The sequence below is a fragment of the Leopardus geoffroyi genome, chromosome C2 (genome assembly GCF_018350155.1).
Source record: "Leopardus geoffroyi isolate Oge1 chromosome C2, O.geoffroyi_Oge1_pat1.0, whole genome shotgun sequence".
Classification (NCBI taxonomy): domain Eukaryota; kingdom Metazoa; phylum Chordata; class Mammalia; order Carnivora; family Felidae; genus Leopardus; species Leopardus geoffroyi.
In genome coordinates, this window is record NC_059333.1 from 3121967 (window position 1) to 3182914 (window position 60948).

Sequence of the window (60948 nt, forward strand, 5' to 3'; positions counted from 1 at the left end):
CCGTGCTATAAAGATTCAGAGCTGGGGGGCACCTGGGTGGCTCAGTCGGTTAAGCCTCTGACTCCGACTCAGATCATGATCTCACGGTTCATGGGTTCAAGCCCCGCATCGGGCTCTGTGGTGACAGCTCAGAGCCTGGAGCCTGCTTCGGATTCTGTGTCTCCCTCTCCTCTCTCTCTGCCCCTCCCTGCTAGTGCTCTCTCTCTCTCAAAAGTAAATACACATTAAAAAAAATAATTAAATTTTTTTTTAAGAAGAGACAGAACTGAGCTGAATTATGTTCTAGTGTTTGGTGGAGGGTGGGGCTTAAGCCATAAAACTGGATATTTGGCTGAAGCTAATTTTTTAAGTTTACTTATTTAAGTTTACTTAAGTTCACTCAGAGGGCTTATTGTGAAAGAGAAGAGACAAATAACTGAAAGACAGGATTGCTAATCGGAAAGAAAGCAGAACTTTAAGATTTGGAAACCCCCAGCCTATGTATATTGCAAAACGAGAACCCGAAGGATGCGTTCTGGTGACCGTTGATAAAGAGATTAGAAGCTAGTCTCCAAGATGAGGGAGAAGGACACTGAAGGCCGCCTGGGGACTATTCCCATCTCTGGCCCAGGGTGCACACCTCCAGCAGGGAGACTTTCACAGAGGCAGAACAGCCCCCGCAGGGCCAGCCAATACATCGCTACCTCTCACCCACCCCCCGCCCCCCTCCCCACTCCGGTGGTGCCCAGGTGTGACTCCTGTGCTGGGGGGCATGTCTGCCTCTACCTAGATTTCAAAGGACTGGGCCTCCGGGAAGAGCTGTAGCTCAGTAACCATGGCTCCCTCCTAAGAGCCACAGGGCGCAGGGCACTGGCCCAGAGTCATACCAGGGTGGGGCCATGCAAAGCCCGGAGGGCAGGGCCGCCCAGAGCCTTAGGGAACGAACCCCTGCCTAGCAAAGCTTGGCTCAGGACCCAGCTCCAGCAGTCCTGGAGGACAGAGGATCCAGCCAGAGGATTCTTCTCAAGCCTCAAACTGTTTCTTGCTTCGTTTGGACCTCCTCACCCCTTCCTTTTTCCGGTTGCTCCCCTTTGGAGTGGGAGTGCCCGTCCGGTGCCCCACCATTGCTGGCGGGACAGGCCCACAGCCGGAGAGGAATCTGCCTCAAGATAAACGCAGCTGGGGTCTCCCCCACCCCTGACTCGGATGAGATTTAGATCAGACTTCGGAGTAGCTGCTGGAATGAGTTAACACTCGGCTGTTGGGATGGAGTGAATGTAGTTCTCATGCGAGAAGGACATGAATCTGGGGGGCCAGGAGTGGACCGCTATGGTCCGAATGTGCCCCCCTGAAGTTCACATGTGGAAACCGCCCCCCAGCGGTGATGGTAGTCGGAGGCGGGGCCTCTGGGAGGTGCCGAGGCCCTGACGACTAGGGACTGGGGTCCGTGCCCTGATGAAGGAGGCCCCAGGGAGCATCCTCGCCCCTTCCCCACTGTGAGGACACAGTGAGAAGATGCCGTCTGTGAACAAGGAAGTGAGCTGTGGCCAGTGTGGAGAGCAGGACGGAGGCACTCATGCCAAGCAGTGACTTTCGTCATCAGTGACACAGCAGCCAACGGTGCTAAGACCAGGCACCACCCAGACCGGCACCGGCTGGAGACACCCCGGAACTGATCACCAGCAGGAGCAGGGGAGATCTGCAGGGGCCCAAGGCTGATGACATCCCTTTAAAAAGGGAGGGCAGAGGTGACCCCTCTGTGTCTGACCACCTCAGAAAGGCAGCTGCCGCCAAAGCCTCTGTCCGGTTCATCTCCAACAGGAACAGAGACCCTCCGCTGCTTGGACATAATAAACAGTGAGCACCGAGGGCTGACCCGGAACTGACCGAGGCCTTATCTCAACCTCGCACCCACAGACTTTGCGTTCGGTTGGTGAACTTCCTACCCCTTGTCGTATCTTGTCTGTTGTGTGGCTCGTCTTGTGCTTTGCTTTGTGCGAGGTGTAAGAAGCCGTATTAAATGCTTAGTGGAGGGTCATTGAGTTTAGAATCCTGAATCTGCTTTACAGTTATGTCAACTTTGCTTTCTGACCAAATCAAGCCGCCGTTGGGAAAGACACACCTCGTTCATGTGTGTGCCTTCGTACCGTGCTCATGACAACCTGACACCAAATCTGCTGGCGCCTTGTCCTCGGACTTCCAGCCTCCAGAACTGTGAGACAAACATGTCTGTCATTCATAAGCCATCCCGTCTGTATTCTTCCGCCACAGCAGCCTGAGCGGACGAGGACAGCATTTGTACCATTGTGGTGACCCAGGTGCACTGAGGTCTGACCAAGAGGAGCCGATACAGTTGAGAGAAGTCAAGGAATTAGAATGGATAGGAGAGTAAGAGAGACAGAAAACCAAGGACCACCCTTGCAGACTTATGGTGTGGATGACTAACAGTCACTAAAGGCTGGAGAAGATGAAGGTCTGGAGGTGGGCAGAGGAGAAAATGAGATCATTTGGAAACACGTTGAGCTTAAGGTGTTTGGCAGACTTCCAAGTGAGATCTGTCTTCTCGACTATGTCTGTGTACATGCCTCAGTAACTGGCATATCAGACATGCCCCAAAATATCAGATAATGGATGAACAGATGGGTGGATGAATGGATGCTTGGATGGATGGATGGATGGATGGATGGATGGATGGATGGATAGTTGAATGAAGGATATTTGGATGGATGGACAGATGGATGGATGGTTGGATGGATGAGCTGATGGTTGGATGGATGGATGGGTGGAGGGTTAGATGTAAGGATATTTGGATGGGTGGATAGATGGATGGATGGGTCATGGATAGATGGGTGGATGAACGGATGGATTGTTGGATGGGTGGGTGGATGATGGATGGATGGATGAGTGATGAATGGACAGATAGATATATGGTTAGATGGATAGATGATGGATGGGTGGATGATTAATGGGTGGATGGATGGATGGATAGATGGATGACTGATGGACAGATGGATGGATGGGTGGATGGACAGATGGTTGAATGGATAGATGGTTAGATGAAGGATATTTGGATGGATGGATAGATGGGTGGGTGAATGGATGGATGGGTGGGTACATGGATGGATGGATGGATGGATGGATGGATGGATGGATGGACAGATAGGTGGATGGATGGATGGATGGATGGATGGATGGATGGATAGATGATTGGATGGATGGGTGGGTGGATGGATGGATGGATGGATGGATGGATGATTGGATGGATGGGTGGATGGATGGATGGATGGATGGATGGATGGATGGATGGATGGAAAGATAGATGATTGGATGGATGGGTGGGTGGATGGATGGATGGATGGATGGATGGACAGTTAGATGATTGGATGGATGTGTGGGTAGATGGATGGATGGATGGATGGACAGATAGATGATTGGATGGATGGATGGATGGACAGATAGGTGGATGGATGGATGGATGGATGGATGGATGGATGGACAGATAGATGATTGGATGGATGGGTGGGTGGATGGATGGATGGATGGATGGACAGATAGATGATTGGATGGATGGGTGGGTGGATGGATGGATGGATGGATGGATGGACAGTTAGATGATTGGATGGATGGGTGGGTAGATGGATGGATGGATGGATGGACAGATAGATGATTGGATGGATGGGTGGGTGGATGGATGGGTGGGTGGATGGATGGATGGACAGATAGATGATTGGATGGATGGGTGGGTGGATGGATGGATGGATGGACAGTTAGGTGATTGGATGGATGGGTGGGTAGATGGATGGATGGATGGACAGATAGATGATTGGATGGATGGATGGATGGATGGACGAGGGGGGAATGGATGGAGGAATGATGTTGGTGGCCCAGGTTCTGGTAACCACATTAATTCCTTGTCATGGAGCCTTGTATTTCAGTTCAGACTTCACCCTTTACTTCTACCACTTCTCCCAGAGGCTCCACAGCTGACACCTTCTTTCCAGCTTCGAGCTCTTCAGGAGTCATCCTCCCTGGGCCATGCCCTACAGCTGCACCCTCTGGATAAGATAGCACCTGCTGAACTGGCATCTGTCTTGTCACTTATCTGACCTCACCTCTGAGTCCCTGTTCCTCCTAAGAGAGGTTTCTGGTTTGCCGATCCAGCTCTTTCCCAGGTAGGGAATGTTCTGTCACCAGATGAGCAGGTGAATTCATCCAAACACTGGTGTTCAGCATACAGTCCCCTCCCAGCCAAGACCACCCATAGTCCTGCTGCACAGCCCCTTCTCGGCCACCTCTTGTTGCCCTCTGTTGTGACAGCTGCTTTTGAGATCATCTGGTCTCCTGGCTTCCCGACTCTGACTCTCTTCCACCAGATGTCACTTCCCAGGCTCCCCTAAGGGGTCCTGCTGCTACCCCCACCCAGACACTGCTGTCCCTTGGAGCTCTGGCCCTTGACCTGCTCTCAATACTTGGGATTCTTAACCACCAGGCAACATCCAGGATTCTCAAGGGCCTAGAGTTTCTCTCTCTTTTTCAAAAAAGTTTATTTTTGGGGCGCCTGGGTGGCGCAGTCGGTTAAGCGTCCGACTTCAGCCAGGTCACGATCTCGCGGTCCGGGAGTTCGAGCCCCGCGTCAGGCTCTGGGCTGATGGCTCAGAGCCTGGAGCCTGTTTCCGATTCTGTGTCTCCCTCTCTCTCTGCCCCTCCCCCGTTCATGCTCTGTCTCTCTCTGTCCCAAAAATAAATAAACGTTGAAAAAAAAATTAAAAAAAAAAAAAGTTTATTTTTGAGAGAGGGAGAGCACGAGCATGAGCACAAGCGGGGGAGGGGCAGAGAGCTAGAGGAGACCGAGAATCCCAAGCAGGCTCTGTGTCGTCAGTGCAGAGCCCGACGTGGAACTCAAATCCACGAACCCCAAGACCATGACCTGAGCCAAAATCAAGAGTCAGATGCCCAACTGACTGAGCTACCCAGGAGCCCCCGGCTAGAGTTTCTCTTAACTTTGGAGGCTAGAGACCCCTTTGGGAATCTGACAAAATCATGGGTTATTTGCCCCCAGGAAAACACACATATACTAAAATTCTGTATATATGTTCCAGGGTTCCACATATATTTGTATATGTTAACTCTATACATATGAATGAATCCCAAATTATGCCACTCTGCCTGGGCCTCTCTCCTGAACTTTAGATGGGTATATACCTATACTCTCCAATATAGCAGCCATTAGCCATATATGGATACTTACGTTTAAACTTAATTAATTAAAATTAAATAAAATTTTGGGACACCTGGGTGGCTCAGTCCGTTAAGCCCCGACTTCAGCTCAGGTCACGATCTCACGGTTCATGAGTTCGAGCCCCGCATCAGGCTCTGTGCTGACAGCTCGGAGCCGGGAGCCTGCTTCCGATTCTGTGTCTCCCTCTCTCTCTGCTCCTTCCCCACTCATGCTCTGTCTCTCTCTCTCAAAAGTAATGAAACATTAAAAAAAATTTTTTTTAATTAAATAAGATTTAAAATTCAGCACCTCAATCCTCCCAGATGCATGTCAAGTGCTCACATGTGGCCAGTGGCAGTCACAACACTGGACAGCACCGATGTCAAGCATTTCCTTCATCACAGAACATTCTGTCTCGCAGAACAGATTACTGATGTATACAGGTGGTTGCTGATCATTTCTACCTGAACGTCTGCCCGGCCCTTCACCCTTCTGCTGGATTAGTCAGCAGCACTACGGTGATGTTAAATAACCTCAGTGACTTACAGAAACGAGTCTCTTCTTCTTTGGCTCCTTGTCGGCAGGGCAGCTGGGCGGCTGATTCAGCTGCAGGTCTGGTTGGCCTAACTCCCTGTGCTTTTCACTCAGGCCCAGGACTGCAGGGGAGCAGCCTGGGACCTGCTTTTCTACACTTGATCTTAGCCAAAAGGCCGAGAAGCGATGGGGACTGCTCTTCTAGAAGGGACTCCTTTCACCTGCTCACATTCTGTGGGCCACAGCGAGGTACGGGACCAAGCCCCAAAGCAGTGGATGGGTCGTAACATGTACTGCCTGTGGGGCACCACGGACAGGCAGGAAAGGAGGGAAAAGCTGTGATGGAATAACGCAATCTCCCAGAGCCCAGAACTACCCCCAGATCTGTTTCTCCTCAGCCACTTTGAGCCTTAATAGGCACCGACTCTCCCTTTGGCCAGTCAAGGAGCCAGCCATGAGTGTGTTGACCCACAAACCACCTGGCCAGGAACACACGGAGGCACAGGTGTTGAGACCCCGCTCAAGCAAGCAGCCGTGTGCAGCCACATGGAGCTGTGGTGTCACAGGGGGATAGGAGGAGGGGGGACCATAGTGTAGCCACAGCAGGGCCAGTGGGCTCCTCCCCGGACCAGTGCAGCGGTCTGATCTCAGAGCAGGACTCTCCAGAACTCCCAGCAGTGTGACAAATTATCCAATTTCCTCTTAAAATCCCTTTTGAACACATAAACATATGGCTTGAACAACACACATTTATTCTTTCTCAGTGCCGGAGTCAAGGTCAAGGTAAAGGCAGGGATTGTTGCTCCTGAGGCCTCTCTCCTGGGACTACGGATGGGGTCTTCCCCTGTGTCCTCAAAAGGTCATCCCTGTGTGTGCCTCTCTGTCCCAACTTTTTTTTTTTTTTTTTTTGAGAGAGAGAGAGCAAGCAGGGGAGGGGCAGAGAGAGAGAGACGGAGGCACTGAAGCATAGCTCTCCTGTTTAAAATCCTCAATGGGGGGGGCGCCTGGGTGGCGCAGTCGGTTAGGCGTCCGACTTCGGCCGGGTCACGATCTCGCGGTCTGTGAGTTCGAGCCCCGCATCAGGCTCTGGGCTGATGGCTCGGAGCCTGGAGCCTGTTTCCGATTCTGTGTCTCCCTCTCTCTCTGCCCCTCCCCCGTTCATGCTCTGTCTCTCTCTGTCCCAAAAATGAATAAACGTTGAAAAAATTTAAAATCCTCAATGGGGGCACCTGGGTGGCTCGGTGGGTTAAGCATGTGACTTCGGCTCAGGTCATAGTCTCACCATTTGTAAACTTGAACCTTGCATCAGGCTCTCTGCTGTCAGCGAGGAGCCCGCTTCGGATCTTCTGTCTCCCTCTCTCTGCCCCTCGGGCTGTCTCTCTCTCAAAAATAAATACTTGAAAATAATAAATAAATAAATAATCCTCAACGGACCACCTAAGCAGCAGTTCTCAAATTGTACGCAAAGGAAACCCAGGGCTCCGTGCAACTGCATTTGGGGTACACAAGCATCTGATTCTCGTAGCTTCACATGCACCCCACTCTCAAATGTGTTCTTATCAAATTTGAACACGCAGGAGACCCCCAAAACGTTAAGCATTTCTGCCACCAGTTAACTCATTTTTGCACAGTCCCCATCTGGGAATAAAACTTGTATTACTCCATCTGTTTAATTATATAAGCTCTGGGGCGCCCGGGTGGCTCAGTCAGCTAACCATCCACCTCCTGCTCAGGTTCCTGGATTCAAGCCCCATATCCGGCTCTGTGCTGACAGCTCAGAGCCTGGAGCCTGCTTCGGATTCTGTGTCTCTCTCTCTCTGACCCTCCCCCATTCATGCTGTGTCTCTCTCTGTCTCAAAAATAAATAAACGTTAAAAAAAAAAAAAAAAGACCAAGTTTAAAAAATAAAATAAAATAAAATAAAGCGCTAAAAAAGAAAAAAATATATGAAAGCTCTGAGATTGCCAAACAGTGCATTTGCCCCAGATACAAAAAGGCGCATGCAGGAGGCTCTTTGTGGCAGGCCTGCGCTAGCAAAAGACAGAGCCTGCAAACAACCCACAAGTCCATTGTCAACAGGTTGATAGAGCGAGTCACCATCCACACAGTGGAGCTCCCAGCAGCTGCAAAAGCAGTGAGGACTATGCCCACGTGTTCCTACTGAGCGATCTCCCAGGATGGTTGGTTAGTGAAAAAAGACAAGGTGGAGAAAAGCGTGGATATGGAAGGAGGGACCACAAATAGACATACGCATCTTCTTGTATTAGAAAAGAATGAACTAACAAAACTGGAAACGTCTGGCTCCGCGGGAGGGACCCAGCGTCCCTAGGTCTGAGGCCTGGCGCTCGGGGACAGTGAGGCTGGGCCCCCGTCCCCGCGTTGCCTGGTGCCGCATCCCTCCGCGGTCTCCAGGACTTCCGCGAGCTCTCGTCCCCCACCCCACCGCACTCCCACCGGCGCCCGGTCCTCTGCGTACCCGCCCGGCTCTCCCCGGGCCAGGCCCCAGCGCGGCGCCCCTCCAGCTCTATCCCCTCCAGCGAGGGCGGGAGAGGAGGGGTCGTCACCGAGGGCAAAGTGCGGGCAGGGAGCGCGCCTGCACTTCCCGGGCTCAGCGGAACCCGCCCACGCGGTCAGGCACGCCCCGGCCCCGGCCCCGGCCCCGGCCCCGGCCCCGCGGCCTTCTCTCCGGCCGCCGCCAGCGCGCTCGGCTTCCCGGGGCCGGGGGGCCGAGGGGCCGCGCGCGAGGAGAGCCAGGGGTAGGGGCGACGGGCCTCGGACGGGGAAGGGGGCGACAGCGAAGAGCGCGGGCTCCCCGGCAAAGGGGACGCGGGGCCCACCGCGCGAGGAGCGCGGGCACCATCAGGGGGCGCCGGCGGGCGGCGCGCGGGCTCCCGGGGCCGAGGGGGCGGTGCCTCCCTCGCGCCAAGCCCCGCCCACGCGCAGGCAACGGCTCGCCCGATTGGGCAGCGCCGCCACGCCGTAGGGGCGGGGCGAGCGTCGTCGCGTCCGGGTGACGTCTCCCGCGGGCGTCGGGCAGGGTCGGCGGCGTCGGCAGCAGTGGCGGCGGCGGCGGCGGGTGGGAAATGGCGGAGTACTTGGCCTCCATCTTCGGCACCGAGAAAGACAAGTGAGTGAGAGGCGCCCGCCGGGGCTCCGGGCCGGGAAGGCCGGCGGGGCGCGCGCGGGCGCGGCGGCGGGGCGCAGGCGGCGGCTGGAGGCCCGGGCGGGCAGGCGGGGGGAGGGGCGCGGCGGCCCTTCCGGCCTCCGGAGCCGCGCGCCGCCGCCTCGTGGGCGCTGGGGCGGGCGATGGGCGCCCCGGCGGGCGGCGGGCTTCCGCTCGGGTGGCGCGGCCTCCCTCGCCTGGGGCTGCTGGGCGGCCCGCGGGCCGTCCCGTCTGTTGGCGACCCGGACCCCGCGCCCCCCGCCTCTTGGAGCCGTCTTGAGTTGTGCTGAAGTTGTCAACGTTTTAGCCTATTTCCTCTACTTCAGCCTTTAATGTGGTGTCGGGCAAGTAGCATAAAGCCCGCCCGTATTAAATCGTTAGATAACTTCGGGTCCCGAGTGTTGGGGTTGTACCCACTTAAAAAGCCTCTCGGCGTGTTTAAGCGACCGATCGGGCGGGTCGTGAGGACGTTGGATTCGAAGAACTGTTACGACGAACTGGGTTATCATAAACGACAGCGTAACCTGATTTTAACGTACTCGGAGATGTAATTCCAATATAAAAAACGTGGGGTCCCCCACCCCCCTTTTCACAGTTGCGTGCCTTCCCTACCCAGTTGTTACGTTAAAAGCAAAAAAATTTAATTTTGATTTCGATTGCCACCTTGGGACGTTTTCATTCCCAGTGCATTGACTGAAGGTGAGACTAAAGGGAAATGCCTTTCATTTAGGAGGATGATTCTTACTTTGAGAACCTAAAGATTGAGCTCTGGCTTAATCTACTTTTTGGATAAGTAGTTACCATGTTAGGATTCTTTTGGCCTGTACGAGGCTTATGTTAGTATGCATTCTTAATGATAAATCCGAGTTTGGCATAGGTAATGTTTTAATACCACGTTTTCAAACACTGTATTTATTTATTTTTTTTAAAGATTTTGTTTTTAAGTAATCTCTACACCCAACGTGGGGCTCAGACTCACAACCCCAAGATCCAGAGTCCAACGCTCCACTGACTCAGCCAGCCAGGCGCCCCTCAAACACTGTTTAAATCGTTTCTGTTTTCCAGGATGAGGTCCATCTTGTAAAATGTGTTGTTTAGAAGAGGGGGTTATATTTTTTAATAGCAAAACTGTAAGACAATCATCAGTCATTGTCACTCCGGAAACATTTCTTTGAGTGTCAACCCTAAAATCTGTATCTGTTGACTTAAAGATGAGTAAAATTTGGATCTTGTTGCCAAGGAACTTGAGGGGAAGGGGTTGCTTGTCATGTAAAGGGTAAAATTAAAGTAAAGGCTCTGAAATTTCTTAAGTGCTGTGGAAGAGGCAGGCTGCCTGAATGCTTTGGGCTCGCAGAGGAGGCACCTTGGGGAACTTTTCCTGTAAACATGATCCCAAATGAATGGGCCAGCTTCGCTGGAAACAGAGCCTTCTCCGAGTGTAGGCCAGGGAAACGCATCGTTAGTTTCATTGTCAAGCTTAGAAATGTGGGCCATGACTTCTGTTCCATGAAGTTTTTATTCCTTATTCTTGTATAAAGCTGTATTGGGTGGGGTTTCCATTGTACTCTACAAAACTTTTAGTTTAGAGGTTTATTCCAATAAGTTTTTATATTCCTGCTATAAATAGCCACATTTCAGCCTTTGAGAGCTGCATCATAAAAGGTGTGCATGGCTTTAATTCAGGAAACTTGATTATTTGATCTAGGTTACTCATATGCTCATTTCAGGCAGACTGGTGGGGTTTTAGTTTCCAGGAGACCATATCAACTCCTAAAAAATGAAGACGATGATTCCTGCTTTTTTTTTTTTTTCCTCAAGCTAGAAGTGAAATGTAGGTGTGTGCCAATTAAAAAACTTTAGCTAGTTGTGCATTTGAAGTTTTGGACGTTTTCTAAATCCAAGCAAAGGTTAGTCTTCTAATATCTTTTCTGTGATAGTAAATCACACTTTTTGTCTTCTGTCTTATTATTTCAGTAGTTTAAGTAGATCACTAAAAGTTGATCACTAGGAAAGTTTTGACTGGTTAGTACTAAACTCTAATTGAGTGGTATGAAATGAAAGCCATCTCTGAAGGTACGAGAACAAAGATTATTTTCGTTATATAGAATAGTTGGGTATTGTTTGGGCAGGGGTTTTACCCATTCTGAGGCATTCTTGAAACGAGCTCTTCATTTGGGCGACTTTCTGAAGATGGAAGTCGTATATTCAAGTTAGATCATGTAAAGTGAGGCCTGTAAGATAAATTTGCAAATAATGTGTAGTGATCATTTTCCTCCCCCGATAAATTCAGACTTTACCGTTTGTATTGCTACCTGAACTGCCGGTGGCCAATCGATCTTGGCGAACTATCAAATTTTGTTGAAGCCCTTTGATTCTGACTCTGGATTGGCTGTCTGAACTTGCTAAAAAAAATTGAATCTACAGGGTAACCCTCCCACCTCTGCAGGTCTAAATCTGAATGGGGCCCATCAAGTAAGATTTCATACTTCATCACAAATCTAAGCCACCTGACATGGCTGTCACGATGGCTGGATTGCTAGTTTGATTTGATCTGGATCAAACTGGATCATCCAACTATTTGAACAGTAGTTAAGGGAGGACTTTGCGATAGGGACAGAAGGTGGCCTTATGTGGGAACAGACAGGTGAGTTCCCCAAGAGCTTGTTTTTGGTGCATTGAAACCAGGAGACTGCCTTACTTCAGACCTGTGTTTGGAAATTTCATGGTGGTCTGGTGTCGTGGACAAAAGAGCACGGACTTTGTTTTCTGTTTTCCTTAGATGACGATTGTGCTTAAGGAGCACTGTGTATGAAGCACGCACGCACGGTATCTGACTCTTGGAACAATGCCAGCTTGGCATTTTCCTCATTTTACAGGTGGCTCCTGGGACCAGGAGAGGTGGGGTAACTTGCCCAAGCCCAGGTAGCCAGTGGCAGAGTCAGATCTTAACTCTCGCTGTGCTATATTGGTGTCCTCAGGAGAGAATTTCATCGCGGAACACTGAGAAACAGATGTGTTTTAAGTTAAATTTAGTTTTAAACTAGATACTCCATTTAAGAAAAAACAGGAGAGCAGAGAACATAATGGGAAGTGGAGTGGATTTGGATGCGGGGGACCCTGGGTGGAACTGAAGCCCTCTTCCTTGAAAGAGGGGCATGTTTGTCAGGCGGCAGGTTGAAGCTTAGTAGTCCTGAAGTACTACCAGGAAGGGGAGGGTACCTGCTACCAAAGAAAACCACACGGCTGTGTTCTTGTGATGCAGAAGAAAAGTAGTTCGGTAGCATATGTCGCGGTGTTGATGTAGTTCCATTTGTCTGATCTGCCCAGCAAAATAATCCGCTTTTGTTTTCCCTTACAGAGTCAACTGTTCATTTTATTTCAAAATTGGAGCATGTCGTCATGGAGACAGATGCTCTCGGTTGCACAATAAACCGACCTTTAGCCAGGTTTGTTTGTTTCTTCTTTCTTTTTTCTGTTTTCATGTAAATTATCAGAACTTTATATACTTTACAGAGGCAGTTAATAATCTCCGTGTATCACGTAGAGTTTTTTTTCTCCAGTAGTTTCATTCTCTGTGTTCATAACTGAGTGTGTTCTTTTGTTTCAATGAGAGTGAGGCAGGTGAACCACCCCCAGTGGGAGGTCTACGAGCACAGGTCCCTCCTCTTACCGTTAGAGAAGCTTTGTACAAAGAAGTGAGTGATGTTTGCTGCCTCACCCCCCTCTCTGCCCCTCTAATAGACACGGGTCCAGAGGGGGCGGCCATGCCAGCTTGGAGTCAGCTTGTTTCCCGGCACCGGTAGATGCAAAGTGGGTTTTCTGCTCTTTGCTCCCTCCAGGCAGCGGAGATGGCCAGAGCCACCTACAGGATGCACTGGCACAATTCTCAGCAGGCCCGTCTTGCCGCATATGCTCAGGGTTCTCCAGGAGTCCTGAGTGCGCCCCCTCTGTTAGACCCCTGGCCCCGGGGTTAGCCATGACACTATGTCATAGACACATTAAAAATGAAACTTACGTTAGAAGATGGGTGTTTACCTTCAGCTATTTGTAGCCAGTCTGTTCAGTTAGTTAAGGGGCACCTGTTACCTTGGGCTTAGGTCCGCCATGAGTTCAGATCAGTCAGAAATTATGATTTTTGGAGTTGTTTTGTTTTCACTGAGGAACAGGCAAGGGTTTGCACCCTACAAATGATCAGTGATGAATTAAAGGGAGAAAGCACCTGTAGTAGGAATAGAAAACTTCCACTGTGTTTATCTGAACATGTGGAATTTGAAAAAATGTAGTCTTTCCGGACCGAGGGCTTTTGAGGTCCTTCGAACTGACCACAAAGTCTGAGTAAGCATCCTCTAAGTATTTAGGAAAATCAGCCAATGGCTGTAAGAGTCGTTAGTATTTTCTAATTTAAGCCTGTAGAAAACCCCATAATTTAATGTGTTTTTAGAAGGCAGGTGATGGCTTCCTCTCCCCCATTATTCCACTGATACAGCATGGTCAGTTTAACAAGAATCTGTCTTAATAACTTACAAACATGTCTCTTTTTCGAATTTCAGAATATTGGAGAACTTGTTTTAAATATTCTGTTTACTGCAGTTTGGTGGGGGGGGGGGGGGCGGAGGTTGGTTGGTTGGTTTGGGTTTTTTTGTTTTGCTTTTTGACCAGCAGGCAGAAGTTTATTAGATCAGAAAAGAATAGTAGGCAAACTGTCTTTACAGAGAAGGGGACACTCGAAAGTGAAGGCCCCCTACTGCATTTAGATGAACTAAATCTCCTCAACTAAGCAGTGGTCATAGATTGGGCAATAACCAAACGTCTTAAGTGTCCACTGAGTTTTTTTATTTTAGAGGGTTACTTATAGAAGTACCAGGTGTGGGGCTGAGAGACGTTACCCTGCTACAGAGTTTTCTCTAAGTTATCCAGGGACACTTGGCTTATTTTCTTTCTGAAGCATTGATGACCTCAGAATGTTAACATGAAGTGAATTTGAGCACCGTACGTCAGAAAGAGGCAACGATTCCATTAACATTCAGTGGGGTCGGTCGTGTGTATTAACTCGAGCATCTTGTTTCGATTTGCTTGGTTGGTTGCTCAGTCTTAGGTGATCCCGACCTCCCCTGATTTTAATGGAACTGCATTGCCCCCTTTGAATTCTCTTTCACTAAACAGTCACTGCCAGCCAGATGACCTGAGTGAGACCGAAAATGAGTTTCTTGTTGAGTATTCGGGCTCAGTATAGCTTTCTATCAGAGTTGGAAACTGAGTCGGGACAGCTTTGGGAACTATCCAAGGCCAAGACCTGCTGGCTTGGGGAAGATACCAGGCCCTGAGAGGAGGGTCTGCGTGTGTTCAGACGTGTGGTCTGGCTATCGGATGTTTCTCCCGTATGGGTTCCCCCCAGCAGGCCCTTTGGAAGCACCCACACAGCTGCTTCCTTTCAGTGTAGCTAGACATGAACTGGCGGGCTTGTAAAACCACTCACAAAACTGCTTTGGACCTATGTTGTTTTGAGACTGAACATTTATTTTTCTAAATCCTGCAGTGTATTGGTTCAGCTTGTAAAGCTCAGTGTGGGTTTCTTTTTAAGCTTCTTGCAGTGATGTGGACGTTAAGATTCATGTAATATATTAGCCTACTAACTTAAACATGGTTTGTTTTTTCAGACAACTTGATTTTAAGAAGAACGGTACAATGTAAGGTTTCAAGTCTGCCTGATCCAGTTTAAAGCACAAGGGCTAAAAGGATTTTTTTCCCTTAAAGGAAGGATCGGAAAAGAACAAACGTTTAAGCTATTGTATTATGTAAACAGAGGTCCCACCGAGCAAACCTAAACGTGTGTTAGGTGACCGTGACAGTCAGGAAACCCCTGTGGTGCGCCTGTTTCCCGGGAGACCAGACAGCTTGATGGACTGCATACAGTTGACTTACGCGTTTGGTTTAAAAACGATAATAACTTTGTGTGGGGAATGTGACCCTGTGAATTTTTCCACACCTTGGTGTCTGCTGGCTTAAAGTATGGGAAGATGTTCACGTTCTGTTACGTGTTTTGCATCCCAGCACTTTAATAACGTGGGGCTACTGAAAGTAACCAGTATCGTTCCTTGTTGGTTGCTGGCTGACGTGACCCACGTCACCGCTCAAACTCTGTTTCCATAATATGATGGTTTGGGTGTGCTCTTCCGAGGACAGGCGTCTGGCTTGTGGGAAACAAACAAGGTTGAGCCATTTGCAAACAGGTTGTCTCTTTGCAATTGTCTGATACATGCACAGCAGCCAGTAGAATTCCCCTTTTTATTTTTTTTTCCCCGCAGACCATCTTGATTCAAAACATCTATCGTAATCCCCAAAACAGTGCACAGACGGCTGACGGCTCACACTGTAAGTCCCACAGTTGGAGAAATTTTTTTAAAACAATGGTGTTAAAGAGCCCACTCTTAATTGAGACAAATAATGTTGGCTTCTGAGCTGCTGACATAGGGCTGTTGCAAACAGGACAAGGTGATGGAGGTCCTTGGCGCCCACGGCAAGAACCTGGTACTTAGCCACGTTCAGGAGGCTGGCCTAGGCGAGGCCGCTGGGGAGGCCTCCTCCCTCGGTTGACGTTTGTTAACGAGAGGGAGGGGGTCTGCCCATGTGACGTTTGAAAGTTCACCAGCCAATCACTGGTCTTTACAGTGACTGAACCCCCGGCATTTATTAAGTTCTTTCTGTAAAATTAAAAAGCTTAGGCGTATTTAGGAATCGATAAGGTAAGTTGCCCAATAAGCGTGGGTTTTATTTCACCATGACGATTTTTCCTCTAGGAAGTGGAGATCTCATGATATGTAATTATTGTATTTCTCTACCGCTCTGGCTTTTGTCGTCGGCTCACGCACGCGCTTCCTCGGTTCGTTACGTTCTTCTGGAACGTCTGAGCCCCCTTTGGCAGAAACCTGCCAGGTTGCCCGCACTCTTGGCTGGAACTTTGGGACGGAGAATCTTCACGTTCCGCGAGCAGAAATACAATATCAGCATATCACGGGATCTCTGTCACGTCGCAGTGTTAGGGTGCTCCGAGACAGCCACCAGCTAAGAACGCGTCTCCGCTTCGAAAGGAAATAACTTGCTCTTTTTGCAGCACTGAGTCTTGACCGAAGCGATCGCCACAGGAAACCGGTGAAGTGTTTAAATTTAATTTTCCATAATATAAAGTTGTTGCGTTTTGTATTTCAGACCATTGCCCTCTTGAACATTTACCGTAACCCTCAAAACTCTTCCCAGTCTGCTGACGGTTTGCGCTGTAAGTTCATACAAGTTCCTTCCCTGGTTCCCTGGGCTTGCGTGTCAGAGCTCAGTGTCCACTCCACCTGGTCTGCCGCTGTAGGGTCAAGGACGGCCTTTCGCTAGACGTGTCGAGAGCTTTTGTCCCCCCACCCCCCCGGCCCCACGGATACCTCTGAGACGTGAACTCCTGCCCGCTGCCTCGCAAGAGAAGCAGTGACCGGAAAGGACACCCTCCCGGCACCATAGCTGGGGGCTGCTGCTCTCCCTTTACCTAGACCGTTGTCCTCGGGGGGACACACTCGCAGTTAAGCGTGCAGTTATGTCCTTCCCCTGTCGAGAGCAGCAGCATCAGAGTTTCTCTCGCCTAAAAGAACCCAAATTGTTTGGAAATTACTTTCCAGGTTTCATTTCTTACTAGACTTTTTAAACTCTCATTCGGGAGATCATGCTTTAGTGGAGAGCATGGTTCGGAGAGTATTTCCCGAGTGGGGTCCCTCCGAGTCGCACGGACTCCGGAGTCCTCCCCAGCTCCAGCCCCAGCCCCAGCCCCAGCTCCAGCTCCAGCCCCAGCCCCAGCCCCAGCCCCAGCCCCAGCCCCAGCCCCAGCCCCATGCCAACTCAGTCGTTAATCAGATACTTTACGTAGCTGTCTCCAACCTCAGGAGTTAGTGTACCACATTTGGAAGATGAAAGGTGTGCTTGGTGGGGAAATAGGTCTGAACAGGGCATTTTGTAGACATTACGATTTCTTCCTGAACTGGGAAACATCAAAGTTAAGTTCACGAACATTGTATTTACTGAGGGGTAGTTTTTCAAGAACACGATACATAGCAGTACCCCTGGGAATTTCAGAAAGCTAAAGCGTATATTTTCTGGCCATTGGGCTGTGGAATCAATTCAGTCATCCGTAGGTAAATTGAAACGTATCCTAGACTCCTGTTAAAATCAAGGGGTCCGACCCCGATGCCTTGCCATTCATTCACCAGGTGGTTTTAGAGCTACAGGTCAGTAGGGGGCGCTGTGTACATGTAACCCCTGCATAGCCACAGGCATCAGGCAAATCCCCCTCTGGCCCGGGGCCCCTCAGTGTACAGGGCGGTCCACAGAGCGGAGCGGGCCCCGCAGCACCCCCTCCCCCTCGGGCCGGCCCCAGACGGGGAGGCCTCGCCTCTGCGCGCCTGTGGGTGCACAGTGCACACGCCCGGAGAGGGGGCTCATGAGGCTCTCCTGCCCACACGCTGTGCTTCCCGGTGCTGTGCTGACCCGGTAGCAGATCGTGTGTTTCCCTGAATCCGACGGTGGCGGCATTTGCTTGGTAGCCCTTGTTTCAAAATACTTGGTTTTGCTTTGTTTTTTAAAGAACTCAGATGAGCAGGCGGAGGGAAATGCTTATATATGGACTTACTAGTTTTTGTAAGAACCCTGCCCTGGGCTAAAAGGGATGGGAAGCTGACGGTTGAGTAACAGCAGTTAATCACTCTTTGCCCTGACTCTGTACTTGGGGACTGCGGGTGGGGGAGAGGGGGGCGGGGGGCTTCGCTGACAAAACAGTGTCATAGTATTCTTCGTGTCTTTATCTGCGATCCACAGTACTCTTGTTTTGCGTATGCTACCCAAGGTTTAGCTGTACCAGTATTCCCATTATGGGGCTCACATTCTACAAATTAAGTGAAATTCTGATTCTTCAATTTAGGAAGAAAATCAGTTTAAGCCGATGAACCTGCAGCAGAGCCTCCGAGTAAATTTCATCCAGCCAGGTTCATCCGGGTCCTAGATTCACAACCCTTGTTAGCATACCCTTCCATCTGTAGAGGTACAAATCCCAGTTTAGGAGTGCTTCCGTAAGAAAACTGGTATTTGGGGGACACATTAGTTAAAATATATTGAGTCGTGGGGATGACTCTTCAGGTGACCGATTTCTTAATTGGTCATCTCTGTTCTTCTAATCATTTGGTTGACTGAAAAATTTTAAGCAGAGTATAGCAGATAAAGTATGCCCATTATCAAGCATTGTCCAGTCGGACTTTCCAGAAGTTATTAAAATAAATGCTGTTCTATAGTAAGAGACTAACAGTAACTTAACCAGCACTGAGTCTCAACACTGCTGGCGCTTAGAGCGTGCAAATACCTTTTCTCATTTTTTTCCAACGTGGAGAAGGGAGTGTAAACATTAAAATCTGCCCTTTGGAATGGCCTTCTCTTCTCCTGACTAGTTTTTCTGTTGTTTACAACCTGATTTCAACTCAGGGAAGGAGGTTAAATAGCCACCTAGAGGAGTAGTTGTTGCCCAGTGCATTTGCTCGCTTTGGGCTTCTAAAGCAAGCTGGGTTCCTGAAATTCAAAAATAACTAAAATGCAGGAATTCACCCCTCCCCCGTGAATGAGAAAAATTTAAGCCATTCTCAGAATCAAAAGACTCAAGTGCTCGTCCTTAAAGATAAGGTTTTCCTGGGCCCTAGGAGACTGCTCCAAGGCGTTGCCTCGGCCCCCTGGCCTTCAGTGGGTGTGGCAGGTGAGGCCGCCAGTCCAAGGAGTGTGGCCTTGGAAGGTGACGACTGAAGGTTAAACTGGCCCAGCTTTGAAGCCACTCGCCTCTGTAGGCTGCCCCCATCTAGCTGTGTGCAACATTGGTTTAATTGACGTGCCCGCTTTGTGATTTCTCAGATTTAGGGCAAGAGAATTCTAGAATCTGAATGGTAAAATTTTGTAGAGAGAATGATTTGGGGGATAGAATGTAAATTTGAAAAATCTACCCACACAATGGACATGATTTCGCTTAGTGCATGTGAATTTTGAAGAATAAACTTGAAAATAGTCCTGGAATATAAAACAAGAATGCTTTCTTCAACAAAGCATTGTAACCATCCCTCTATCCAGAGGCATTCGAGGTACTGTGATTGAACTTGGTAATTATCCTACTGAGTATTTATGGTCATTTGGGTTTTAATCGCATCAGAAAGAATTCGGTAATAGTGTGTGGCTGATACTCTGTAAAAGAAATTAGTCAGGAACATTAGCCCTTAATCACTCGATCCTGATTTCTACTGTTACTTTAACGTAATGAAGAGGAAGAACATACCAGTGTGATTCCTTGGCCGCTATTTTAAGCCGTAAAAGGAAGAAGACTTTCATTTAGAAATTTGTTGAGAGTAAATGATTTCCTTACATTTTCTGAAAGTGTGGCCCTTTGATGCTGATTAAAACTTGTCATTTTCGTAGCCAGAATGGAGATGGTCATAAGGGGGCACTTAAAGACCTCAGCACACTTTAAAATCGTAACCACTGGCTGTCATGCCGCACCTCCGCGCTCCGGGAGAGCGCAGCTGTCGCGGCTCCTCTAGATAACTAACGTGTCACGGTGGCAGTTGGGGTGAACGCAGAGCCCTGCGGGCGGGGGTCCCGCTCTAACCAGCAAGGTGTCTGTCGTCCGCAGGCGCGGTGAGTGACGTGGAGATGCAGGAGCACTACGACGAGTTTTTTGAGGTGAGCGACTGGCACTGGGGGGGGGGGGGGGTGCGTCTCCCGTGGGTCAGGACCCTCAAGCCGCCGGCCCGCTCTCCCTGCAGGAGGTTTTTACAGAAATGGAGGAGAAGTACGGCGAGGTGGAGGAGATGAACGTCTGTGACAACCTGGGCGACCACCTCGTCGGGAACGTGTACGTCAAGGTAGGAAGGGCGTGCCCCGTGGGAGTGCTCCCTCCCGACTGGCGGGAGGAGGAGGCTGGTGCCTTGGGATCTTAGCGGGAACTGGAACTGGAGTGCGCCGGCCGGCTTGCGCAGGCGTGGCAGCCGCCCTTCAGGGTTGGGATCTTCGGAGGGTGCTGCTGACGGGCTGTCTAGACGCGGCAGAAGTCAGTCGATTTATACCTGTGGTTCCCTCCCGCCCCTCTTTTTTTTTTTTTTTTTTTAACTTCCCAGTCTAAACAAATCCTTGCGTTTGCTCTTGTTAACCAACTGAGTTTGAAAACCAAGGCAGTGTCGGTACGATCTTGGATCATCGCGAAATTAAGTGATCCAGTTGCAAGTAAAGGACGATCTGTGTTTAACGTGATCTAAGACATCCTTCCACCTCATTTGAGCCACGTGAACGCGTATCCGTGGCTCGGTAGCCGGAGACCTTCCCGTCGGGTGGGGGCAGCAAGCCCTTTTGATCTATCTTTCCAGTTTCGCCGTGAAGAAGACGCGGAGAAGGCCGTGATCGACTTGAACAACCGTTGGTTTAACGGGCAGCCGATCCACGCCGAGCTGTCCCCGGTGACCGACTTCAGAGAGGCGTGCTGCCGCCAGTACGAGATGGGGTAGGTGACGGGGGCCCGCGGGGGCCGGGAGGGCGGGGGCGTGGGGTGGGGGGCGGCCCGCGGCATGGCGGCCTCTGTCTCCCCCGCAGGGAGTGCACGCGGGGCGGCTTCTGCAACTTCATGCACCTGAAGCCCATCTCCAGAGAGCTGCGGCGGGAGCTGTACGGGCGCCGGCGCAAGAAGTGAGTACTGCGGCGGGCTGGCTGCCGCTGGCGGCGCCGTCCGTTCTCGCGAAGCGTTTCCCGAGGAGAGCTCGGCCCGGGTGTGAAGGTCACCGTTGAGGACGTAGTGTGTATCTTAAGGTCTGAGAACGTGCCCTTAAAAGGATGTCCCGCCCGCACAGTCCCGAAGTGCGGGAACGGGTGAGTGGGGAACCCTCGAAATTGGGTTCGTGTGCGCAGCGTCTTTCGCCCGCAGGTGGAGTGACTTCCTTTACGTACTGCGGGTGTCCGTGGGTTTGGGCAGGTTTCTTTGGTTTGCTTGCGGCCACGGGCAGAAGGGGGAGCACGGTCCGGCCCGCTCCTGGTGTTTTGAGTGCAGACCGTGCTGTCCCAGCACAGAGAGAAACCCAAGGCGTCGGGAGACCATCCCTTTCCCTGCTCGGATGGAGTTCTGACCCGGGGGGTTCTCACCCATCCCCTGGTAAACACGTGCCCGGAGGTGCAGACGTTAGTGATTCCGTCTCATTGTCAACAAGAAGCATCGGGCACAGGAGGAGGGCGGTGCGTGTCCGGGCCGCCGCGGCAGGAGACCGTCCCCAAGCCCCTGAGCCGGCCCTCTGGAAGCACGGGACACGGAGGACGTTGTGCCCGTTTCCCTGACACGGGGCGTGTCTACACGGGGCGTGCGGTGTGGCGGGCGCGACGTTCCTCCTCGATTGTGCCATCTGTTCCGCGGGGTCCGCCCAGAAGCGTCCGCCCGCGTGGGGGCCTTGTTGTGTGCTTTGCTTTGGATGCCACAGCTTTGTTTCTTTTCCTTGGTTGCAGGCATAGATCGAGGTCCCGGTCTCGGGAGCGTCGCTCTCGGTCTAGAGACCGCGGTCGCGGCGGCGGCGGTGGCGGCGGCGGCGGCGGTGGGGGACGGGAGCGTGACAGGAGGCGGTCGAGAGACCGTGAAAGATCGGGGCGATTCTGAGCCACGCCGTTTTTACCGTATGTCTGCTAGGCAGTGTTGTAGTTGATTGACCAAACCAGTTCATAACGGGAATTTTTTTTAAAAAACAACAAAAAAAACACAAAGATGGGTTTCTGAATAAAATTTGTAGTGATACAGTACTCGGTGTAGTCATTTCTCGCGGGCCGCCTCGGTCTCCTCCTTTGCAGCACACGCCGTCCGTCCTGGGGGGGAGGGTCTTGGGTAATAGAACCACAGTGTTAAACTCGTAGGGTGTGAGATGAAGTGCCCCGTCCGTTAAGGGAAAGAAAATTCACGCGAGCAACGGTCGTGCCCGTTCCCAGTGCCCGACGTGCGAGCGAGTAACGTGGCGTTTCTCCGCCGAGGCTGCTGGAGACCCTGCTGCGGGGAACCCGGGGTCCGCGCCCTGGACTTCCCGCAGGGTCAGTGAGTGACACTTGGATGCGACGGTGGCCGTGCCGGCGTCCGTAGGAGAGAGGGCTTTCAATCCGGTGCCGCCAGTGGCCCCGTCCGTGTCCCGTTTCTCTCACCCAGGAATCTTCTAGTCTCTTTCAAAGAGCCTCCGTGCTGTCCTAAAGCACAGGGCCTGTCCCGAAATGGGGCCTACACGTGAATGTGCCTGGGGCTGCACAAGAGCCGCCGGCCCCGTTCCCGTGTTCCACCCCAGCTGCCGGCTCGTCACCAGCCTGCCAGAGTGGCTTGGGCACAGACGCCCTCTGGTGCAGGGCTGCGCCCATGTCACTGTCCCCGAACTGTAGTCACGATGCCAGCCGGCGGCCCACATGCTTCATTTAACGTTGAGTGCCATCCGCTTGGTCTGGGTCCACCCACGCTGTGTCCTCCGAGGAGGTCGCCTCTCTGGCTCACTGCAGCTTGCTTCTCAGTGACTGTGGCCACCTCTGGGCGCCCGCGCACTGGGCTGGGAACCCAGCAGGGAGGGCGGGATGGGCGGCATGCACGTGTCCACCTGCTCGGTCCACGTGCTGGTCCATCCGCCTGCTTGGTCTCCAGTTGCTGGGAGTGGCAGTTCGGGGAGCCGGGGACCGTCTCAGCCCTGCCCTTGGCCTAGGAGGAGACATCTTGCCACCGTGACGACGCACGAGTATCGGAAGGAAATAGTTGACCAGCGTGGGCTTTTTTGTTTTGTTTTCTTTTTTCACGAAAGCCACTTTTTTTGTGATCAAATTTTTTTTTTTAATTTTTTTTTTAACGTTTATTTATTTTTGAGACAGAGAGAGACAGAGCATGAACGGGGGAGGGGCAGAGAGAGAGGGAGACACAGAATCGGAAACAGGCTCCAGGCTCTGAGCCATCAGCCCAGAGCCCGACGCGGGGCTCGAACTCACGGACCGCGAGATCGTGACCTGGCTGAAGTCGGACGCTTAACTGACTGCGCCACCCAGGCGCCCCTGTGATCAAATTTTTAATAGTGATTTTAATGATTAATCCCTAGTCTTGTTTAGGTTTGGTGTGAGTTTTCCTATTTTTTGCGTGGTAGTGAGCAGGTGATTTGGAATGAACTCATGGCGGTTTTGAGTCGGCAATCCGGGAAGTTTTGTGTAAGTTCTCTCATTCTCCGTACTTCCAGGCATCAGTACCAGCACTATAGTTTTTCTGTCCAAATTTGGTCAACTTGTGAAGATTGTGGAGTAATTTCCACTGTATCTGAATGTGAAAATTTTTTACTTTGTATTTCTTAAATGTCAGACACCGCATGAGTGGGGAGGGACAGAGAGAGGGAGAGAGAAAATCCCAAGCAGGCTCCTGGCTGTCAGCACGGAGCCTGACGCGGGGCTTGATCTCATGACGTGTGATTTCGTGACCTGAGCCGAAATCAAGAGTCTGATGGTTAACCGAGCCACCAAGGTGCCCCTACTTTATAGTTCTTAACTGAGATTAGAATTCCCTTTTCCTGTGAAAGTGTCTATTAAAAACATACAGGAAAATCCCACCAAAGGAGCCTTTCAGTGTTGCCACTGACGTGAGAAAGCTGAACTGACGGTGACCGGGAAGCCTGTACCTGTCCTTCCTCTGTGCCTGAGACTGGTCTGCAGTGGAGGGACGTGGGGGGCTTCTGGTCCCGAACCTGCTGGGGCCGCGGCGGGCCAGGGGCAGCCCGGCACAGAGGCCTGAGCAGTCTCCCCGTGGCAGACCGCAGGTCCGTGGAGGTTTACGTGGGAAGAGTCATTGAATCCCTTGTGATTTGTGATGAGCCCGGGCCCAGCATAGCATCACGGAGATGTTTCTTGTCCTCAACGGTCGATGCCGGATCTTCAGACTGAAGCCAGACGGGAAGCAAGAATGTAGGTGAGAGTGGGGCGCCTGGGTGGCGCAGTCGGTTGGGCGTCCGACTTCAGCCAGGTCACGATCTCGCGGTTCGTGAGTTCGAGCCCCGCGTCGGGCTCTGGGCTGATGGCTCAGAGCCTGGAGCCTGTTTCCACTTCTGTGTCTCCCTCTCTCTCTGCCCCTCCCCCGTTCATGCTCTGTCTCTCTCTGTCCCAAAAATAAATAAACGTTGAAAAAAAAAAAATTAAAAAAAAAAAAAAAAAAAAAAAGAATGTAGGTGAGATAAGGTCTCACAAAAAGTGTCCACACCCCTAACTCGGCAGCTGATGGTCCTGGGGTCTGCTTGCTGTTTTGACACAGTGGGCCTAACAGACGAGGTGACTGTGCACCCGTGTTACAGTAGATAAAAGTCACTGTAAACATTTCTGACATTGGCGGCTGGGGGCAGCCGTGCCTGGTTAACTGGTGAGGGTTCACTTTTCGTTTTCACACAATTCTTTGTTTTTTGTTTTAAGTTTATTTGAGAGAAAGAGTAGGGGAGAGGCAGAGAATCTCAAGCAGGCTCGGCACGGCAGAGCCCGACGCAGGCCTCAAACTCACCAACTTTGAGACCATGACCTGAGCCAAAGTCGGACGCTTGATCGACTGAGCCACCCGGGCGCCCCGAGAGTTCACTTCTTTTGAACGAGCTCTTATTGGAGAAATGATGGGTAATGTGGTAACTGAGGCAGCGTCCAAACTGAGTGATTAATTGTCCCTTTTTCACCTTTCAGTTCGGGATTCCTTACAAAAAGGGGCTAAAACTCCGGAGTGAGTTCTAAAAATTGGAAAAAGTCTCGATTTACAGCACACAACAATGGTATTCAAGTTGGTTTCTAGAGCCTTTGCAGCGGACAGCCTCTCGCCTGGGTGGTGCCAGGCTGTCGCTTGGCACGCGGCTGACCCTGGTGAGGCTTCCTCGGGTCCGGGGCCCCCCGCACACGTGGCTCCCCGCCAAGAAACAAGCCCGATCTGCGGTCTCCACTGCTGATCTGCCAGGCGGGGCTTGTACCGTCATTTCACAAGAGAGCATTTTCATTTTTTATTATGGAAAATTTTAAACACGCAGAGAAGCCGAGACTGTCGTGAGGCCCCAGGTACTTTAACCGCGTATGCCTTAAAGTCTGCGTCCCTGACGTGTGGACTTGGCCACACTCCAGTCTCCGGAAAGGACGGCCCTTGGATAAGCTCACCTCTGGACAAGTCCCCCGCGGCCTTGTTTCTCGTGTTTGCTCGGGCCTGGGGTTTGGCAGCCACGGGCTTGGCCAGCACCACCTGGGTGTGTGGGCCAACGTGAGCAAACCGGGATGGGTGCCTGGCACTGGGGAGACCGCTCTGGGCAGGAGGTAAATGGGCCAGGCTGGCCCAGTGGGAGCGGTGGGTGCTGTTCACAACTGGGAACGACGGATGGGCTGTGGAGTCGGGTGTGACCAGGCTCCTCTGGCCTCCGCCCCGCGTGGGTTCGCATCGGGCAGAGAGCGAGGCGGCAGCCTTGAGTTGGCCGTGAAGGACGCCGCTGCCCCCAGAACGCCCAAGCGTCTGATGCCCCGGTAACTGATCTGGTGCGACTTTCTTTTTTTTCCTTGCCGTGGTTCTCGTGGACGGGCCGCAGGGTGCGTACGGCGAAGCGCCAAAAACAAGGAGCAAGTGCCACCCAAGTGAGCTCCCCGCCAGCCCCCTGTCCCCATGGGCCCTCGCGCACGAAGCCCTTCTCTTCCTAGAGGAAACCGCTCTCGGTTGTTTTGTCGTTACGATCTCCGTAAGCTTCATCAAACATTGCTGTTCTGCCAGTTTTTTAATTTTTTGTAAACGGAATCTTTATTTTTTTTTTTAATGTTTATTTTTGAGAGAGAGACAGAGACAGAGCATGAGCAGGGGAGGGGCAGAGAGTGGGGGGGGACCCAGAATCCAAAGCAGGCTGCAGGCTCCGAGCTGTCAGCGCAGAGCCCGACGCAGGGCCCGAACTCACGGACCGCAAGGTCGTGACCTGAGCCCAAGTCGGACTCTTAGCTGACTGAGCCCCCAGGTGCCCCACGGACGGAATCTTTCTGTGTAACTTGTCCTGCCCCTGCTCGGCTCGTGTGCAGCATTCTGTGTGTTTGGGACACAGCCGACTTGCAATTTGCAGCTTCAGGTGTCACCGCGGCGAGAAAGGAATAAAGTGGGGGTACCTCCGCCCACTTTACTGGCTGGGAGAGCAGGAGGAGGAAGGAGGGCGGTGGGAACAGCGCCTCCACGCAGAGGGAACGGTGGGGGCGGGTGCCCCCGTGGATGCTCCAGGGTCCCGTAGGCCGTAGGCTGTGCTGCTGAAACACGACCCTGACCTCTCGACTCGCCCTCCACTCACCGTCAAGTCTATCTGATAAAGCTGCCTAGAGGACACGGGTTTGGGTTTTCAGGCCCAGAGAACCTGTAACACCACCTCCCGCCATGGTGTGACCTCGGCACAGTCCCAGGACACCCAGTCTCCAGGATGGCCGCCTTCTGCCAGGCTGGCGAGGAGGGAAAAGAGGTCCCCAAGTTTGCACCTTTGAGACGGATCCGTGTCGTGTGCGGGGCAAGTACCAACAGGTCAGGGTCAGCCCGTCACCCACCGATCAGACACCGCCACGCTTCTCCCAGCAGAGGGAGGGCACAGTGAGCACAGGGGCAGGTGCGGCGGCATCCCCGGGGTGGGTGTTACCTCCCCGGGGAAACGACATACTGGATTTTAAGGAATGTCACTCCTCCTCCCGGTGTTCCTCTGTGTTCCCTCTCAGCCCACTGAGTAGGAGCCGTTGGTGGCCCAAAGTGGCCTGGGGAGGGACCAGCCCTCATCCGGGCTGCCTCGTCTCATCCACTGCTCCCGGGGCTCCTCTTGGTTCCACAGACAGGTGGCTTCTGCCCCAAGAGGGTTTTGAACAGGCGAGCCCCGTGCAGTACTGGCCTCCAGGGCCACCCTGCAGGCAAGGCTGAGGCCCCCCCCCCCCCACACACACACACACACACAGCGTCACATGACACCCAGACCCCTGTCCAGGAGTCTTCTCTTCCTGGAGGAAGTGCCAGAGACCAAGTGAGAACAAAGCCAGGATCTAAAACTGCTGGAACCAGGAAAATACAACTCTCCTCCCACGTCACATCCCCCAGAGAGGAATCATCCGGAGCCGAATCACCTTCCCTCTCAAAGTTCAGACACTGGAGCTCAAAGTCTCTTTCTCCACTACGTCTTATGCAATGGAAGCTTCTCAGCCAAAGAGCCCCCGGGCCCACCGGGGGGCTGCCTTCCCGTGCAGCCTAGGAGCAGCAGGCTGGGCCCGAAAATAGAGCCGCTGTGAATCCACGTGGCCCGGGATCCGGCAGCCCAGTTGCCCGTCCCTCGTGGTGGGTTCCGACAGGCTGGATGCCTCCTGGGCAGTGCAAGGTGGCTCTCGGGGAGGGGACCCACCGTTCGTCCCCTTGGGAGTTAACGTTACAGCACATAGAGCTCTCGTCCCCAGAACCGGGCCCCGTCCCAGGACGGACTGCATTCTTTTGCTCAGAAGATTCCAGGCACGTCCGGGTATACTTGGCTCCCTCACAGCTGGACCTTCCTTGGGGAGCACATGAGGCTCGGAACAGCCCCACCCACACCTGGGGGACAAATATTCAGGCACCTGTTTCAAATCCCACGTCTTTTTTTTTTTTTTTTCAAATCACATGAAATTACCATCATTTATAGGTCAAATAAGATCAAACATCAGCAATTTCACGTGGTCCAGCCTGACACATCCCAAGGTCAGGTTGATTGCCGTCACATGGGGCGGGGGGGGGGGGGGGCAACAAGTTCATTGGGGAAAAGCAGCAGAGATGCAAGTCCAAATCCTGGCTCTGCTCGCCACTGGAGGTAGATGTTGGGTAGGTCACTCGGCCTCTCTGTGCCTCACTTTTCTCCTCTGTGAGGTGACGATTAAATTGTGAGGATTCCATTTGTTGATTCAGGCAAAGTTCTCAAACAGTGCCCGGCACGTGCTCTGTAGGTGCTCGGTAACAGTCATCGTTGGTTTCAATGCTGCCAGTTACCAAAGGTGGAACGCGGGTGAGTGGAGAGAAAGACAAGTACGTGGGCCACTAGGAACCCAACCGGGTCTGCGTTACAAAGTGAAGAGCTGACAGGTGGTGTGAAAAACAGCGAGTGTAAAACTGAGACGCTGAATGTGACAGAACCTTGTGGCGAGAAGTAAGGTAGACCTAAATAGGCATCCCATGTTCATGGACCAGAAGACTTACTCCCCACATCAAAAGGAAAGGATAAATTTAATCAAGGGAGTACAAGACCCGTGTACCGAAAATGACAAAACTTTGCCGAAAGGAACTAAACGAGACCCAAACGGTCTCATCCTGTGTTCACAGATTGGAATATTTAACGTTGTTAAGATGGCAATATGCCCCCATGGCAGCTGCAGATCCCCCATAATCCCTATCACAGTCCCAACAGCCTTTTTGCAGAAATAGAAAAGCTGAGCCTAAAACTCATAGGGAATTTTAACGGCCTCTAAATATCAGCCAAGAAAATCTCAAAGAGCGAAGTTGGAAGACTTGTACTTCTTGATTTCAAAACTTAGTTACAGTAGTAAAAATGGTGTGGTGCTGGCACAAGGGGAGACATTGAAGATCGATGGAACAGAATTGAGGGCCCGGAAGGAAACCCTTACTTCTCTGGTCAGTTGATTTTGATAAGGGCACCAAGACTAGTCAACGGGAAAAGAACAGTCTTTTCAACAAATGGTGTTGGGACCACTGGTTATCTACATGCAAAAGGAGAAAGAAGATGGATTCTTAGCCCACGCCGTCTACAAAATATTAACTCAAAATGGATCAGAAACCTAAATATAAGAATTAAAATCATGGGGGCCCCCGGGTGGCTCAGTCGGTTGAGTGCCCAACTCTTGGTTTCAGCTCAGTTCATGATCTCACGGTTGGTGGGTTCAAGCCCCACATCGGGCAGCGTGGAGCCTGCTTGGGATCTCTTTCTCTGTCTCTCTCTGCCCCTCCCCTTCTCTCTCTCTCTCAAAATAAATAAACTTTAAAAAAAAATGGCTGATTTCTGGAGTGCCTGGGTGGCTCATCAGTTGAATGTCCGACTTTGGCTCAGGTCATGAGTTCACGGTTCATGAATTCAAGCCCCACATCAGGCTCTGTGCTGACAGCACAGAGCATGCTTCAGATTTTCTCTCTTCCTTCTTGCTCTGCCCCTACCCTGCTTGGGCACGCACGCACTCTCTAAATAAATAAATAAACTTTAGAATAAGTAAATAAATGAATAAATGGCTGATTTGTAAAAAAAAAAAAAAAAAAAAAAAATCATGAAACTCCAAAGACAACTTAGGGAAGATCTTAATGACTTGAATCTGACCATGGCGTCTCACGTCTCACATATGACACCAAAAGCACGAGCAACAAAAGAAAAAGCACGTGTGTATAAATTGCAGTTTATGAAAACAGATGAATTGATGCACTTTTGTGCATCAAAGCACACTATCAAGAAAGTGAAAAGACACCCCACTTAATGGGAGGAAATATTTGCAAACCCTGACAAGGGCCCCAGAATATGTAAAGAACTCTTAACAACAAAAGACTACCCAGTTTAAAAGGGGGCAAAGGATGGGGTGCCTGGGTGGCTCAGTTGGTTAAGTGTCCGACTTCAGCTCAGGTCAGGATCTCATGGTTCGTAAGTTCAAGCCCCGCATCGGGCTCTGTGCTGGCAGCTCAGAGCCTGGAGCCTGCTTCAGATTCTGTCTCCCCTCTCTCTGCCCCTCCCCTACTCGTGCTCTAATAATAAATAAATGTTTAAAAAATTTTTTAATTAAAAAAAGGGGGGCAGGGGCGCCTGGGTGGCGCAGTCGGTTAAGCGTCCGACTTCAGCCAGGTCACGATCTCGCGGTCCGTGAGTTCGAGCCCCGCGTCGGGCTCTGGGCTGATGGCTCAGAGCCTGGAGCCTGTTTCCGATTCTGTGTCTCCCTCTCTCTCTGCCCCTCCCCCGTTCATGCTCTGTCTCTCTCTGTCCCAAAAATAAATAAACTTTAAAAAAAAAAAGGGGGGGGGCAAAGGATGCCAATAGACATTTCTCCAAGGAAGATGCACAAGTGGCCAATAAGGGCTTCTGTCTGTGGTGATATGAATGATCTAGAATTGACCGGTGACAGCAGCTCTGTGAATGTACCAAAAGTCACCAAACCGTACGTTTTCAATGGGTGATGACACAGTATTTGAATTGTATCAATAAAACTTACAAATAAAAAGTTACTGGAACAATACATAGCATTTATTTTAATCGTTTAGATACCGTACCCTAACCTCACGCGGCTATGGCGGAGGCGGACTGCCCAAGACATGTGAAACTGGCCAAGTTTATTTTTTTTAATTTTTTAAAATATTTTTATTTATTTTTGAGACAGAGACAGAGCATGAGCAGGGGAGAGGCAGAGAAAGAGAGGGAGACACAGAATCTGAAGCAGGCTCCGGGCTCCGAGCTGTCAGCACAGAGCCTGATGCGGGGCTCGAACTCACGGAGTGTGAGATCATGACCTGAAAAAGTGGCTGCTTCTGTGTGAGCTCTTCCAAAATGCATGTCAGCCCCGGTGCACATGTTAGCTCACGCGTGTCGAAGGCAGTTCACATGACCAAATCGAGCTGTAAATTTAAGCCTTTTGGACCATCTTGTACAATCAGCGCTGAACTACAAAATGATTACAAAATTTGAAAAAAGAAAGTACTGTCAAAAATGAAATAAAACAGGGGCGCCTGGGTGGCGCAGTCGGTTAGGCGTCCGACTTCAGCCAGGTCACGATCTCGCGGTCCGTGAGTTCGAGCCCCGCGTCGGGCTCTGGGCTGATGGCTCAGAGCCTGGAGCCTGTTTCCAATTCTGTGTCTCCCTCTCTCTCTGCCCCTCCCCCGTTCATGCTCTGTCTCTCTCTGTCCCAAAAATAAATAAACGTTGAAAAAAAAAATTAAAAAAAAAAATGAAATAAAACAGGTATCATCTGAAGTTCATGACTCAAGGCAAAGAAGTGCAGGGTATTATCCACATTGTGGAGATGCACACCATAAACAAACTCAAATTTGGCTCTGAGACCTGGAACTGGGGGTGGGGAGAGGGAGACGCCGCTTCTGCCGCTGCCCTTTGTTTTGTCATCCTGGCGGGACATTTTCTCCCCGCCGCCCGGCAGGTGCCTGGAAGTCCCCGCCCCTTCCGTCCTGAATCTCCCGGAAGTGCTCACACCTTCCCTGGCGGGGCCGTCACCTGCCTCTTCCTGAGCTGCGAACCCTTCTGATGTCTTCTGGCCCTGCGGGACCCGGGAGTTTCCGCGGCAAACGCCCCCTCCGCGGACACCTATTCTCTCCCATTCTGGAAGTCTGAGGTCAAGGGTGTGGGCAGGGCTGGTTCCTCCGGAGCCTGTCTCCTGGGCGTGCAGACGCCGCCTTCTCCCTGTGTGAGCGCAGCCCTTTGTCTCTCCCACTTCTTAGAAGGACACCAGTCAGATTGGGTTCAGGCCTGCCATAGACTGAATGTTCGTGTCTCCCCCCCCACCCCTGTCCCCCCAAAACCATGTATGTTGAAGACCTGAGCCCCACTGTGAGGGTATTAGGAGGTGACGGGACGCGTGCCCTCAGAAGAAGAGACACAAAACAGCGTGTTCCCTACCCGCCCCCCACCATGTGTAGGCGGCAGGAAAAGAGCTCCCACCAGGCCTGGGCCTTATCTTGGGCCTCCGGCCTCCAGAACTATGAGACGTAAATGCGTGTGGTTTGAGCCAGGCCCCCTTAAAGGAAACGATTTTTCTGACACTGGATCAAATGGGAAGAAAGGTTTCTTGTTTTTAATATTCAGTAATCTCTATGCCGAACATGGGGCTTGAACTCCCACTCGCCAGACCCCAAGATCAAGAGTCAGTCTACCGACTGAGCCAGCCAGACGCCCTGGTAAGGAGGACTGTTCCTTCCAGACTCTTGCAGTGGGCATATTGCAGTACGGAGAGAGTTGGGCCGGTTGCAAATACAAGGACGGCTGGGGGCTGACAGCCAGGGAACAGGGGGTGTCAGTGCTGGGGCATCAGGGCTGGGGAGATTCTTGCTGGAGGCAGACCAAGGACTTGCACGCGGAGGTCGGGGTGGGGGTGGCTAAGGCACCGGATCAAGTGCTGAGAATGATTACCTGCGGGGAGGGGAGGTGTCTGTCTATAAACTGACTTAGCAGATTCCTGCTAAAACCTGCCTAGGCAGGCCCAAGCCAGGGGGTGGGGGGCTAGTGGAGAGGAGGCCCAGAGGAGCCTGGCCAAAGGTTGGTCCCCCTAATGGCCTCATTTTTGCTTCGTCACCTTGTTAAAGACTACCTGCAAACACAGTTACGTTCTTGGGTACGGGGGTTGGGACCTCAGCAGAAGAATTTGGGGAGGGTACTGTTCAGCCTGCAAAAGGAGCCCCTGGAGAAACGTCCCATCCCAGGGCTGGGGCGAAGACTCATCATGGGCCCGAAACGCCTCGTGGGACAGAAAATAGAGGCGATGAAAGGCACAACGGGGAAACGACGAAAAGACACAGGGTCCAGCTTGATTCCTGATCTGGGGCCATTTCAGCATCAAAGCAATGATAGTGAAAGACGAATAGCCTGTGTGACAAGGCGAGGCTTCCCGAGCCCACCACCATTTCCCACCACAGTAGTCACCCAGTCGGTGGCTCAACCTGGGGCTGCCAGGCGGGTGCCAGGGGAGCGGCAGCCAGGGAGGGGCCCAGGGTCTCTCTGGAGTGACACAAATGTGAAAACTGAATTGTGGGGGCGGCTGTACGGCTCTGAACACCAAATATTAGTGCTTGGGTACTAAAAACGATTGGCTGTGCACTTTCAGTGGTAGAATGGACGCTTAAAAAAAAAAAAAAAAAAAAAAGGGTCCGTGAATCCAAACTGGAACAAATACACGAACAGGCACATGATATGGCGTAGTGGAATGCCACACGACAGATGCAGGAAGAGCCGGGTTAGAATTGCCCCTTGGCAACCATTTTCATAGAAACCGATTCAGGCAGACTATGCCGGGAAGCTTAAATCGGAGAGTGCGAGTTTGAGAAGTTAACCGGGTGTTTCCAAATTATCTCCGCAGGGATTCTTACTAGTTGTGAAGGGGAAAAACCATTCGTTTAGAGTGGAGAATGCAAAGTGCACGTGGCCAGAGGGGACACGCAGGCACCCACTCCGTCAGTCATGTCACTCACATCACTGGCTCTTGTCACTCCAGCGCCTTCCAGCAGGAGGCACCCCCCCCAACCCCTACTGGGGCCAATCCTGAGGAAACAACGTCTCACGAACCAGGGACATTCTATAAAACGTCTGGCCTGCACACTTCAAAGACACCCACGTCTCAGTCCAACAAATGGCTCTAGGGCACAGCCACTGGGTGCGGCGAGATCCGGGATTTTGCTGTGACAGGCAAACTGAGTGAGGTCTGTTGATTAGGTCATGGATTTGTATCAATGGTAAGTTTTTTTTGGTTTTTGTTGTGTGGTTTTTGTTTGGTTGGTTGGTTTGGTTGTTTTTTAAAGACTTCATTTTTTTAGGGGTGCCTGGGTGGTTCAGTCGTCGGTTGAACATCCAACTTCGGCTCAGGTCATGATCTTGCGGTTCGTGAGTTCAGGCCCCACCTCAGGCTTACTGCTATCAGCACAGAGCCTGCTTCCGATCCTCTGTCCCCCCCACTCTCTGCCCCTCCCCTGCCTGCACTCTCTCTCTCTCTCAAAAATAAACATTAAAAAAAAAAACACTCAACATTCTAAAAAGACAATTTTTTAAAAGCAGTTTTAGCTTAACGTCTTGATTTTGGCAGTTGTTCTATGGTTATGGAAAACAGTTCTTTGTTTTTCAGAAATAGACACTGAAGTCGCCAGGGGTAACGGGAAACTGTCTGCAGCTTAATCTTAACCATTCAGAAAAACCAGACAGTTAGATGGTGGATAAGTGGTACAGACTTAGATTCATATTATAGAGAGACAGGGACAGAGACATAAGTATGAAGAAAATACAATAAAAGTTTAATATTTGGGGGCACCCGACTGGCTCAGTTGGTAGAGCGGGCAACTCTTTTTTTTTGTTTTGTTAAGTTTATTTATTGGCGGGGGAGGGGCAGAGAGAGAGGAAGAGAGAGAATCCCAAGCAGACTCCCTGCCGTCAGCGCAGAGCCCGATGTAGGGCTCCACCTCACGAACCATGAGATCATGACCTGAGCCAAAATCAAGTCAGACTCTTCCGACTCTTAATCTTGGGGTCGTGAGTTCAAGCCCCATGTTGGGTGTAGAGATTATTTAAAAATAAATTTTTTTTTTAAAAGTTAAAAGTTTGAAAATCTGAATGAAGGGCGTCTGGGAATATTCTTGCCACTTTTCTGACAGTCTAAAATTATGTCAAAATTTAAAAAAATTTTTTTAATTAACTCTTTTTAATGTTTATTCTTTGAGAGAGAGAAAGAGAGAGAATGAGCAGGGAAGGGGCAGAGAGAGGGAGACATAGAATCCAAAGCAGGCTCCAGGCTCCAATCTGTCAGCCCAGAGCCCGTCGCAGGGCTCGAACCCACGAAATGCAAGATTATGACCTGAGCTGAAGTTGGACGCTCAACCGACTGAGCCACCCAGGCGCCCACCCCCCAAAATTTTTAGTACTTGGACCTCATAGCAAATTACCACAAACTCAGATGGCTTAAAACAACACAAATTTCTTGTCTCTCACTCCTGGAGGCTAGAAGTCTGAAATCAAGGTGCCCGAAAGCCCACCCTCTGCAGGCTCTGGGGGAGGGTCCTTCCTGCGGCCTTCAGCTCCTGGGGGCTGCGCGGTCCCTCATCTTGTGCCAGAATGACTTTAATCTCTGCCTCTGTCTTCACAGAGCCTTCGGTCTGTGAATGTGCCCAAATTTCTCTCTTCTTACAAGGACACGGGTCATATTAGATTTAGCACGGCCCCTTCTCCTTATCCAGTACGACCTCTTAAGTTGGTTATATACTCGGAGAGCCTATTTCCAAATAAGATCATAGTTACGGATTGCAGGCGTTAGTAAAAGTTGAATGTTTGGGAATCTGGGCGAGTATCTGGGAATTCTTCTATTCTTGCACTTTTATGACAGTCAGAAATTATGCCAAGATAAAATAATTCAGAGCATGATCAAAAACTCCCTAGTTTGAAACCTTCCGAGGGCCCTGCAGCACGAGGCAGTAAGTTCCAGCAGAAAGTTCCATCCTGGCCACCTGCAAGCCCTGGGACTCCGCCTCCCCTTCCACCCTCTGGCCACTCCTGTCCCTCGCTCTGGCCACTGCCCTTTCCTCCAGTTTTTCTCACCCCTGACTTGTTCCTGCCCCAGGCATTTGCAGTGGTTGTTTTCAACCCAGAACATTCCTCCTTGAGAATAAGACGTGGCTCCTCAGGTCAAATGTCACCTGTCCAGCTAGCTCCTGTTCCCGTCTTTATCCGTCTTCACATTTGTTCTCACTAGTGGAAATCCTATCACAAAATGATGTCTCGTTGAGCCCCCTCCCCTAGAATAGAAACCCTCCAGGGACAGAGGCCCTATTGGAGTTTCCGGTTTTTTCCAGAGCCTGGCCCAAAGGCCCGCCTGTGGCCGGGGACGGCCAAATCATTGCTGGATGAAGCGAACCCGCAAGGTGCCGGGCAGAGCCGCTGATGGTTCCACATCTGTCCACACCTGGTAACACGGTTGCGACCTGTCAGTCACAGTCACTACAGGCAGGGAGAAGCACAAGGGTGTGCCCCAGGGTCCTCTAGGCTCTTTAAAAGCCAGGAGCACGCAAGTTTGAAATACTGATGACTGTGGCCCTCCCGGCGGCCCCAGGGTGCCCTGCTGGCCAGCAGCCTCCAGCTCCTGGATTTGGGGAGTGGGGGGAGTGGCCTGTGCAACACCTGTGTTTCTAAGCGGCTTTTGTGACTTCTGGCCGAGCGTCAGGTCTCGGGCGAGCTCTGGTTCTTTCCCAGTCTTGTGGGAGCCCTGGCCAGGCTCCGCAGAGGGGGTCTGGGAAGGTGTCTAGGGGGCACCTGCACAATGGGGGGGGCAGGAAGTAAATCCCGGGAAACCCCGCCGTGGGGAACCCAGAGCCAGGGTACTGGGTGCATGCTAGGTCCCCTGACCTGAGGCGGTGGGGACCAGGGCTGGCATGGAGGTGGGGGTGTGGGAAGGCCGGCAGGTGGGGTATTTGTGGAGGGTCATCCTCACGGTCCTACAAGCCCTTCCCCGCTCCAGAGGGCACACTGTACAAGTCATCAACAAATATTCACTACACGCCCGCAGGGCTAGCAGTTAACCAAGTAAAACAGAATCGGGACATCAAATACAGAGCGTCCGCACCCCTGGAGTCCGCGATCCTGGTGGGGGGACCTTGGGGGGCAGGGGGAGAGGAGGGCAGAGGGCCAGCGGATGCATCAAAGGGGAGTGGGAGCTGGTCCCGGGCCCGCGGTAGGGCAGTGGGGGCCAGGAGTTGGGGGACACGGGAACCCAGACCTGAGGCCGGGGAGTTGGACGGAGTTGGGTGGGGAGTGGGGGTGGGGGAGTTCGGGTGGGCGGGATCCGGGCGGGGCAGTGCGGGGTGCGGGGGGTGGGGGGAAGGGGGAGGCCCTGACCTGAAGCCAGGCAGTGAGCGAGGAGTTGGGCGGTGAGTGGAGGTGGGGGTGGGGCGGATGGGGGGCGGGCAGCACGGGAGGTGCGGGGTCCCCAGCCCGCGCACACCGGGACAGCTATAGTGGGGTGGGGTGGAGTGGGGGGTGGAGTTGGGTGGGATGGGGGAGGGGCAGCGCGGCAGGTCCGGGGTCCCCAGCCCGCGCGCGCCCGGGCAGCTAGCGCGGGGGTGGAGGGTGAAGGGTGGGGGAGGGGCAGCGCGGGAGGTCCGGGGTCCCCAGCCCAAGCCAAGACAGCTAGCGCGGGGGTGGGGGTTGGGGGGTGGAGGGTGGAGGGTGGAGTGGGGGAGGGGCAGCGCGGGAGGAGGGCGTCCCCAGCCCGCGCCAGGGCAGCGAGCACGGAGGTGGGGACGGGTGGGATGGGGGCGGGGACAAGCGCGGCGGCGGGCGGCACTCGGGATTGGCCGGCCGCCGGCCCCCCGCCCCCGCCTCTCGGCCAATCGTCTGCGCGCAGTGTCGGCCGCCGGGTCCCGCAGGCCCCGCAGCTCCAGGGTGGCGGCGCCGAGGAGCAGCTGTCGGGGTCGCAGGTCGCGGCGCCCGGACGCGCGCAGCCCGCCGCTCTTTCCCGCGTCTCCGTCCAGGTCAGCGCCCGCCGGCCCGGGAACCGCCCCACCCCTGGGCGGCGGGGTCGGGCTGTGGTCGACCGCCTCCGGCGGGCCCCGGGTCGCCCCCACCCCTCCGCCGGAGTTGCATCATCTGCACCTGCGCGCGGCGGAGCAGGGCCGGCGTCCCGCGCCGCCCGCGCGTCCAGAACGGTTTGAGGCCGGGGATTCAGCGCCCACGTGGCCCCGGGCCTCCCCCCGCAACCCCCGCGGCTGTGGAGTGGAGGGGGTGGGGGGGCGGGAGCCGGGGTGCGATCGTTGATTTTTCGCTGTATTTTGGAGGGGAAACGGCTGTTTCGCAAAGTGCTCTTTTCCGTCAACTCTATGAGGTGGGAGTAAATATTCATGTAGTTGCGCGGACGGCACGTGAGGTGGGTGCCCGTGGGGGGAGGGGCGCAGAGCACATGGGGGTCGTGCCCTGGGCACATACTCGGATGCCCGGCGACCCCCACTTCCCCGGACCCTAGGGGAAGCGGATGGTTGAGCTGAGGGGTGGGGCGGGGGGGGGGGGTGGAGGGGCGGGAACGCGAAAGTTTTAGCTTCGCCAGGATTACTTGGGGGTGTTTGTCCCGAACTGCGCCTCCCGGCCGGCCTCCACATCTACTGTAGAATCTCGGTATGCCACCTGAAAACTCACACTTTAAAACAGGAGTTTACTACCATTCGCACCCTTGACCCTGACCATCCCCGCCCCCCACACTGGGGCCAACTGGGGCGTGTGTCTGCAGGGTGCACGATGCCCTTGGGGGCGTCGTGACCCCAGGAGGGTCTTGCGCTTTAAGATGGGGTTTCAGGTGGAGCGGGAACCGGCAGGGCGGCGCCAGGTGAGCCCGCCTGCCCGGGACGCACGTGCTTGGCCCGCGGGGCGCGAGCTGAGTCTCGCGAGTGGGAACCCGCGGGTTCGGACCGGTTGCCAAGCGAGCGCCTGGCCCAGTGCTTTTGGGGTCCGCGGAGACTCGGTCGGCTTCGATCTTTGTACCCAGCGGCTCTTTACCTCGCCGGAGGCTATGCCAGGCTAGGCAAGTCGCAGAGGAGGAGGCACGGGGCTGCCCGCGTCCTTAGAGGCCGCTTCCGCGAACGGTCAGCGATTCTGGCCGGTCCTGCGGCGGGCGGCGTGCCTGCCGGGCCAGAGCGCTGCGGGGCTGCCTGGCTCCGATGGGGAGGAGGGTCTGTGACCCGGGCAGGGGGGCGGCTCTTGCACGGTGGAAGAATTACCGCCTGAGCGAGAAAAGGTGCTGGTCTCCTTAGGGGCGGGGGTCCTAAAGTTAGAGAAGGGGAGGGGGGCATCCTCGAGTAGCCTCAGGGAAGACCTGAAGCTTCCAGAAGAAGCCGGTGATCCCAAGGCTTGAAAGAACCACCGCTCTAAGGCCGTTGGGCAGGACAGCTGGGAGGCTGGCTTCTCTGGAAAGGGGCCAGCCCCACCGGCCTGGTGAATTTCCAAAGGATGTGACTTGCAGAGTGTCCCCAGGTTTCTAACTCCCTGTTCGCAGGCTCCGGCCTGGGCGAATGTGGCCAGCCGCTGGGCACTGGGCTGCATCGGGCCACCTGCACTGGGGGAAATGGACCCAGCTGGGGCTGCCTCTGCCTTTGCTGACAACCAGCCTGGTTCTGCGTGCCCTGGAGGAGAAGGTCAGCAAGGGAACGCCCCGAAACTCTGGATTTACACCTCCATGTGAGGAGCCCTTTACACCTTCAGCCCAGTCTGCTCGGCCACTCACCTTTTCACAGCAAAACTGCCTCACGAAGGTCTTGGGGAGCACAGATATCTGTGGGCTCAATCCCACGACCCTGGGATTATGACCTAGACCGAAATCAGTCAGATGCTCAACTGACTGAGCCACCCAAGTGCCCCAGAGCACCCCCCCCCCTTTTTTTTTAAGAACTGTTTTAGTTTTAGGAAAAATTGGGAAGACGAGTTCCATATGCCTGCTTCCTAACACTTTCCCTGAGTAGCCGAGCCTGTTGCATTAGTAGGTCTTTGTTTCCGTTAGTGAACGCAGCTGTTAACTGAAGTCTCTGCTGAACTCAGGTTCCCTCAGTTTCCCCTAACCCCCTTGCGCTCTTCCGGGATTCCTTGGAGGATATGCCTCGTTTGTGCAGTTGTACCGTCTCTTGTGGGCACTTGTCGGTCGTCAGCCTGTGGAGGGGTGGCCGTGTTGGAGCCGGGCTCTGTCGTGCCGGTCGCTGTGGAGACGGGAGAAGGGGGCAGAAGACAGGCTGAGTTCAGTCCCAGTCTTTCCAAAGATGAGGGTGGTGCCTGTTGGCTGTCACCCCAAAGGGGCGAGGCAGGCGTACAGCCCAGTGAGGCCTCGCCTCTGATTGAGCCGGTCCCCGTCCGTCCGTCTGTCCTTCCTTCCGTCCACTTGTCTTAATCTGTTTTAAGGTTATGTGTGATTTTTATTTATTTTTTTAAACTTTCTAATTTTTAAGTTCATTTATTTATTTTGAGAGTGAGAGTGAGCACAAGCAGGGGAGGGGCAGAGAGAGAGAGAGAGAGAGAGAGAGAGAGAGAATCCCAAGCAGGCTCCACATTGTCAGCACAGAGCCCGAGGCTTGAACTCACAAACTGCGTGATCATGACCTGAGCCCAAGTCGGATACGTAACCCACTGAGCCACCGAGGTGCTTAAATTCATGATAGGGTTTTTGTGACATCCTCTTTATGGTTTTACACACTCACAAGGGCACAATTCCGTAGCATTAAGTACATTCACAGGTTGTGCAACCATCACCAGGATCTGTATGCAAAACGTTCATCAGGTCAAACCAAAACTCCTCCCCATTCACCAGCGACGCCTCATAACCTCTGTCCTACCTGATGAGTTTCCTCTGTGAGTCTGCGGATCGGATCGTAGGCTCCTCTTTCCCGCAGGTGTAGCCGTACGGGGTTTTCCTTCATGTGGTTTGTTCACAAAGCGCAATGTGTCCGAGGCCCCCTCACCTCGTAGCATGTATCAAAACATCATTCCTTTTTTTTTAGGGTAAATACATCATTGTGTCCATTTCTGATACCCATCATGTAAACGTAGTCTTTTCAAAACAACTTTGAGGGGCGCCTGGGTGGCGCAGTCGGTTAAGCGTCCGACTTCAGCCAGGTCACGATCTCGCGGTCCGTGAGTTCGAGCCCCGCGTCAGGCTCTGGGCTGATGGCTCAGAGCCTGGAGCCTGTTTCCGATTCTGTGTCTCCCTCTCTCTCTGCCCCTCCCCCGTTCATGCTCTGTCTCTCTCTGTCCCCAAAATAAATAAACGTTGGAAAAAAAAATTAAAAAAAAAAAAAAAAAAAAAAAACAACTTTGAGGTAACAAAAGCCATATATATAGACGACCCTCGAGCAGTGTGGGGGTTAGGGGTGCCGACCCCACGCAGTCAAAAATCCATGTCACTTTTGACTCCCCCCAAATTTCATAGCTCACTATTGCCCGGAAGCCTTACTGATAACGTAAATGGTCAGTTAACACTTGTTTTGTATATAGCATGTATTTATGCTGTATTTTCACAATAAGCTGGAGAAAAGTGTGTTAGGAAAATCGTAAGGGAGAGAAAATCCATTTACAATACTGTTGTACTTGTCAGAAAAATTTTTATATAAAAAAATTTTTTAACGTTTATTTATTATTGAGGAATAGAGACAGAGCATGAGCAGGGGAGGGGCAGAGAGAGGGGGAGACACAGACTCCGAAGCAGGCTCCAGGCTCCGAGCTGTCAGCACAGAGCCCGACACGGGGCTCGAACCCGCGAACCACGAGATCATGACCTGAGCCCGAGTCGGACACTTAACCGACTGAGCCACCCAGGGGCCCCGTTTTTGTTTTTGTTTTTAATGGAGTTGTCCTTATGTGTGATACTCACAACAGAAGCCCTTTTTACGATTTGCTGTTTTGATTTCACGTCTACATTGTGCAAAGATTCCCCACTGTCAGATAAACAACATACCCATCACCTCTGCGTGGGAACTTTTTTTTTTTTTAATTTTTTTTTTTTAACGTTTATTTATTTTTGAGACAGAGAGAGACAGAACATGAACGGGGGAGGGGCAGAGAGAGAGGGAGACACAGAATCGGAAACAGGCTCCAGGCTCTGAGCCATCAGCCCAGAGCCCGACGCGGGGCTCGAACTCACGGACCGCGAGATCGTGACCTGGCTGAAGTCGGACGCCCAACCGACTGCGCCACCCAGGCGCCCCGGGAACTTTTTTTTTGTACATGCTCACGTATTGAGAAAATTTGAAAACTTTATTACTTTTTTATGGCCAAGTAATATTCCGTCGTATGGCTGTGCCACGTTTTGTGTATCCCGCATCTGTGACAGATGTCTGGTGTGTTTCCACGTTTTGCCTCTTGTGAGTCGTGTGGCTGTGAACGTGGTGCACAGATATCTCCAGCTCTTTGGATATATGCCTAGGAGCACCATGCTGGCTCCCGTGGTGGTTCTGTTTAACCTTTTGAGGAACCGCCACACCGTGGCCACAGCAGCTGGCCCTGACATTTTTGTGCTTGTCCCTGTGCTGTTTGAATGTGTGGACGCCCCGCCCCCTGCCCTGCCCCTGCAGAGGGACCCTGTGAGCAGGATTGCCCAGGTCCCCAGCAGCAAAGCAGACTCCTCGGCAGGTGTTTAGAAATGGCCTGAACCAAGTCTCTCCCCCTCCCTTTGCCAGATCCCAGCATGCCTTCCGAGACACCCCAAGCAGAAACGGGGTCCGCAGGGTGCCCCCACCTCTCAGGGGCACACCTAGGGAAAGGGAGCCTGGAGAAGGGACCTCCAGGGGACAAGGAAGCCAAGGAGCGCCTGTGGATCCGTCCCGATGCCCCAAGCAAGTGTTCCTGGCAGCTGGGCAGGCCGGTCACTGACTCCCCTCATCACCACACTGTCTTGTGAGTGCCGGTTTATGATTTATTATTATTATTATTATTATTATTATTATTATTATTTTAGGAGAGAGAGCATGTGTACAAGCTGGGGAGAGGGAGAAAGGGGCAGAGAGAGAGAGGGACGGAGAGAATCCCAAGCAGGCTTCTTGCTGTCAGCCTGGAGTCCGATGCGGGGCTCGATCCCACAAACCTCGAGATCATGACCTGAGCCGCGATCAAGAGTCGGACGCTTAACCGGCTGAGCCACCCAGACACCCCTGATTATGGGATTTAAAATCAGAACTCGGGGGCGGTAGGGAGGCGCAGGCCTCACTGGGGCCGGTAGAAATGAAAAACTTACAAATCCAGAATCCCCAAGCATTAAATGTGTCTGAGCACCGAGAGCTCAGGAGGCGATGAGCCCTCACTGCCAAAACCCAGCCGAGCAGTGGGCGAAAGGCCTGTGTGAGGCTGGGGCAGCCGCGAGGGACCAGGTTCCTGCGGGCCCCTGAGCCCGTCACGCGGAAGGCCTGGGGCTTTTACCCCCCCCCCCCCCCCCCCCCCCCCCCCCACCAAGCTCTCCCTTCGCCCTGCCTGCTGTGAGCTGCCCCTGGCCTGGCTGGGGGCGTCCCTTCCGCTCCTTGGAAGGCTGCTGTTGGAGGCTGGATTCCAGCTTGTTCCAGCGGAGGCCTGTTTGGGCCCCCTGGGGAGCTGGGTGCGCTGGGCCTGAGGCCAGGAATCTGGTCTTGCCGGGTTCCTGGAGCAGAGGGCTCGCTAAAGTTTGGGAACCACGGAATGTAAATGAGAAATCCAAGGGCGTAGGAAGCTAAACCCAGGTCTGTGCTGCACATCCCCGGGCGGGTGTTTGGTGAGCACGTACTTGGCACGGACAGGAAGAAGGTATGCAGTTGGCATCGGGCCCTGAGGGTGAGGAACCGCCTGTGTCGTGGCTGACACACCATTGGGCTGTCCACACCCGACTGTCACCTGTCACCATGTGGGAGAACGGGGAGAGGAAGCCAGTCGCTAGAATGCGAAGGGAGACAGCCGGTCGGTGATGAGGAATCCCACACTGAGCCTGGACGTCCACCTGGGAGTTCGTGGTGACCTTGACCCCAGGGGCACTGGTGACTCCCCAAGGTCTTTGTTTTGTTTTGAGTAGGGTGCTTCAATCACCCGTGCCTGACATTTTCTGAGTGATGCCCGGTGGCCGGTGCACCCCTTGTGGCCGCTGTCCATCCCTGGTGGACAGCCAGGCAGCCTGAGGGGGCTCAGCTCTGGAGGAGCTTTTTTCATCAGGGAAAAGCTTTTTTTCTTTTTTCATCAAGGAAAAGAAAAGAAGGACAAGGAATCCCAGGGGTCGGGTGCCAAGAGATGGAAGGAAGTGAAGGTCCACAGAAAAGACTTTCTGAACGGATGCACCAGGCAGGAGCTGTTGTTGAAGTCATGTTGTCTACTCCAGCTTCCGTACTTGGAAGTAATTTTTTTTAACATTCACTCGTTTTTGAGAGAGAGAGAGAGAGAGCAAGCAGGGGAGGGGCAGAGAGAGAGGGAGACACAGAATCCCAAGCAGGGTCCAGGCTCCGAGCTGTCAGCACAGAGCCCGACGCGGGGCTCGAACCCACGAACCGTGAGATCATGACCTGAGCCCAAGTCGGACGCTTAACTGACTGAGCCACCCAGGCACCCCTGTACTTGAAAATAATTTAACATAAAAAGTTGCAGAAATAATACAGAGGGGTCTCGTGTCCCTTCCCCAAGCTGCCCTCTGACCCCGGCCCCTGTTGCCCAGGAAACGACCTTGATGCGGCTCACCGTTAGCTACACCACAGACGGGGTTTCTGCCATCGGCTCACCCACCGGTGTCCTCACGTGTCATGTGTGCACACGTGAGCAGGAATGTGCCTGTGGCCTTTCACCCTGCGTGTAGGTTTGTGTAATTAACCACTCGGATCCCTCACCCAAGCCAGTTCTTGGGTTTGTTTCTTGGTTTATGTAAAACAGCGTGCTGGTCTGCCAAGTCCGAGTGATCGTGGACTTCCCTGTTTCAGGACCAAATCCCCCCAAATCTTGCCAGACATCCTGAAGAAAATCGGGGACACCCCCATGGTGAGAATCAATAAGATCGGAAAGAAATTTGGCCTCAAGTGCGAGCTCTGTGAGTACCTGGCCGCCTCCCTCTGTCCCTCGCCTGCCCCAGCAGCAGCTCGGTGGGCCTAGGGTTGTGGGCATAGACCCCTGGGGCCCTCTGGGGGGCAAGAGGGGCTAGGGAGTGAGCCGGCTAATGAATGTCCGGGACCCCATCGGGTAATAGCAGAAAGAAAGCACAGTAGGGGGACGTGCCGGGGTGGCGGGGCACAGCCGGCCGCTCTGGTCAGGGCCCGAATGAGGAGACAGAGTGTGGAGACCCGGGGAGCGTGTTCTGGGCCAACGTGGAAGGCAGGACCCAACCAGGAAGGAGCTTGACCTTCCCCAGACCTGAGGAGGAGGAGACGTCACAACGGGGTCCGTCTTTGTGATGCGGGGTCTCGGGCGTGGTCTGGGCAGGTAGCGGTTGTCTCTGCGTTCAGCTGGTTCTGTGGGGATAGACCGTCCGTTATGAGGCGGTGGGAATCGGGGGAGCCACGTCCGGCCTTGTCCTCGGTGAGCAGGGGGGCCACCCGCATGCAGAGCCCCGTGTCGCTGGGCGAGGGCCTCTCCCGGTGAGCAGGCCGATGGGAGGCAGGCGTGGAGCGCTGGGCAGGCCCCAGTTGGACGGGACGGGCCGCCCTGTCTCACACCGGCCCCCTGCTGCGTATCCAGCTAGCCGCTCTTGGGCCCGTGCTGCCCCAAGGGGGGCTTTTCCTGGCCCACCCACCCAGCGGGGGGCTCCTCACTTCTCTCCTTCGCTCGGAGCTGCCACTCGGGCTGGACAGCGGGTGGCTGGGCAGGGGGTAGTTTCCCGATGGGTGAGCATGCTGCTCCGGGCGCAGGTGGGGGCGAGAACGGAGGGGGGTGGTTTACGGTCCCCACGTGCTGGGCGTGTCGCATAATAGGAGGTTGTGGGGATCAGCCAGGGGGCGGGGGGGGGGGGGCGCCTCCTCCTGTCCTGATTTGTCCTTGGCTCCCAGTGGCCAAGTGTGAGTTCTTCAACGCGGGCGGGAGCGTGAAGGACCGTATCAGCCTGCGCATGATTGAGGACGCCGAGCGGGCCGGGACCCTGAAGCCCGGGGACACCATCATTGAGCCGACGTCCGGGAACACAGGTGGGTCCCGGGATGGGCCGGGAGGGTCCCCTGGCCTGTCCGGCCGGCCTCCTCCCTCGACTCGCTTGGGCAGCACGTGATGCGTGCATTTGGAGGGCGGTGCCCAGGGGAAGCCGGAGGCGCCGGGTTCCACGTTTTCCCGCCTGCGTTGCTTCTCAGGGGGCACGTCCCCTTTGCGTTTCTACCTCGGGCGTTCTCTGCCCCGACTCCCTCATTCGAGACAGAAGGGGGTGACCTCAGGCCTTTTTGGTATCTGAGTGCCCTCTCCCTGGGCCTTCCTGGCCGTGGGCACCCAGAGCGGGTTCTGTGGGGCACCGTGGCCCCCTCTCACCCCGTGCACTGTCCCCAGGGATCGGGCTGGCCCTGGCTGCCGCCGTGAAGGGTTACCGCTGCGTCATCGTGATGCCGGAGAAGATGAGCACGGAGAAGGTGGGGGCAGGGGTTGTCCCGAGGGGCCCGGCCCCGTGCATCGGGCCCGGGGGTAGACGCGGGCCTCCGTGCTCCTCCATAGGTGGATGTGTTGCGGGCCCTGGGGGCCGAGATTGTGAGGACGCCCACCACGGCCAGATTTGACTCCCCGGAGTCCCACGTGGGGGTGGCCTGGAGGCTACGGAACGAGATCCCCAATTCTCACATCCTGGACCAGGTGAGGCCGGGGTCTGGGGGCGAGCGTGCGCTCAGGGGTGTGGACCCACATCGGGGGCGCCCTGGGGGGCGTCCGTCGGGGTCGGGGGCTGCAGAGGCGGCTGGCGCGCGGTCGCCGGCCTCTCCCGGCCTGCCCGGCGCTCTGGCAGGTGAGGGCCAGGTCCGCCGAGCCTTTGGCCCCCCGCCTCCCGGGCCGCCTCTGGAGGGCTGCGCTCAGCGCCTGGGCCGCAACGGTTTTGGCGGTGCACCCGGAAGCTGTTGTACAGGTGTAAAACACACGAAAACCTTTTCACCGGGGCTCTCGGCCTCACCCGTCTCCCCTCTGGGTGAGTTCAGAAACCGCACCTCCTGGAGGGCTCGAGTCACCGTCTTGTGCTGGTCGAGCTTCCTAAAACCGCCCGTGCCGCTGGCCACTGGCTTGAGCTGCCGGGATCCGCTCCGGCTCGCCCTGAGCTGTCGGCCCGACGCCCCGGGGCTGTTGCCCGTTCGGCGTTCCTGACCCCACTCAGCCCCTCCGCCGTCTCTCCACACAGTACCGCAACGCCAGCAACCCCCTCGCTCACTACGACACCACCGCCGAGGAGATCCTGCAGCAGTGTGACGGTGAGTCCTTCGGTCCCGCCCCTCTGTCCGCCTTCACTGCATCTATCTCTGCTTGCCTGGGAGCGTACGGGTCACTTACCCTCTCCTCGGTAAACTCCTGTCCGTCCTTCAAAACCCAGCCCAAGCGTCCCCTCTCTGTGAAGTGCTTTCCAGCGCATTTCCCCAGAGGGGTGTCCTTTTTCGGACTTTGCCTGTGCGTCGCCTGGAACACCAAACATATCACGTGGTTCTGCTCGTGCGCCCAGCAGTAGGTCCTTCCAGACCCGTGGGAGCTCCTGCGTGCGGGGAATGAAAGTGTGCCAGGCTGGTTGGTGCTGGAGCCCTCCCTGGGCTCCATGCCGTCGAAAGCCCTTGGCATCAGGCCCCGATCCGAGCGCTGAATCCAACACTTGGGTTTTCTTGTCTCCCAAGCCCGATGGTGGTACCGGGGGTTGGTTTACTTCCTGTATGGACATGAGTGTCCCTGGAGCTTTTGCACACGTTGAGAGCCAAGGGTGTGCTCACCCGGGTTTTACGTGTGAGAATTCTCTCCTTTGGCAAAAACAGCCCTCTGCCTCGGCTCGGGTGTCCGCACCAACTTGTCTGCAGGATGCCTGGGCCGGCCACGCGGCAGGCGGAGAGCCCAGTGACTTTCGGGCCGAGCCTGAGGGATTTATTTATTTCCTTTATAATTCAGTTCACTTAGTCCTACCTGAAGCCTGACGGTGCAAGAGGGGCCCGGCAAAGGGCCTCCCCGGGCCCCGTCCCCACGGCAGCCACCGCGCGGCGGGTCCTGGCAGTGCGTCCAGACGCCCTTCACGGCTTCGCGCCAGATGGGGGGCTGCGGTGGCCACGTGTCATCCAGCAAAGACTAAGCAGAGCCCACTGGCTCGCTGTGGCTGCGGATGCTTCTTCCAAGCTCTAGAACTGTCACGAGAGGCTGTCGAAATGTGACAACAGCTTCTCTCTGAACTTCTTGAGAACTGGCCTGCGTTTTGGTTGCGTCTTTACTTACTGCTGAGCGTTGCGGGCCGGCTGAGCTGTGGCCGGAGGGTGGCCCCCTGACACAGCTTCTCCCATCAGGGAAGTTGGACATGCTGGTGGCTTCGGCGGGCACGGGTGGCACCATCACGGGCGTCGCCAGGAAGCTGAAGGAGAAATGCCCAGGGTGCAAAGTGAGTGAGCCAGGGGCTGCAGACGGGTGTCGGAGGCGGGTGGGCCCGGACGTGCACGCCTCTCTCACCTGCGGCCCCATCTGCGGTCGGAGGCGTGACCATCGAGCTTCTGGGCCCTGGGTCCCCAGGGTGGCCTCTGCTTTAGAGCTGCAAGTTCCCCGTCCTGACATTTCTGCTCACAGCTTGTCTTGCACCTTGTGTGCCTGCCTCTTCTTGGGAGTGGCCCATGACCTAGGCGCCCCGATGCTCTGGGGGTGGGACAGTCGACTTGGATGGCCTCCAAGGATCGTTCCAGAAGCTCTAAGCTCTTAGGGTCACGTCCCGCATGTGCTGTGCTTGTCCCGCCATCTGGATTTGGAGTTAAGCGTGGACCCGGGGAGGGGCTTGTAGAAACTTCCAGCTGGGGGTCCTGAGCACTTTTCTCCTTCCGGCCATTTCTCTGCCATCCATCCCCAAAGGCTCCGGCTGCCCCCACAGGGGCAGTCAGGGCTTTCCTGGGGCGCCCTGCTCACCTGGTTCTCCCCTGGAAAGCTACCTTGCCCCCACTGGCCACATTGTGTCCTCTCGGAGTACCCCAGGTGAATGTGTACCTTGTAATGTCCCCAGCACTTGGGGCCTGAGGCCTGGGGACACGGCCACACCCCAGGGCAGGTCTTCACCGGGTGCTTACTAGGGGTGGGATTGGCCACCCCCATAAAAAGCCAGGCACGGCCAGATGAGACTGTTGCCCAACTCAGGCCCTCATGCCGCCCCCTCTAGATCATCGGGGTGGATCCCGAGGGTTCCATCCTCGCAGAGCCCGAGGAGCTGAACCAGTCGGAGCAGACGGTCTACGAGGTGGAAGGGATCGGCTACGACTTCATCCCCACGGTGCTGGACCGGACGGTAGGCAGGGCCAGGGCACTCCCAGGCACGGTTCCAGCCCTCTGGGTACGAACGCCCTTGACCTGTTTTCCAACGGAGGGGCCGCGGAATAGTGGGGGCTGCATGAGCAGGCGGGCGAAGCGTGGCCTTGCCGTCAAGGGTAGGTAACAGGTGGCACCGTATCGAGTGTGTGCCAGGGCCCTGGTGGGCGGAGACACTGAGACGGCTGTGGGCACGGGCCCGGCCCCCGCAGAGGGAAAGGGCATGGGTGGTTAGGGCAGGGAAGCAAAGTGAACGATAAGAACCCCAGCCAGACAGGGCTCTCTTTCGGGACCCTAGAGAGTAATTCTGTTGGGGGGGGGGGGGGGTGTCTAGGGTGGACCTGTGGGGACAGAGCTGTGCGGCGGGGGCTGGCGGACAGTTTCGATGCCAGGGGCAGAATGTGTTGGACCAGGAGAGGTAGAAAGTTCTAGGGTTTTTAGCCCTGAGAATCCAGTCGCAGATGTGGGGCCGGGCCACGTTCCGATGAGGGTCTTGGCCTCTGGCGCACCTGTGAGGTTGCAGGCACGGCTGTGGCCACACCCCCACCACGGAAGGGCCCGGGCCCCTCCAGAGCTTTCCGTGTGGGTCCTGTCTGCAGGTGGTGGACAAGTGGTTCAAGAGCAACGATGAGGAGGCCTTTGCCTTCGCCCGGATGCTGATTGCACAGGAGGGTCTGCTGTGCGGTGAGTGCCGGGCGGGTTCTGGGGTGCACTTGCCCCCTGCCCACCTCCAGGCCACGTGTAAAAGACACCCTCGTTCTGAAGCCGCGGGCCGCGCCTGTCAGGTGCCGTCCGTCCGTCTGTCCCTCGGCAGGGCAGTCATGCTCACAGCAGAGGTGCCCTTCCAGAACATGGCTGGAGCTCTGGGTCTGTGTTCCTGGGCCCCTGGGGTCCTTAGGCTTTGTCTCGCTGAGGACAGGCGTGGCCCGCAGATCCGAGAGGGGAAGGAGTGTGAGCTGTGAGGGGCCTGGGGACGTAGCAACCCCCCAGTAGCTCAACAGAAGAAGAAAACAGCCGCCATCTCTGCGCTCCTGGCAAAGTGGGTAGTGGGGTCTGGGTACGAGTGGGCGTCTGCCTCCTGCCGCCCCCACCTTGAGAGGCGTCCCGGCGATGCCGTCAGTGGTTTGGGGGTGAGGCCAAAGCTTTTAGGGCTCTTGGTTTTTTTTGTTTTCTTCTTTAGTGTTCATTTTTATTTTTGAGAGCTAGACAGACAGAGCATGAACGGGGGAGGGGCAGAGAGAGAGGGAGGCACAGAATCCGAAGCAGGCTCCAGGCTCTGAGCCGTCAGCCCAGAGCCCGACGCCGGGCTCGAACTCACGGATCGCGAGATCGTGACCTGAGCTGAAGTTGGACGCTTAACCGACTGAGCCACCCAGGCGCCCCAAGTGTTCATTTATTTCTGAGTGCTAGACAGACAGAGCATGAGCAGGGGAGGGGCAGAGAGAGAGGGAGACACAGAATCGGAAGCAGGCTCCAGGCCCCGAGCTGTCAGCACACAGGCCGACATGGGGCTCAAACTCACGGACCGTGAGATCGTGACCTGAGCCAAAGTCAGACACGCTTAACCGACTGAGCCACCCAGGTGCCCTGTGGACACTTGTTTTCAGCCAAGTCCAGCCCTCACCTGGGGTCTGGGGCTGGCACAGGGTGCCGGGAATGCCCTGGAGAGGCTGGGGGGCATGTGTGACACGGGCCTCCAGGGTCAGAAGGAGATGGGACCACGCTCCCCACCGGCTGTCTCCGCTCGGAGCCCCAAGGCCCCCGAGGGAAGCGCTGGATTTAGACCCCCAGGGACTGACGGGCCAAGAGGACACGCGGCTCGCTGTGGGGTGTCTGTGCTTCCTCGGGGAGGGTTTAGTGACGAAGCCTGGGCGGACGTGGAGCTCCGTGCTGCCAGAGCGGTGCGGGTGCAGTGAGAAGCGGGGTCCTCCCCCCAGAGCCAGGCCCTGCGGGTGGCTCCCCAGGCTCGCAGGCAGGTGCTCACGCCCCCCCCCCCCCATCCCCCCGCAGGTGGCAGTGCCGGCAGTGCCATGTCGGTGGCCGTGAAGGCTGCCCAGGAGCTGCAGGAGGGCCAGCGCTGCGTGGTGATTCTGCCGGACTCGGTGCGCAACTACATGTAAGACGTGCCCTCCCCCGCCCGCGTGCGTCTCTGTCCTTCCGAGTCCCCCGCCTGCGTCTCTCTGTCCTTCTGAGCCCCGCACGCCCCGGGTGCTCTCGCTGACGGGCCGCCCCGGAGATCAGACAGGAAGGAGGAGGGAGGGTGGGGGTCCGTGGGACCCCTGTGAGCTCTGCCTGCGCCTGGCCCCCGGGCTCCCCGTCGGGCTCCCCATTGTGTCTCAGCCTGTCTGGTCCCCGTCTTGGGGTCCTCTAGACACGCTTATGAGTCCACGCACCTTCATGGCGGCCGGTGTGTCTGGCAGAGCGCCCCCTGGAGGGGGTTCCTTGCCCACTTCAGCCCCTCCTGCCCCCCGTCGCCCCTCCCACGTGTCTCCTGTGAGCTGCCCTCCCCCACTCGCCCTCTTGAGGCCTCCACCCTCTGACCGAGGAGATCCCTGGCTGGGCTCAGACGGCCCTTCAGGACCTGCTGGGAAGTGTCTGGCCGGTGGCCCCCATGGCCCCGTCCGGCCTGATGGCACTGGGCGTTCGTGTGTGTTGTGGCCCAGCTCTGAGGGCCATAGGTCCAGCCAGTGGCCCCTGGGCCTACAGCTCTGCCTGTGCGCCAGGCTGCTCTGCAGCAGGCTTCTGGGGGACGGGGAGCTGAGGACCCCCCCTGGCCCCTGCCCGCCAAACCCTCACGATTCCCTCCATTGCCTGGGTGCTGGGGGTGCCCCGAGTTGGCTTCCCAGGGGGCGCGGGGGTTCACAAGGGTTCCCACCGCCAAGTTGCCCTGAGCTGGGCTGCGTGCCTGCCCCAGTCAGTCAGGATGCCCGTCTCCCCGTGAGCTCGACAGGCCTGCTGTGTGGGCATGTGAGCGTGTGCACGCTGGAGGGTGTGAGAAGCAGGGCGGGTCCGTGGGAGACGTGGCGGGTGGGTGAGGGAGATGCAGCGGGTATGTGGGAGACACGGAGCAGGGGTGCAGGTGAGAGGGCAGGTCCGCAGGGGGTAGAGAGGGTGGTGTGGTGGGGGGAGAGATGGGGTGGGGGAGGGGGGAAAGAGGGCCAGTGGGGGGCGGGGGACAGGGTGGGGGTATGCGGGAGGTGGGGTGAACGGGAGGGAGACGGGGCGGGTGTTGGGCAGAGAGATGGGGTAGCTGTGGGCGGTAGACGGAACCGGTCATGCGAAGGACCGAGCGTGTCCTCCCGCGTGTCTTGGTCACCGGGTGGCAGGTTGGGGCGGGTCCCAGGCAGGCAGCCCCGAGCCGGGGCCAGTGTCCTCAGCCCCTGGGAGGGAGGCGCTCCCTCTGTTCCTCGGCCGGGAGGCCGCCCCGGAGCCGGGGGTGGGCTCGCCGGCTTGGGCTCCGGGACAGACGCTGTGCTCTGCGCCCCCCCCCGCAGACGCATGCCAGGCTCGCGGGTCGACCAGGTGCCCCCACGGCACTCCCTGCTGGGGTCTCCAAGGCCAGGCTCCCCGGCCTCACCCTGCAGTCCCCGCCGGCCGCTCGGGGTCTCGGCTGGAGCCACGGTGTCCCGCGAGTGGTGCTGGGCTCTCTCAGGACCGACCGGGCCCCAGCGGCTTCTTGATGCCCGTAGGTCCAAATTCCTGAGTGACAAATGGATGATGCAGAAGGGCTTCCTGAAGGAGGACTTCACCGTGACAAAGCCGTGGTAAGGGTGTCTCTGAGCGGAGACCGTGCTCCCAAGTCCAGGCCCCTGTGCTCCGTCCCCCACCTGGCCGGCTGTCATCCCTCTGCGCTGATCCTTGCAGTGAGTGTACTTGTCCTCCCCTCCCGCCTCCCGGTTCGCGGCCGGCCCGGCGCCCTCCCCCCAGGTGGTGGCACCTGCGAGTTCAGGAGCTGAGCCTGTCGGCCCCGCTGACGGTGCTGCCCACGGTCACCTGCGAGCACACCATCGAGATCCTCCGCGAGAAGGGCTTTGACCAGGTGCCCGTGGTCGACGAATCAGGGTCAGTGTCAGCCACCCCAACCCGGGGCTCTGCCCAGAGCCGCAGGGCCAGGGCCCCAAGCTCCCGGACAGGGCGGGGCAGCGGTTGGCCCGTCGGACGACTTGTCCATGCGCACCTGCCATGCTAGCTCTTACGGCCCAAGGGCCCCTCCTGCGACGTCCCTGCACTCTGGGCACGTGCGTGGGGGGCGGTGGGAGAGGACCGGCCATGCCGTGGCTTGTGGCCAGCACTAGAAGGCCGTGGCCAGCCAGCAGTCTCCCGAGACCGTCCCAATTCTAGAACCAAGCCCACCACCTGGGACGCTGCCAGCTGTTTCCCCGTGATGCTGGTCAGAATGGAGGCTCCTGAGACTCGCTGGTTTGTGGTGTCCCCGCACTGGACAGGCAGCCCCCAGGGCCGGGCGTCGGTCACTGCCATACCCACGCGTAGGCACCGCACTTCCTGGTTGAATTCTCAGATTCCACGTCTGGCCACGGTGCACAGCCTGAGCAGAGGGTGGCTGTGGGCGTGTTCTGTCCTTGGGAGGGAAGAGGGGTGCCCGCACTGACCCCTGACCCCTGTTTCCCAGGGTGATCCTGGGGATGGTAACCCTGGGGAACATGCTGTCGTCCCTGCTCGCTGGGAAGGTTCAGCCGTCAGACCAAGTTCGAAAAGTCCTCTATAAGCAGTTCAAACAGGTACGAGCTCTGTTTCGCTCGAGACCCAGGCCTGCTCTCGAAGGCGGGGCTTAGTGCTCCCGTGAGAGGGTGCCGGGGCCCCTGCTGCGCCCAAGCCCATAAACCCAAGGGTTTGCCCCTGCTCTGCAGGCGGCCCTCGCTGGTGGGGGCTCACTTGGGGGTCAGCATCCCTAGGCCATCTCAGCCAAGCCTGGCGCCCGCCAGCACGGTCGTTCCGCAACGCTGGGCCTGTGCCTTCTCTGTGCTGCATGTTTGTTAAGAATGCCCGGCAGGCAGAGAACATTCTGGGGAGTTGCCGGGGCTGGTTGGGGCCCGTGGGCGTCCTTACATGATCACGGCCCCTCGATGGGCCGGGCAGAGGCCCCAAGGTGGTGCGGTCGGGCGTCCCCTCTCCCTGGTCCCTGGCGCCGACTCCCCACCAGCTTGTCCTGTGCTTGGTGGGTGAGGGAAGGCGGCCGCTGGCCGTGTTGTATTTGAGGGGCTGAGTCTAGAGCCGGGGAGGAATTTCCCACCACGCAGCTGACATGGCCCCAGAACACGGGTTCCTTCCACTTTTGGCCATCACCTGTCTCACGGGCCCTGCAGGGCCCCTTCCGCTAGGCCCTCTGGGAGCCGCTGCCCGGTCTGGACTGTCACCCTCTCCTCCTATCCCCTGTCCTTCCTCCAACCTTGACACTTCCCGCGGCTGGTGCCCCTGCCGCCCCCGCGCGATGCGCTCACCCTCTGTGCCCCAGGCCCTGTCACACCCCGGAGCACCGAGCGCACGAGCGTGTTTCTGGTGCGGAAGCTCCGTGAGGTGTCACTGAGCCCTGTGTCACGTGCGAGGGGCTGGCCAGCCGGGCCGAGCGTGGGCGCCCTTCCCGCCGGCTTCTCAGCTGTTCCCTCCACCGAGGCGTAACTGCCACACGGGGCCGTGTCCAGCCTAGCCCATTCGATGGTTCTGACGTGAATACGCACCCACGAAGCTGTCCCCACGGTCACGAGCGCACGTATCCCTTACCCCGAAGGCTTCCCCTGCCCCCCCCACCCCCGCCTCTGCCGACGCCCCTCTCGTCGCTGCAGGCGGTATGTGCTCTGCAGACCCGTGCACACTGTGTGCCACTCGTGTGCCTTTCCCACAGCGTAGTGTGGTGAGACCCATCCCCCGGGGCCGTGCACGCTGGTCCCTTCCCGCCCCGAGTGCCGCTGGCCCATGCCGGGGCCTTCCGCGAGCTGGCCTGGTCGGGGGAGCCTTCTCTCCGGTGGGGGCTCCGCTCCGTGGGTCTGTCTTCAAGCTGGCAGAGCCGGTGGCCGCCGCCTGGCGCCCGAGCCTGTATCTTGTTCCCTCCCTGAGAGGCCACGTCACACCTTCAGCCACGCCTCCGCCCCCAGAGCGCGGCCAGGCCCTCGGCCGGGACCCCTCTGGGTCTCAGCGCAGGGACTTCAGTTCCCGCCGCTGAGCTGCCGGGCGGGGCCGGAGGAGCCAACCGCGTCGGGGGCCGCCGTGCTCCTGCTCCCCTCTGCCCTGCGCTCCCAGGGGCGGGTGTGGGGGGAGGCAGGTGTCTTCCTTCAGCAGGGGCTCCAAGCCTCCGCGTTCCAGATCCTGTCTTGAGAGTGCAGGGGCCGCAGTAGACAGCCTGGGTGGGACCCGACATCTGGGCACAGCCGCCCTGCCGGGTGCTGGCCCTTCCTGCTGCCCCGTGGGGGCCTGGCCACCTGGGTGCGCTGTGGCTCCCTTACCACCTGGTTCTTCGTGACCCCCCGTGGTCTTTCGACCACGTCCAGTGCGTGGCCTACAGAAAGCGTCTGGCGGAAGCTGGGTCCGTGGACCGGCGCTGCTGCGAACACTTCAGCGTGCACTGGCGCCCGGTGTGGACGTGCTGGACCCCCCCGGACCCACCCCCAGAGGCTCTTCCCCTGGTCTCCTGAGCCGTGAGCGCTGGTCTTTTCCCACGGAACCGCCCCCAGTACCAGAGTCCAAATAGGAAGGGCGCCGGGCTAGGTTCCGGTGTGGCTGACCGGGGCTTGTCCAGCTCACGTCTGATGAACACTCCCCTCACTGTGTCCCCAGAGAGGGTCAGCCAGCCCCTGTGACCCCTCCCGGGGAGCTGATGGCAGTGGAGGCCGTGGGGGACAGAGGGCTCTCCGGGTCAGACTTTCCCGGGAGCGTAAAGAGATGGCCGAGTGCCGTGGCTTACACCAGGTGACCCCTGCGGCTGGGCTGCTGACGCCCCGTCCATAACTAACCCGAGAACCTTGCGGTGTGAGCAGGTGGGAAGGAGGTCCCGCGGTAGAGCCCCAGCCCGTGTACATGCCGGCGGGGGCTGGGGGCTAGGCTCACTCCATTCTCCGAATGCCCCACCTCACCGTGTTCACCTCTCCCCGCGGGTCATTTAAAACTAGGAAGATCTTTCAAATGGAAGTATGGCCTCGGGTGAGTTCAGCTTGTAGAGACGTCACCTGCGTTTACCGCAAACCTGTGTTCCCAGTGCGGGGATGGGGTCTGTTTTTGGGGAGTGCTAGGCGTGAGGGTGACAGCCCCCCAAGGGCCGGGGAGGCTGAGCTCATTGAACGGCATCCTCCGCTGATTTCTCAAGGAACGTGGATACGAAGACAGGAGCCCTTTAGGCCTCTTGCTGACAGCAGACCTCTTCCCTCTGGACGTGTGGTCACCGTGGCTTCCGGGTTCCAGGCGGTCAGCCCGGAGGGTGTTGGGGGTGTGCCCGAAGCCCGTCTCCGGTCTTGGCTGAGGTCCGAGCCGGGCGTTGGCGATGTCGGGGGCCAGGGAACACCTGGGCGCCGGGTCGGCGAGCCACGGACTGAGCGGGGCCACAGGCCTGGTGGCCGGGGGGGCCACCGGGGACCAGCCTTGCTCCCGCACAAGGGCCAGCGCCCCCATCCTGATTTTCCCTCCTGGGTCTTCTGTCCATTTTGTGCCCCCCACACTCCCTTTCCCACCCGGTGGGAGCACACTTCTCGTGAGGCACGGGTATCGATCCTCAGAAGGTGGGCCCTGTTTTTACTGTAAGTTCTCACAGTTGGTCTTGAGCAGGTGGTGTGGGGCGAGCACCCACGTCTGCCTTCTCCACACAGCTCGCCATTGTTACCGCGTCTTGCGCTGGTGTTTGTTGGGGCAGGTGACCGACAAGCGCCAGTTTTCATAGGGGGTCTGCCTGTGCTTTCCACGGGCCCCGGGGTTGTGGCAAATGTATCTATTCCAGTATCCCACAGACCAGTACTGTGTGTAAACCCCTCTCCCCCTGTATCTCCCTGAGTTTTTTTGTTTTTTTTTTTTAATGTTTACCTTTGAGAGAGACCTAGTGTGAGTGGGCGAGGGGCAGAGAGAGAGGGAGACAGAACCCGAAGCAGAGCTGTCAGCACAGATCCCGATGCGGGGCTCGAACTCACGAGCTGCAAGATCATGCCCTGGGCCGAAAGCCAAAGTTGGAGGCTTAATGGACTCAGCCACCCCGGCACCCCTCCCTGAGCTTCTCATAGTTTTGCCTCTTCCAGAATGTCAGAGTCGGGGTCGGAGCGTGGGCCCCTTTCTAAATGGCTCTGTCGTGTGTCTCTCCAAGGACTCATGTGCACCGTGTCACCCTCTGCGTCTTGCATTCGGTTTCTGAATCGGCAAGAGACTAGAGGAGAATGTTCTGGAGCGATGCCCGGCCTTTGCTTTGCTCCTTTCACTGGCAGGCCTGGCAGGCAGTGGCCCTCAGGCTCTGCCAGCTTGAGGCCTGGCGGGACTGTCCTGGGAGCGCTGACCGACCGCACGTTCTCTTCCAGATCCGGCTGACGGACCCGCTGGGCAAGCTGTCGCACATCCTGGAAATGGACCACTTCGCCCTGGTGGTCCACGAGCAGATCCAGTGTGAGTGGGCCTGCTGTGGGCCGGGCTGGGCCGGGAGCTCCGCGGGGCAATGAGGCCCTCGTCCTTCAGAGGGTGTCGGGGGGGGGGGGGTGCGGGAAGGGGGTGCTGACCTCCAGCCCCCACCAGCCTGTGACTGTGGATCTCGGAGGGAGCCTTCTGTGGGCCCTGCCAGAGAGGCCACAGGGCTTTTGAACTGCCGTGCACAAAGCCCCTTCTGGGCCTCTTTGGCGGGTCCCCACAGGCCGGGGGATGCGTCCGGTCCTGGGCGGGGATGAGGGCTGGAGAAGCGAGGAGGCTCGGGAGGGGCCCAGAGTGCCCACCCTCCCGGCGGGGGCTGGTCTTGGGGCCCGGTCTGCCCCGACTCTAACGCCCGTCCCGTCCTTGGCTCCACAGCGCGGGACCTGGCCTTGACGGGCGTGGTGGGGGGGCCCTCAGGTATGTACGCCCCGCCCCCCCGCCGGAAATGGCTCTGTGGTCACAGTCGGAGCCTCCGAGGGCGGAGGAGGGCGTCTGGGGTCCTGGACCCCCAGGCCCCAGGCTCGAGTGGGAGGGTTCTTCCTCCTAGGCTGTTGACTCACATTTGAACTTCTACCAGAAAAAGGCCAGAGTCCCAAGTTCAGAGTCCGCCTGGCAGCATTTCCCCCGGCCGCCTCCTGCGGTGCTGGCAGAGGCGAGCGGTCGTGGCAGAGACCCCGTGGCCCTTTTTCCAGAAAGCCTGCACGCCGGGCTCTGGACGGGTTTCTCCTGGAGGGTCTGCAGGGCAGACTGGAGAGGCCGCTAGAGGCCACCATCCCCTGCGGAGGTGTGCGGCCGTCTGTCCGTCCCGGTACCTCTTCCTCTCCCGAGGTGCTCCGAGCCCGCCAGCTGGGTCCCCGCCCCCCCACTTGCCGGGACCTCTGCCCTCAAAGGCACGAGGGACAGCCAGCCACAGGTGTGGTGCTGGGAAAGGGGGGGCCTGGCCCTGTGTGCGTCCGTCACGGTTCTCGGGGGAAAGCGTCACCAGGATACGTGGACGTGGGGAAAGAACTGTGGTGTAAGGAGTTGGCTGACCAACCGGGCGACCAGGCCGGTGGGTCCCCTGCAGGCTCAGGACCCAAGAGCCAGTGTTTCAGTCTGAGTCCAAAGACAGGAACGGTGTTCTCTCACTCAGAGAGTCAGCCTTTTTGTTCTCTTCGGGCCTTTGGCTGATTAGGTGAGGCCCACCACATTAGGGAGGATCCTCTCTCTCCTCCCTGTGCTCAAATATCACGTCTCACTCACAGACACCCAGAGTAATGTCTGACTAAGTATCTGGGCACCCCGTGACTTCGTCAAGCGGACACATAAAATTAACCGTCTCAAAAACCCTCTCTGCGCTTTGCACAGCGCGGTGGGAAGGGGCTGGTGTTCATTTAGGCCTGAGAGAAAGGCAGGGGTTTGAAGACAGGCCGGGGGTGTAGTTCACGGGTGTGGGAGATGTTGGAACTTCTCGCCAAACTCAAGCATCGGGCGCCCAGGGGGACGCTCGGATTGCTTGCTTAGTGAAACCTGTCCGGCCGGGCAGACACGGGGCGGAGAAGCCAGCTTCGCCCAGGCGTCTCGTGTCAGAAGACCGCGCGTGGTGTTGGGCCCGCGTGGACCTCGGGCGGCTCCAGGGCGGGGCCTCCGGGGCGCGGCGCCTCTGACGGACTCCGCGCGGAGACCCCTTTACACCTGCTGTCTTGTTCCTCCGCAGACCACAGCAACGGCAAGTCCAGTCAGAGGCAGACGGTGTTCGGGGTCGTCACTGCCATCGACTTGCTGAGCTTCGTGGCCGCTCGGGAGCGCGACCGGAAGACCAAGTCAGGAAGCACCTCGGAGCCCAGACCTGCCGGGGCCACGGCACAGCTCTGACCGCGCCCACGCCTCGCCGGGGTCCGTGCGCTACCTTTTGTAAACACAGAACCCACACGCGTGGTTTTTAACTGCCGGACGCTGGGCGTTGTTGTCAGGAGCGGGTAGCAAGCAGCGGGTGTAGGATGCTTAGCCCGGGGCCAGTGTGGACGCTAGCTTCCCTTTTATTAACACCTGGCCGCCTCGGTGAATCTGCGTACGGTTTATTGGAGTAGATGTGTGTTTCTTTACCTTTCTTCTAAAACGGCTCAGGAAGAAAATCTTATCAAACAGGATGCAGCCAGGCAGGTGAGCCCTCGTGGCAAATGACCAGAGCAGGGTGGATAAAAGTGGAGGAAAGTGCTCTTCTGGAGGAGAACCTACGATGGGGAGCAGCAGAAAGGCGGCTAGGGAAGGATGGGCCTGTTTGGAGCCCTCACACGGAGGCGCTGTCTCCTGGGTACCGGGGCTGGTTAGAGTGACTTCAGTGTTTGGGGGTTTCTTAATTGAGGTGAAATTCGCATAACCTTAAATGAACGATTTAAAAGTGTAAGTTTTTGGGGCGCCTGGGTGGTTCAGTCTGTTGAGTGTCCAACTTCGGCTCAGGTCACGATCTCACGGTTTGTGGGTTCGAGCCCCGCGTCGGGCTCTGTGCTGACAGCTCGGAGCCCGGAGCCTGCTTCAGATTCTGTGTCTTCCTCTCTCTCTCTGCCCCTCCCCTGCTTGTGCTCTCTTTCTCAAAAATAACATTAAAAAAAAAAAACTTAAAAAGTGTATGTTCTCAGTGTCGTGCGGCCACCGCCTCGTGTAGCCAAGTCCCATGCACTTTGCACCCCCCACATCCACCCGCTGGGTTTGTCTGTTGGGATGCGCCGTATAAACAGAATCCTACAACCTGGCCTCTCGTCCGTCTGTGGCTTGTTTCGCTCAGCATCTGAAGTTCACCCACTCTGTAGCAGCTGTCAGTACGTCATCCCTATTTATGACCAAATAACACCCCGTCGTGTGCACGGATCACGTTTTGTGTGTCCTTTCGACAGCTGATGGACGTTTGGGTTGTTTCCACTTCTTAGCTGTTAGGAATTGTGCTGCCATGAACATGTGTGTCCAAGTATTTTGTTTAAAGGCCCATTTTTAATTCTTTGGGTTATATGCACATGAGTGAAATTGCTGGGTCATGTGGTCATTCTGTTTCATTCTTTGAGGAGCCCCTAAACTGTTCCACAGTGGTTGTACCGTTTTACATTCCCACCAGCTGTGCACAGAGACTCTGGTGTCTCGAGGTCCTTGTCCACACTGTTGTTCTCTAGGGAGGGGGGGAGGGGGGGTTCTGTTTTGCTTCATGATCATGGTGGGAGGAAGTGGTTTTGATTTGCATTTCCCTGATGACAGTGATGTTGAGCATCTTTTTATGTGCTTTTTGGTCATTTGTGTGTCTTGTTTGGAGAAACGCCGATCCAAGTTCTTTGCCCATTTTCAAATTGGGTTGTCTTCTGTTGTCCAGTTATAGGAGTTCTTCCTATTTTCTAGATCCTTATCAGATACGTGATTTTTTTTCCCATTCTGTGGAGTATCTTTTCCCTTTCTTGCTAATAACTTTTAGTGCATATTTTAAGTTTTGATGAAGTTTATCTTTTTTTTTTTCTTTTGTTGTACCTTTGGTGGCACATAATAAGACCCCCATTACCAAATCCAAGATCATGAAGTTTTACCCCTATCTTTTCTCCTGAGACTTCTTTTTTTTTTTTTTTTTTTTTCCCCAACGTTTTAATTTTTGGGACAGAGAGACAGAGCATGAACGGGGGAGGGGCAGAGAGAGAGGGAGACACAGAATCGGAAACAGGCTCCAGGCTCTGAGCCATCAGCCCAGAGCCTGACGTGGGGCTCGAACTCACGGACCGCGAGATCGTGACCTGGGT

The 60948-nt window shown here is 55.7% G+C and overlaps 2 protein-coding genes across 16 annotated transcripts; both read left to right on the forward strand.

The window, feature by feature from the left end:
* Positions 1-8715: 8715 nt before the first annotated feature.
* On the forward strand, positions 8716-21722 carry U2AF1 (U2 small nuclear RNA auxiliary factor 1). 6 transcript variants are annotated; one of them, XM_045501239.1, is made up of 9 exons: positions 9295-9593; positions 12253-12340; positions 15200-15266; positions 16101-16167; positions 19585-19634; positions 19718-19816; positions 20315-20448; positions 20538-20630; positions 21435-21722. In XM_045501239.1, exons 5-9 carry the CDS (start codon positions 19605-19607, stop codon positions 21580-21582), a joined length of 504 nt encoding a protein of 167 aa, XP_045357195.1. In that variant the 5' UTR covers positions 9295-9593; positions 12253-12340; positions 15200-15266; positions 16101-16167; positions 19585-19604; the 3' UTR covers positions 21583-21722. The 6 variants fall into 6 exon arrangements, with proteins under 6 accessions (XP_045357190.1, XP_045357193.1, XP_045357192.1 ...); XM_045501234.1 differs by lacking the exons at positions 9295-9593; positions 15200-15266 and adding an exon at positions 8716-8858 and having other exon boundaries at positions 16080-16167; XM_045501237.1 differs by lacking the exons at positions 9295-9593; positions 16101-16167 and adding an exon at positions 8722-8858.
* An 11649-nt stretch (positions 21723-33371) lies between these two features.
* On the forward strand, positions 33372-60043 carry CBS (cystathionine beta-synthase). Of its 10 annotated transcripts, none has more exons than XM_045501241.1 (18): positions 36974-37170; positions 38682-38820; positions 41845-42061; positions 44089-44195; positions 45148-45282; positions 45632-45711; positions 45794-45928; positions 46461-46530; positions 47593-47684; positions 48444-48569; positions 49189-49273; positions 50600-50705; positions 52279-52353; positions 52517-52651; positions 53220-53328; positions 57094-57178; positions 57572-57613; positions 58893-60043. In XM_045501241.1, the coding sequence occupies exons 2-18, from the start codon at positions 38751-38753 to the stop codon at positions 59048-59050; spliced, it is 1827 nt and encodes a 608-aa protein (XP_045357197.1). In that variant the 5' UTR covers positions 36974-37170; positions 38682-38750; the 3' UTR covers positions 59051-60043. The 10 variants fall into 10 exon arrangements, with proteins under 10 accessions (XP_045357204.1, XP_045357202.1, XP_045357205.1 ...); XM_045501243.1 differs by having other exon boundaries at positions 37065-37170; positions 38682-38863; XM_045501244.1 differs by lacking the exon at positions 36974-37170 and adding an exon at positions 37275-37562.
* Positions 60044-60948: the final 905 nt, after the last annotated feature.

What these genes read in the sequence shown, in the direction of transcription:
- U2AF1 (XM_045501234.1), top strand. Translation starts at nt 8,815, where the DNA reads ATGGCGGAGTACTTGGCCTCCATCTTCGGCACCGAGAAAGACAA. An exon ending in ACTACGACGAGTTTTTTGAG is followed by an intron (nt 19,635 to 19,717) that starts GTGAGCGACTGG and finishes CTCTCCCTGCAG; the next exon opens with GAGGTTTTTACAGAAATGGA. An exon ending in TCGGGAACGTGTACGTCAAG is followed by an intron (nt 19,817 to 20,314) that starts GTAGGAAGGGCG and finishes CTATCTTTCCAG; the next exon opens with TTTCGCCGTGAAGAAGACGC.
- CBS (XM_045501243.1), top strand. Translation starts at nt 38,698, where the DNA reads ATGTGGCCAGCCGCTGGGCACTGGGCTGCATCGGGCCACCTGCACTGG. An exon ending in GATCCTGCAGCAGTGTGACG is followed by an intron (nt 46,531 to 47,592) that starts GTGAGTCCTTCG and finishes TTCTCCCATCAG; the next exon opens with GGAAGTTGGACATGCTGGTG. An exon ending in TCTATAAGCAGTTCAAACAG is followed by an intron (nt 53,329 to 57,093) that starts GTACGAGCTCTG and finishes GTTCTCTTCCAG; the next exon opens with ATCCGGCTGACGGACCCGCT.